Source organism: the organism of the source record quoted next, unplaced genomic scaffold (assembly GCF_019419815.1).
Source record: "Pyrus x bretschneideri cultivar Hongxiangsu unplaced genomic scaffold, Pyrus_bretschneideri_v1 Contig1, whole genome shotgun sequence".
Taxonomy (NCBI): Eukaryota; Viridiplantae; Streptophyta; class Magnoliopsida; order Rosales; family Rosaceae; genus Pyrus; species Pyrus x bretschneideri.
In genome coordinates, this window is record NW_025999390.1 from 13,614,359 (window position 1) to 13,682,072 (window position 67,714).

The 67,714-nt window shown below is 36.9% G+C and overlaps 11 protein-coding genes and 1 non-coding gene across 19 annotated transcripts; 4 read left to right on the forward strand and 8 right to left on the reverse strand.

Annotated features, from left to right (window-relative positions):
* Positions 1-3,125: 3,125 nt before the first annotated feature.
* Positions 3,126-6,962, forward strand: LOC103950300 (transient receptor potential cation channel subfamily A member 1). 2 transcript variants are annotated; one of them, XM_048587459.1, is made up of 7 exons: positions 3,126-3,574; positions 4,140-4,622; positions 4,718-4,867; positions 4,981-5,091; positions 5,482-5,529; positions 5,619-6,060; positions 6,142-6,962. In XM_048587459.1, exons 1-7 carry the CDS (start codon positions 3,436-3,438, stop codon positions 6,155-6,157), a joined length of 1,389 nt encoding a protein of 462 aa, XP_048443416.1. In that variant the 5' UTR covers positions 3,126-3,435; the 3' UTR covers positions 6,158-6,962. The 2 variants fall into 2 exon arrangements, with proteins under 2 accessions (XP_048443416.1, XP_048443421.1); XM_048587464.1 differs by having other exon boundaries at positions 3,435-3,574; positions 4,183-4,622.
* Positions 6,963-7,088: 126 nt separating this feature from the next.
* On the reverse strand, positions 7,089-11,245 carry LOC103950278. 5 transcript variants are annotated; one of them, XM_048587473.1, is made up of 11 exons: positions 10,997-11,245; positions 10,054-10,305; positions 9,509-9,744; positions 9,012-9,222; positions 8,850-8,902; positions 8,366-8,402; positions 8,207-8,272; positions 7,948-8,052; positions 7,686-7,839; positions 7,478-7,557; positions 7,089-7,388 (listed from the first exon to the last, which is right to left on the reverse strand). In XM_048587473.1, exons 2-11 carry the CDS (start codon positions 10,096-10,098, stop codon positions 7,323-7,325), a joined length of 1,053 nt encoding a protein of 350 aa, XP_048443430.1. In that variant the 5' UTR covers positions 10,099-10,305; positions 10,997-11,245; the 3' UTR covers positions 7,089-7,322. The 5 variants fall into 5 exon arrangements, with proteins under 5 accessions (XP_048443430.1, XP_048443438.1, XP_018503720.2 ...); XM_048587481.1 differs by having other exon boundaries at positions 9,515-9,744; positions 10,997-11,243; XM_018648204.2 differs by lacking the exon at positions 10,054-10,305 and having other exon boundaries at positions 9,509-9,727; positions 10,997-11,243.
* Positions 11,246-11,787: 542 nt separating this feature from the next.
* Positions 11,788-12,659, reverse strand: LOC103950277. Its single transcript, XM_009361471.3, has one exon. The coding sequence runs from the start codon at positions 12,580-12,582 to the stop codon at positions 11,947-11,949; it is 636 nt and encodes a 211-aa protein (XP_009359746.1). The 5' UTR covers positions 12,583-12,659; the 3' UTR covers positions 11,788-11,946.
* Positions 12,660-13,160: 501 nt separating this feature from the next.
* On the reverse strand, positions 13,161-15,400 carry LOC103950274. 2 transcript variants are annotated; one of them, XM_009361469.3, is made up of 5 exons: positions 15,140-15,400; positions 14,375-14,527; positions 13,975-14,150; positions 13,726-13,849; positions 13,161-13,501 (listed from the first exon to the last, which is right to left on the reverse strand). In XM_009361469.3, the coding sequence occupies exons 1-5, from the start codon at positions 15,269-15,271 to the stop codon at positions 13,361-13,363; spliced, it is 726 nt and encodes a 241-aa protein (XP_009359744.2). In that variant the 5' UTR covers positions 15,272-15,400; the 3' UTR covers positions 13,161-13,360. The 2 variants fall into 2 exon arrangements, with proteins under 2 accessions (XP_009359744.2, XP_009359743.2); XM_009361468.3 differs by having other exon boundaries at positions 13,161-13,504; positions 15,140-15,399.
* Positions 15,401-17,468: 2,068 nt separating this feature from the next.
* LOC103950299 lies at positions 17,469-18,353 on the reverse strand. Its single transcript, XM_009361489.2, has one exon. It carries the CDS (start codon positions 18,351-18,353, stop codon positions 17,469-17,471), a length of 885 nt encoding a protein of 294 aa, XP_009359764.2.
* A 2,669-nt stretch (positions 18,354-21,022) lies between these two features.
* On the reverse strand, positions 21,023-23,490 carry LOC103950273. Its single transcript, XM_009361467.3, has 2 exons — positions 23,192-23,490; positions 21,023-21,800 (listed from the first exon to the last, which is right to left on the reverse strand). The coding sequence occupies exons 1-2, from the start codon at positions 23,488-23,490 to the stop codon at positions 21,329-21,331; spliced, it is 771 nt and encodes a 256-aa protein (XP_009359742.1). The 3' UTR covers positions 21,023-21,328.
* A 7,450-nt stretch (positions 23,491-30,940) lies between these two features.
* Positions 30,941-35,813, forward strand: LOC103950272 (tubulin--tyrosine ligase-like protein 12). Its single transcript, XM_009361466.3, has 15 exons — positions 30,941-31,252; positions 31,367-31,597; positions 31,687-31,811; positions 31,901-32,123; positions 32,303-32,428; positions 32,520-32,776; positions 33,056-33,163; positions 33,492-33,633; positions 33,737-33,902; positions 34,036-34,193; positions 34,409-34,732; positions 34,887-34,961; positions 35,072-35,141; positions 35,265-35,422; positions 35,577-35,813. Exons 1-15 carry the CDS (start codon positions 30,986-30,988, stop codon positions 35,724-35,726), a joined length of 2,580 nt encoding a protein of 859 aa, XP_009359741.2. The 5' UTR covers positions 30,941-30,985; the 3' UTR covers positions 35,727-35,813.
* A 134-nt stretch (positions 35,814-35,947) lies between these two features.
* Positions 35,948-39,306, reverse strand: LOC103950270 (protein FIP1). Its single transcript, XM_009361463.3, has 13 exons — positions 39,132-39,306; positions 38,822-39,018; positions 38,684-38,733; positions 38,293-38,359; positions 38,025-38,097; positions 37,728-37,783; positions 37,503-37,599; positions 37,231-37,315; positions 36,987-37,049; positions 36,761-36,820; positions 36,495-36,587; positions 36,326-36,388; positions 35,948-36,229 (listed from the first exon to the last, which is right to left on the reverse strand). The coding sequence occupies exons 1-13, from the start codon at positions 39,191-39,193 to the stop codon at positions 36,125-36,127; spliced, it is 1,071 nt and encodes a 356-aa protein (XP_009359738.1). The 5' UTR covers positions 39,194-39,306; the 3' UTR covers positions 35,948-36,124.
* Positions 39,307-41,684: 2,378 nt separating this feature from the next.
* Positions 41,685-44,279, forward strand: LOC103950269 (pentatricopeptide repeat-containing protein At2g06000). Its single transcript, XM_009361459.3, has 2 exons — positions 41,685-43,837; positions 43,934-44,279. Exon 1 carries the CDS (start codon positions 42,063-42,065, stop codon positions 43,704-43,706), a length of 1,644 nt encoding a protein of 547 aa, XP_009359734.2. The 5' UTR covers positions 41,685-42,062; the 3' UTR covers positions 43,707-43,837; positions 43,934-44,279.
* Positions 44,280-45,518: 1,239 nt separating this feature from the next.
* Positions 45,519-48,278, reverse strand: LOC103950268 (thiol protease aleurain). 2 transcript variants are annotated; one of them, XR_007259629.1, is made up of 9 exons: positions 47,997-48,278; positions 47,774-47,895; positions 47,153-47,268; positions 46,818-46,891; positions 46,441-46,705; positions 46,202-46,333; positions 45,978-46,113; positions 45,717-45,868; positions 45,519-45,683 (listed from the first exon to the last, which is right to left on the reverse strand). XR_007259629.1 is itself a non-coding variant. In XM_009361458.3 (8 exons), the coding sequence occupies exons 1-8, from the start codon at positions 48,188-48,190 to the stop codon at positions 45,831-45,833; spliced, it is 1,077 nt and encodes a 358-aa protein (XP_009359733.2). In that variant the 5' UTR covers positions 48,191-48,278; the 3' UTR covers positions 45,519-45,830. The 2 variants fall into 2 exon arrangements, 1 of the variants encoding a protein (XP_009359733.2); XM_009361458.3 differs by having other exon boundaries at positions 45,519-45,868.
* A 9,847-nt stretch (positions 48,279-58,125) lies between these two features.
* On the forward strand, positions 58,126-60,520 carry LOC103950267 (serine/threonine-protein kinase RIPK-like). Its single transcript, XM_009361457.3, has 5 exons — positions 58,126-58,873; positions 58,981-59,116; positions 59,327-59,463; positions 59,568-59,691; positions 59,782-60,520. Exons 1-5 carry the CDS (start codon positions 58,487-58,489, stop codon positions 60,435-60,437), a joined length of 1,440 nt encoding a protein of 479 aa, XP_009359732.2. The 5' UTR covers positions 58,126-58,486; the 3' UTR covers positions 60,438-60,520.
* Positions 60,521-66,589: 6,069 nt separating this feature from the next.
* Positions 66,590-66,671, reverse strand: TRNAS-AGA. The gene has a single exon. It is a non-coding gene; the product is annotated as a tRNA-Ser (tRNA).
* Positions 66,672-67,714: the final 1,043 nt, after the last annotated feature.

The following is a 67,714-nucleotide window of genomic DNA, read 5'->3' on the forward strand; positions in this document are numbered from 1 at the left end:
ATTATCTCTATTTTAAACACGTTCAAAACATCTTAAGAGACCTGTAATGCCGGTTATAAAAAAGGTTTTTCGAGTTGAGAGTTGTCCCAGATTGGTGAGGGACAAGGTTTGCTATGTGCTTATATGATTTTGGGTTACTCCCCATATTGCCAATTGGTTTTATGGTAGAACCTCAATTTTATCATGGTATCAAAGCCAGGTCGTTCACGTGTGAAGCCCAACGGCCACACACGCTCCACGTCACCTAGTTGTTGTCCACGTGTAAGCTTGAAAATCCGCCACACGTGAGGGGCATGTTGAGAGTTGTCCCACATTGGTGAGGGACAAGGTTTGCTATGTGCTTCTATGATATTGGGCTACTCCTCATATTGCCAATTGGCTTTATAGTGAAACCTCAATTTCATCATTTCGCACGTGGATAATAATGTGATTAAATTAGTTGTTAAATGATTTTTTTTTAACGAACGATATTATCTATACTAAGAAGAAGGGGATAGGCTTTGCCTCACAACGGGCTAACAATAATGTAATTCAATCAATTGTTTATTAAATATTATTTTCTCTATTCTTAATGTAAATTCTATATAGACTGATTTTATTATGTGAATTCAGTTGCTTTAATTAGTTTATGAGAGGTTTCTTCTAGCATGATCTACGATTATTCATTTACTTTAAATATTTGACTTTTCTTCTAACATGATTTAAAACGTTTAAGTCATGCGTAGCCTGCTGTGATTCAAAAAATATATTCTACACGCGTGTGAGCACATGCATGAAGGCTAGTTATATATAAAGCCAAATGCCAAATAAATAGTGTTTGGTGTCACAAGCTTCACCAAAAAGTAATTGTACAGAAATGCCCCTCAAACAAAAACTTCAAAAGCAACCTAAAATAATGCATCAAATGTGGCAGGGGTATTTTCATTCATTTTAACAGTGTTTTTTTTAATAATTATTTTTTTTGTGTACAATTTAAAAAAAAAAATTAATACCTCACAATAGACTAGCAATAATGTGATTCAATCAATTGTTCATTAATTATTATTTTCTCTATTTTTAGACGCATTTAAAACATCTTAAGAGGAGTGTAATGCCAATTATAAAAAGGTTTTTCGCACGCGGATAATAATGTGATTAAATTAGTTGTCAATTGATTTTTTTTTTTTGAACAAACAATATTATATATATTAAGAGGGAGGGGGTGGGCTTAGCCTTACAATGGGCTAACCATAATGTAATTCAATTAGTTGTTTATTAAATATTATTTTCTCTATTCTTAACGTAAATTCAATAGAGACCAATTTTATTATGTGGATTCAGCTGCTTTAATTGGTTTATGAGGGTTTCTTCTATATTGATATTAGATTATTCATTTACTTCAAATATTTGACTTTCCTTTTGTCAGTTTACGCATATAAATACATTTAAAAAGTGTAAATAACACGTAGCACGCCGTGATTCAAAAAATGCTTTCTGCACACGCGTGAGCGTGTGCATAAAGGCTACTAAAATGTTAAAAAGAATGTGGAAAAAAGTGATACACTTCTTAAAAAGCAAAAATGATTTTTGAGTTTTTTTTATTTTCACACATTTCTCTCTTAGACCTACTCCAATCCTTGGAGTAAAACTCAAATTTTAGGTTTTAAACCTACCTCAACTTGCTCTAACATTTGGGCTAAATATGAGTTTTAACCAAAAACTCATTTTTTGGGCAAATTTATCCCAAAATTCCCCCAGGTTAGTGAGTTGGTCCACCATATATGTGTAACTTTATTTTTAGTTTTATATTTACAAATTCACTGAATCTAACGATTAAGATTTAATATGATCAAATCTAATGGTAAAGAAAAGATTTAAAGGTCCAAATTTATATACAACGGTTAAAATCATTAAAAAAAAATCTTTCATGTGTTTCATATTCTTTCATAGTGTTCAACGAGTTTCATGGTGTCAGTTTAGTGATTTTTCAATATTTATCGGAACCTAAATATTTTTTTGGTTAAAATGTTCATAAGATTAAATTAAGATAGTTTACATAATTTTTTTTTGAAAGTTAGTTTAAGAATCCTAAATTCATTCTTTAACAAGTAAAAAACATGTCTTTGGTTAAAATGCAAATTTTCTTTTAACCCAAGAATTGAAAATAACCATAGGTTTTGCAACAAAATAAAAAGTGAGTGCAGAAATTTCGCGGCAGTAATAAGGAAACAAGTAGGAAGCCGCCTTGCATGCTGTTGGATTTTGCAGTCTAATCTCATAATCTAACGACTGTCAGAGTCTCAGATACGCTGACTCACCTGGTTTCCATTTTCAACAATTCTAATGGGAATCAAGGCTTGCTTAATCGCCTGGTCATTATGTTTTTTTCTGGAATAATTAAAACCCCAAAAGAGACGAGTCCGGAAAAGAAAAAAAAGCAGTAAAAATAGAAAAGAAAGAAAAAGGTGAAAGAACATACATTTCCATTTTCCATGTTCTTTACGGGAAGACCAAGTCAAGCAAAGCATCCTTCCTTTAGTATTTAGAGCTACTCGAGAAGTAAAACTCAAATTTTAAGTTTTAAATTTACCTTAACTTGCTCCAATTCTTGAACTAAATATGAGTTTTAACCAAAAAACTTATTTTTGTGGCAAATTTAACCCAAAATTTCCCCAAGTTAGTGAGTTGGTCTACCATATATGTGAAACTTTATTTTAGTTTTATATTTATAAATTCACTGAATCCAACGGTTGAGATTTAATATGATCAAATTTAATAATGAAGAAAGAGAACGGTCAAAATTTATATACAATGGTTAAAATAATTAAAAAAAAATATTTTATGTGTTTCATATTCTTTCATAGTGTTCCACGAGTTTCATGATGTCAATTTAGTGACTTTTCAATATTTATTAGAACCTAAATATTTTTTAGTTAAAATGTTAATAAAATTAAATTAAGATAATTTACATAATTTTTTTTTAAAGTTATTTTAAGAATCTTAAATTTATTTTTTAATAAGCAGAAAACATGTTGCTGAGTTGAAATCTAAATTTTCTTTTTAACCCAAGGGTATCCTAGGTTTTGCAACAGAATAAAAAAGTGCGGAATTTTGCGGCAGTAATAAGGAAACAAGTAGGAAGCAACCTTGCATGCATATTGGATTTTGCAGTCTCATCTCATAATCTAATGACTATCAGAGTCTCCGATACTCTAGGAATCAAGGCTTGCTTAATCGCTTGGTCATCCTGTTTTTTCTGGAATAATTAAAACCCCAAAAGAGACGAGTCCGGAAAGAAAAAGAAGAAAGCAGTAAAACAGAAAAGAAGGAAATAGGGGAATGTCTTTACGGGAAGACCAAGTCAAGCAAAGCATCCTTCCTCTAATATTTAGGGTCCTCGCAGAACCAGACGAGAATTTGCAGCAGAAAAAATAACACACAAACAACACCGAATCAATGGCAGTCCCAAACAGTAGAATTCCAGAATTGGCACTCGATGTCGAGGGGAATCACACTACCACTAGTCATTATCTCACAACTGGTGGAAACCAAACTGGGTCTGTTCCTACCGAGTATGTCAATGATAGTGAAGAAGGTAAGCTGCTAATTACCTATGTTTTGGTTTTGGATTATACTTTTACTGCATGTATAACACTCATTAATACTAAAAGATGTCATTTTTTTGGGGGTTGACGATTTTTAACTGAACCCAGAAATGCTTATGGTGGGAAAATGTGAACTTGGATTACTAGTACTACCTACCACTGTACCGTGCTACTGCTAATTTGCTAATTACCCATGTTTTTATTTTACTTTACTGCATGTATAATAAGCAAATCACACAAAAATCTCTTTTGTTTTTTTACTGAACCCAGTTAATTACCCATGTTTTTATTTGACTTTACTACATGTATAATAAGCAAATCACACAAAAATCTCTTTTGTTTTTTTACTGAACCCAGTAAGTGGTTTATGTAAATATGGTGGAAAAAAAGTGAACTTGGATTGCTACCTATCACTGTATTGTGCAGCTGTTAATCACCCATGTTGTGATTTTACTTCTATTGCATTAATCGCACTTAAAGATATCATCTTTTATGTGGGGTGAGGGTTTTTAACTGAACCCAGTAAATGATTCATGTAAATATGGTGGAAAAAAGTGAACTTGGATTACTACCTGCCACTCTACCGTGCTGCGTCCAGTGGCAATTGGGAAGAGGCTAGCAAGTTTCTGGACAATGATCCTCATGCTGCGAAAGCTAGTATCTCGAATTTATCAATGACTGCACTACATGTTGCTGCAAGCGAAGGGCACTCCGAATTCGTAGAGAAATTAGTGAAACGCGTTCCTAGGGATGTCCTCGAAATGCAGGATGAAATGGGATTCACACCACTTCACTATGCTGCAATAGGTGGAAGTCTGAGGTCTGCCAAGGCTTTGTTGATGGAAAATCTAAAGTTGGCACAATGCGTAGATGCCGACGGAAGAACTCCGCTGCTCCTAGCTGCCACTTTCGCTTCTGAGAATAAGGAGTTGGTGTGGTACTTTTTGTTGGTAACTACAAATGAGGAGCCTGGTCATCCTTTTACTGGCCACTGTGCTGCTAATCTAGTCAATATGCTTATTGCCTCAGGTTTCCATGGTAAAAACCACTCTTGTGCACAATGTGGAACAACATCGTTCCTTTTCGCTATCCCTATCATTATAATTTGATTGATTTATAATTTTCTGCAACAGAAATTTCACTGTATGTGCTTAATAAATATCCTGAGTTGGCCATTGCTAAAGATAAAGAAGATTGTACTGCTTTGTATGTTTTGGCAAGGAATCAATCAAACTTCCTTAGTGGCAGCAGGTTTGGATTTTGGGAAAGCTGCATTTACTCATGTTAAGAGCCTCGTCTCATTTTTCGACTTTAACAACTTCCCATTCACTTGTTCAATTTGTTTTTTTGTACTGATTTTTAAGTGGCTGCTTATTATTTTCACTTTTGGTTTCAGTTCTCCCCATTGAAGTGGACACTATACCACCACAGTCAGTGAGAACCTATGCGGCTCGCCATGGAAGCGTCCAAAACCTTCAAACAATGGCAACACCAGAACAGTATGGAGGTCAGGATTTGCAAATTCTGTATTAATTATTCTCAGCTTTTTATCATATGCGAGAAAAGAAAATGTCGATTATGAGATTTATCTCTGTAGTTGCGCAACCTTTGATGATATCAAACAAGTTTCTATCTTGAGTATCATCTTTTAGAAGGATAAAAGAAAGGAAAAATAGGGGTTGCAGTGAAATAGATATAATTAGTTGTACTGTCGATTGAAGTAAAAGTATCAAACTTAGTGTATTTCTTAAGAAAAGGGTTTTGCCAATCAACTTCATGGTTTTAAACTTTTAATGATCAATTAGAGGTGAAACCGGCTACGTAACTCCGAAAGGAATTGTCTGGTATCAATCTGCAATATTTGACACTTCTTGTGTAATTTTGTTCTCTGTTTCAGTTCTTCATGGGTTAAGAAGAGTACTTTTTGGAGCTATTAAACGAATAGGTATGATCTCTTGTGTAATTTGCTTCTCTGATGCAGTTCTTCATGCTGTATGCTTTTCACTCGGCATCTTTCACATTTTTAACTTGCAGCACCAGCAAGTTTCACGCAACTCCAAGATGCAAAACTTAGACATCACTGTGCAGTTGAACTAGTAAAACGTATTTGCTCACAACTTTCACGGAGGCATACTTCTTGGCGGTCCAATTATCTTTTGAATTCAGATATCATACACAAAGCCACTGTAAATGGCATAGTTGAAATTATAAGTATGCTCGTAGAATCTTTTCCAGATCTAATATGGGTTCGCCACCGCAAGCAATATTTGTTACTCAACTTGGCTATTGAACTTCGACATGAACATCTTTTTCGTACTGTGTATGATAAGACTGCACGATGTAAATTAATGGCTGCTAAACTACTTGAATCGGGGGTTCCATCTTGCATCTGGCAGCAAAGTTGGCTCCTCTTCCGCAACTCTCATCAATTTCCGGTGCAGCTCTACAAATGCAGAGAGAACTGCAGTGGTTCAAGGTGTTTACTCAGAAAATTTCTGAATTGTTAGTATACACACATTTTCACATTCTTAATAATTCTTTTATTCTGTATATTTAGGAGGTGGAGAAACTAGTTCACCCCTATTATAAGGAGGGCCCGAACCTAAACGGAGAATCTGCTCGAGAGTTATTCACCAAGGAACACAAATTATTGGCCGAGAGCAGAGAGAAATGGCTAAAGGATACGTCAAATTCTTGCATGCTCGTATCAACTCTCGTTGCCACAGTTGTGTTTGCGGCTGCTTTTACAGTACCTGGAGGTAACGACAACGAAGGAGCTCCAATGTTGTTACAGAAGAAGTCAGTCATATTCTTGGTATTTGTTGTTTCGGATACATTAGCTCTATTTTCTTCGGTAACTTCACTTTTGATGTTTCTATCAATCCTAACCGAGCGTTATGCTGAAAAAGATTTCCTAGAGTCACTACCAAAGAGGTTGATAATAGGTTTGGCCACTCTCTTCTTTGCTATAGCCGCGATGATGGTGGCATTTGGTGCAACACTTTCGATTGCGCTCAGCAAGAGATTCAACTGGGTTTCCGTCCCAATCACCTTGCTGGCAAGTATTCCGGCGACTCTTTTTGCCCTGCTGCAGCTTCCCTTGATTATCCAAATGGTCCGATCCACGTTTGGACCGAGTATCTTTCGCCCTAAAAAACTTAGGTAATCCGAAGGACAGATGGAAGAAAAGATGTGTGAACTTGTTTTGGCTGTGTTTTTATGCGTGCTGATCAGTGATGAAAGGCAGATTCTGCATTAGATAAACCTATAGCATGCTGCAGATGTTCTATATAAAACTTTAGGACTTTGTGTAATTATGTGCGGGACATATTATTTGTTTTATAACGACTTGTTAAGCTTATGGAAGCGATTTCTGCACATCTTTTTTCACCTTTTGTTCAGGAGGTAAGAAACGGTGTGCGAAAATAATGAGAGAGAGAGAGAGAGAGAGAGAGAGAGAGAGAGAGATCATCTCTCATTCACAACATTTGTTGGACAAAGAAGTAAACTCTACTGAATATCATTTTTCATTGACAACGTTTGTTGAGCAAGGAAGTACATTATATACCAAGAACCTTTGCAGGGACTCTGACACCATGACTTTGTACGGGAAGTAAAATTTTCGGATTTTGACCCAACTTCATGTTACATGTACACATGAGTATTCTTCTACTATAATTTTCTTCTGAATCTCCTAAAGAATGAAATACAATTCATGAATTTCTGTTGAATCAGCTTTTAGGCCTTGAAACAAAGCAAATAGGTTTGCTCCTCAGATAATTGAGAGCTCGCCCTTTCGATGATCTGGGAATAATGAAAAAGTGGCATTAGCGCTCGTCTAAATCAAAGATATGCTATAACTGCAAACTACAAATGCACAACTACGATAATACCTCAAAGCCCAGCTTATGGTACAGTTCCTGCGCGGGTTTGTTCTTTTTATGCACATGCACATATATCTGTTCGACATCAGCTACATTTAAACAGAAAAAGAAAGGGAATGAGAAGACTCAGAAGAGGAATTCAAGTGCGCCCTAGTCAGACATTTCTATAATCCCAGAGAATGGTTCATGCAGTATTTCATGCAGTATTTCATCCTACCATTTAACATTGCGGATCTAATAGCAAACTGTAACATATTGCTGGCAATACCCTGGCGTCGTGCTGCTTTGGCCACACATAAGTTTGAAATATAACCATATTTACTTGACAGTGTCCTGTTGATACTGCAAAAGAGAGGAGCGTTTGCCCGTTCCTGCAACAGAAATTAATTTAATTGTCAGTTCAGCAAAGCCAATAAACTGGACCAACTGGTAGACACACATGCAGTGTAGGTTTTAAGTTTTAAACAAGAAGCTTGTACCCCTGGAAAGGTCTCTCCATCCAACAAGTACCGAATGCTCAAATCAAGTGTTCCAACTACACTTTTTACAACAGTACGTTTCACATTCTTTGTGTCCTTCTTCACCTGACAATTCGAAAGCAAACAGTCACCGTCAATGGTATATTTTTATTGATTGGGTACTTTAGCTAAATATAACATGCCTTAATGCAAAGAAGGGTTTTCTGAGTTCAAACTAATAAACCAGAAACACGCTCATTCAAATATGTCATAGTCATACCGTGATAATGCATGTGCATGTCTGCCTCTGCTGCCCCTTTGTTCGTCTTTTTATAGCATTAAATTCCTAAAAAAATTATATGTATAATTCAGAATTTTATTTGAGACATACATTCCATGTGTACATGTAGAGAATGCAAAGCGAATGAATCTTTCCTACCTGGTCTGCAAATTTCCTTTTGTTACTCTCAGCAAATCTGTGTCAATCAAGCATAGCTAGAATCAGCAGTGCCCAACCGTCCATTTGATTGATAAAAACAATTACTAGAGGCTTGGAGCCCACTAAAGACTGCACATGCAGAGGGAAACCCACCATTGGCAGGATCCAGTCATGGGGGTAGTTCTCTAGAAATTTTGATTGATTCAGAACTAGAAGTTCTGAACCTTTCCTTATTCCCTTGTTTTATCTTTCACCTTGATTGCCAGCTTTTGTTTAAAATGGCAGGACCATTCCTCTGCATGTAAAGCTTTATATGATGACTTCAGATGGTATAGACCATCTAGTCAGCCTACCTATGATAGGAACTTTATGTTCCTCAGTTAGTTAGAGTAGTTCGATTAACAAAGACCAAAGGCAAAGAGACAGAGACAGACAGAAAGACAGAGAGGGAAATCTGAAAGTAATAAAGAACTACAGTACACACCGGTCATTTTTTCGCTCCTCCCAGTGACTTTCTGCACGTAACCATGCTGCTGTCTGCCATAAACCCAAAAGCACCAAAAAACCAAATATTATTTGTGGGCACAAATAACCTACACTTGGAAAATTTTGCCAAGATGTGATCATCTAGAAAGTGATTACTTACCCAGTATTCTTCATCCAGTGCGGCCTCTCGTGCAACAAATTGTCCAAATTCCAACTTTTTCTCTTGATCTAAATCTTCATCTGATGGTTGCAGCCGGTCAAATTGCAGATCAGGATGTTTTGATGGTTCACAGTGAGGAATAGTTTGTGTTGGAATCTCTACTGACAGCTCTTCCATCTTCCTCGGATGGGAGGACTTTGAATCCCTTTTCCTGTCCATTTGGTAATGAAATAAGATAATGAAAGATACGTAGCGCTGCTAATATACTAAACAACTAACTATAAGGAGAGGCCTTTACTTTAATAAGAGTAGTGCATAAGGAACAAAAATAAGTGGCTAGATCAAATAACACTAAAAAAATTCCATATAGGACATCAGGATACAACCGCATACAAGGAAGAAAAACCTTGCAGCGTACAGTACAATAAGAATTTAAGAATGCAACTGAAAGTAAATGAACTAATCCAACACGAATGAAATATGCAACTGTAACTCACACGTACCAAGTGGCATTGATCCTGTGAAACTTTTGATGACTTCTATAATCGACATGGGAAAATCTCAACAGCACAGCCTTGTCAATTGAAATCGTCAACATCAGAACAGTTCTTCCTCTGGAATTGACTTTCACCGAGGGGGAGATGCTTCTTAAGAAATGTCTTATGTCACAAAGATGGTGACAATAATTCCCAGCATGTGAAACGCTTGTTTGATCCCTGCTGGATGTAGCTGTCTATTAAAACAAAAGCAAAATAATTTCAAGAAACATGGCTGCGGATAAAATGCCAGTTATAACTACCTAGATGTCAAGTGTGGGGCTGCAAATAGTGTGGATAAGATAAAGATGACAACACGTAGGCTTGAGTCTATTTATTTATTCATGGAAAAAAATGTGACTTCCTGGTATGTAGTGATTACCACATCATACGGGACCCGAAATTTGGATTCCCATGATGATGATGGGGCAAGATAAAGTTTGGATTCTAGACCTCCAGCACTCGAAACTAAACTCGAAAGTGGTCCTAACAGAGACGGTCATAACCTGTTTATCTCGGTAACTTTGCTTGGAAGCAGTGTGACTAACCATCTGGTGAAAGAAGCAACAAGTGGGTATGCAGCAAACACACAGGTTTGTGGACAAAACCAGGGGCAACTCTCTAAATGTTTTCAAGAAGTTGATATCATTGCCAGGAGAGAGAACATGTGAAATCCCTGGCAGCCAGCTCTCCTCCCTTGCAACCTCATTCTTTTATTCTTTTTGATGTCTATTTTTTCTATCAATACCAATTATTTCCTAAAATACACAAAAACAAAAATGGTAATCAAAATCTTGGCCAAAGATTTTTTTAGGATTAATTAGTGGATAATTAGCATAACATGCACTTCATGGTGGGACTTGAAAAATAATTATTGAGGACCATTCAGAAAATATTATCCAAAAAAATAATTTACCAGCATTTCTTCTTTCCCTTCTTTGTACCAAATGATCAAATCCTGACCTCTTTTATAACATAAAAATTCAAGATTTACCCAATAATTAATGGATAAATCTTTACCCTAATCATATTTTCGCAATTTGCGGTGCACTAATAAGAAAATTTAGAAACTTTTAGCGTAAACATGGGCACTGTAAGCCGGACATGGATAATGATATAAATATTGGGAATATTATAAAAATATTAATTAAGTCAATAATTATCCCCACGTCACTAATCAATCGATTATCCACAATGTCAGAGAAATTACAAATATTTCTTTTTCTTGTGGCTTAATTTTATATTTTTGTTGGGGAGAGAGAAGAGAAAAAGGCAACAGTCGCCATTGTCGACTGAGTCGACTCGGTCGAGATATTCCCACCTACTTCCTTACAGTTAAACGCCATAGTTTCGGCGACCGATCAAGAAAGCTAAGGAATTTCCGCCATTAAAACTCAAAAATTCGCATGCAATTTCAGATTAAAGAAGAAAAAGAAAAAGTGAGCTTACTCAATTTCTTAGTGGCAAAGAATCGGAGCGTCTCGTTGCAAAAAGCGCAGTCTTTTGGCTCGTCGGCGGTTGATGGATTGATACTTCGGGGCGGAAGGCACGGTGGTTTGCGGTGGCGCTGCTGGGTAACAGTTACGGCGCGTTTGGAATTTTGGGGGATGAAGAAGTGGAAGGCATTGTTTTTTAAGGCGCGCTCAGCGATGCCTGAATTTACAACAAGGCGCTTTACGACGTTTATCTTAGGAAGATAAAAAAATATTTACAAGAGAAGGCATCGGATGTCGTATTATTGTGGGCCCTTTGATGATTAAGATCAACGTGAGCCGTTGGATCATTTTGCAGGTGGTTGGCGGCGTTTTCGTTTCTTTTTTTGCTCACATTTCCTCTTTCTTTGTATTTAATTATTACTCAAACGTTAATTAACGTGTCTGTCTTTTATTAATGATATATAATTTAATTTGTAAATTTAATTTAAAAATTTAATCTCTCTATCATCACCCTTTTTCTAAATTCATTTCTTTTTAAATAAAATGAGCATTTTATTTTAACCCAGTTGAGAAAATATTTTTACGGCTCAAAAATCACTTTTAACTCTTTCAAAAACAATTCAAAACATGTCAAAATCTTTTATGATCCATTATCCCATTGTAGAAAAACAACTTAGGTGAGATTATATTTAGGTTTCTGAGCACCCTTGTTTTTCCTTCTCTTTTAAAACATTTTAAGATCTCAAGTTCGATTATCTCTTTCCTTCTATTTTTTTCGTATTAAAGGAAAAAAAGCAGAGTACGTAAACAAACGGCCACAAATCATAAATTAATAACACTCACAAGTCATAAGCTTTACATTACATAAACCCTAGTGACCCCAAAACTAAATGACCGAAAAGCAACAAAGACTCCACCATTCAAATGCTTGCTTTGCTATACCCCAACTGTGAAATTACCTCCTTAGCCTTCGAACTCAGACGTCTTCACCCATTGCCCATACTTGTTCTTCATCTTCTCATCCAGCTCCTTGGCCTTCACCTCAGCTATTTTTGCAGCATTTTCCATGGACTCCTCCTGAACTTTCGCGATCCGCCGGCTCCTCTTCTTCGTCATCGCCTCCCTCTCGGCTTCCAACCCTTCATACTCCCTCACCCAGCAGCTCTGCACCACGCAGCTCATCACCAACACCAACACCTGCATCATCAGCATCGCCATCAGAACCCCGCATTCCAACCTCACCAACAGCTTGGCCTCTCTCGGGTCCCGTGGTGACTTGATCAACGACATGGTGCTGCGCTCTTTGGTGAACAATGCCAATGTGCCGAGCAGCTGCGCGACCAGCGAGGCGAGTAGGAGAGAAACGTGGGTTATGAAGCAGAGGTGGGTGAGCTGAGAGTAGAACCCTACAAAGGAGGAGAGAATCGAGATGCCGGAAATCATTAGGAATGCCATGCCCATTGAGGTTGGGGGCGTTCGGAGGAGGACGGTGGGAACCAGAGAGGTGACGGAGAGGATGAAGAGAGTGAAGTTCAGACATGAGAGGAGAAGATTTGGGAAGGAACAAGAGCTTCGGAGGTTCGATTTCGAGGCTGCCATTTTCGGGGTTTGAAGATTTGAATTGCTTCAGAGAATGCAATGGGTTTTTTGCTTCACAAGTGTAGGAGTGGGGGAAGAAGCTTTTTGAATTTATAGAGGAGGTGGGGGTGGGAGAGGATTTTTGCCGTTGAGTTTGCAACGGCTAGGTTTTGGATGGGATGGGGTGGGGGTGACTCATGTGCGTCCTCGAGTGGCGTTACATATTTTCCCTCCTCAGAGATTTAAATTCCAAAAGGAAAGTAATGATCAACAAAACAAATTAGAACCCACCAAAATACAAATCCCACCCACCAGCTTTTCTCAACCCAAACAAATCAAAATTCAAAGAGACCACTGTTCCTCTTGTTACCTCCAAATCACACCAAATCACAGTCGATGCTCTTGTCGAAGTGACTGGTAGAGAAATGATAAAAGTAAAAAATTTATGCTCACATGTCAAGCTGTAATTTGTCTGTACGAAAAAGAGAATCCTTATTTTATGGAGCAAAGTATTAACCATATTGAAAGTTCTCTCTTTCTTGACACATGGGCATCGCAGAGGACACACAATTTCATTTCGCATTGAGGACATATATAAATTATGGCTGAAAACTTTGCTTTAACACTCGAATTCAAAGGGATCGGTGGTAGCACCCAATAAGAAGATGGAGAACCAGGTGAAAGTTGTACTAGGTAGAAATTTAAATATCATTTACACGATGCTAGACAGCAAAAGTAGATAAAACCGTGATCTGATTTGCAAGCATGCTCGGCTCTTGGAAATAACAGCATGTACAATTTACTTGTGTAAATCTGCAGCATCCTCTGGTCCATTGATCCATGTAGAACGGTCCTTGTGTGACGAAAAGTCGCTTGACTTCAAGGGATCTGAAGGACTTGAATAAGAAATTACATCCGTTTCAGTTCTCTGCTGCTGATCCTGCTGAAAAAATGAAAAAGAAAAATGCACTTTACTATTTTGTAGCAGATTAATCCCAAATCCAAATTCTACATCCCAATATGGTGTACATTTCAAACCCTGCGCACGGTGTTCATGGGTTCAATGACGAAAATAAGAACAAACAGAATAACAATAAGAGCTAGGAAAACGAGTACATTTTCAGCTACCATCTAATAAGTGCTTAACCTCAATAACTGTCGTACCTGGCCTTTAGGCTTGTATAATCTGTAGTTATCAGTATAGGTTACAATGGTCTCAACTCTATCTAGCGATGCTTGCAGCTTTCCCGAGTTCATGTTGAACCATGGTTCACCAGTACCCAGAGCCCTAATCAATCCAAAGTTTTAACCATGAGCCACAATTAATCACAGTGAAAGAAAAAGTTGACACAACATGCACGTAATATTTCTTCAGTACGAAGTTAATCAACCATACAAGACTAGGAAACTTGCCCTGTGATTTCTGGAAGTACATAATCAGCCCTCCACCCAAAGCGCAAATCCACACCAGGAACCACGCGAACCGATGTCTTATTCCGAGTACGAGATATACCATCTCCACCAAAACAAGTAGTAAGTTTCCATTTCCATCCAATTGCATTCATTTGAAAATTATGGCCGACGCCAACCTGCTTTTTCCAACAGTTTGTAGTGTGAATGACAACAACTACTGGCTCAGTCCAGGCAAGGGGGCACACAAGCAGACTATATGATGTTGAAGCTACAATATTATCAATTCCTAATTTCCTAATAAGATTGGCATGTGTTAATCGAAGTGTGCTTGAGATGGTGCAAAGGATCCGAAATTATATACGTTGGTAGTCTAGGAAAGTAGGGTCGGGCGGAATCAAACCTGGAGATTTAGAAATCCAGTTAGAGGAATCTTTTTCGAAAGAACACGAACATCCTGATGGATAGGCTCATAGATGAACTTCCACATCCGTTCAGGAGCTAACGGCTTCAAAACAATCTTTCCTTGAAACTCATTGATTGGTGCATTATAGAACTGAACCAAGTCGATGATCCCAACAAATCAGAATTCATTAACAATCAATGCGAGTTAATAATCGAAGCTAAGACCCTATGCATATCGGCTAATATTCCACAATGTATACTGTATACACAAACAACTGCAAGCAATTTTTATGAAAATTTGAAGATTTATCAAGTACTTTCAGTTGTTCAATATAAACACACAGAAATCCAGTATTCTCATGGATTGTTTAGGAACCGTTTGATAACCATTTCTCCATCCTCCCTACCACCGCCCCCTTTCCACCCTTTTCGTCCCTCTCTCCATCCTCCATACTTTCGCTCTAACTCTACCCAATAAATCAAAACCAAAAACTAAAACCGAAATACTTATCAAACGGCACTCAGTGTTTGCAAACACGAAGATAACGATCCTTCCCAATGCAAACAAAACTTTAATAAATAAATAAATATTTACAAACAGGACACTTTGACTTGTGACTAGCATGGAGGAACCCATCAAGTAATTCTTCATATTAACACCGAAAACAGAGAATTAAGCATTGAATTATAAAAAAAAATTCAAACCCTTGAACTGGACAGGTAAAAAAACAGTAAAAATCTTGAGGAGATTGAAATTTCATACCTCCAGATTGAGGCCGACCCTTAAACCCTGCACTTCTTTCCGGAACTTGAAAAATAACTCCGATGGAATCAAATTTACACTGTAATTTTCTTCCCACGAAGTGGGTTCTTCTCCATTCGAACCCCAATCCATTTTTTTCTTTTATAAATTCAGAACCGTGAACTGTACGACCAGGCTTTGGAGCACCCGCCCTCTGCTTCTGCACTGTGAGGGGAAACGAGAGGGAGAGAGCCTATCCATCAGGATGAAGGTCCATTGGGTCATTGTCTACAAATTGTCAAATGAAAGATGGGGTTCATTTTGGTTGACAGTGGCCCACCAAAGGCTTCTACAATGTGTGGCCCACCAAGCCTTCAATTTTTTATTTTTTTTTAACAAACGATGTTGTAAATAAAAAATTTATCTAAACTATAGAGATAGTTATCCAAACTTGGATATTGACGAGAAAGAACACCACTTTAGCCCATTTAGCTAAGTGCAATCTGCTGTAATATTCTAGTTCATATTAGTCAAAATTATAAGAAAAGTCGAACTCAAATACATTAAATTTATGACATCTTAAATTCTCAATTTACAAAAAAATTGAGGACTTCAAGTTTATTTAATGGCATGATGAAGAAGGCACGTGTTCCAAGTAGTGGCTTGGGTGTGCTACCTCTTCATTAAGATCCTACTCAAAATGTCAAAGGTATTATGAAGCCATTTACTAGTGAGTAGTGATGAAGGATTGTCATTGTTTCATTCCAAATTTAAAGTTCCAATCTTTGGTTAGACTATGACCTTCCAAGTTACAAAAGTTAAATCACCCATTTAGAGAAGCTTTGTTTTCTTAATTAGAAACTAAATTTGGTTACATCAACCATGACCGTGTTTTAGTTTCCTAAATCTTACTCTTAATTTCTCTTCATCTTACTTAATAGTAAACAACTCCTTTTTTTCGGTTAATAACGAGGCGTAAGCCTAAAAGAAAAAGAAAGCTTACATAAGAATATCACGAGAGTATGTAACTTTAACCATATATGCAACTAACAACTGACTACAAGAATGATGAGCTTGCTAAAAAATACTTGACCCAAATGAGCTAAATCATCAACAACAAAATTCTTTTCACGGTAAATATATTGAATCTGTACCTTTTGAACCAAGAAACAAGTATTTTTATAGCTCTTTTTCCCTCAAAGAAAACAAGTGTTTTATTGGTAGTTTTGCTAATTACACAAACGAGTTGTCTAAATCTGTTCTCTTTATTTGGTTTATACATTGATCACTTATCACATTCTCGTGATTAAGTAAATTTAAAGACATTTATTTCTTAATCCTTGACAACTAACAAGAGTTGGGTCTCAACTTATGACTCAAATATAGCATTTCTATGTAATTATGATATCTATTGGAATTGCGCAACAAAGTAATAAATTTGACATATCTTCCGCAATGTATTCATAAATGCAATGTTGGATTATCAATGAGATATCATAAGCTCATTGATAATCCAATAATGAATCGAATTAGACCCGAACCGGAAAATTCTCATAATGCCGGGTGTGGAGTGGTGTGTTGGTGTTTAAGGGCAATTTGGTAGCAATAGTGGTGTTCTTAGAAAAGGCCAAAATTCAAATTTTTTAGTGGAGTGTAGATGGATAGTGATGTTTAAATAGAAAAATTATTTTCTTATTCACTTTATATTTTAGTTATAAAATAAAAAATGCTACTCTTAAATCTTATCATATATTTGCATCATTTCTTTAATGGAGATGAGATTCACATATGTTATTGAGCTCTATATCACTATCTATATTAAAGAGAGAATAATGTTATTCTTACCACTTATTTGTACCATCTATTTATTAAGATATGACCCACCAATGCATGTTGGTCTCGTCTCTATTGGAGAGATGATATAACTATGTGGTAAGACTAGTATTTTTGTTAAAAAGATTATACAAATATTTATGTCATCATCTGTACTATATTTTTAATATAGGTAAGATTTATCAATTTACGTGGGTCTCATCCATATTAAAATGGTCATATAAATGTATATAAAAAACAATAAAGATTGCAAAATTTGAAAGGATATAATTGTAACATCCCACATTGTCCAGGATAGTGATCCTTAAATGTATATTTCCATCCCTACCTAGCACGAGCGAGTGAGCTCCCAAAAGACCTCGTGCTAGGTAGGGATAGAAATATACATTTAAGTATCACTACCCTGGACGATGTGGGATGTTACATAAAGGTCGATACAAATTAAGTTCCAAACTTTCATTTATTTCATCAAACATTCACCATATAATTACAAAAGTCCACCACCTTCTAAACCAATTCATCCCCAAAAAGGAGCAATTGCTGGTTGCCAAAGCATTGGTGGAAGCAAAGATCGTGTCCTTCTCGGCACATATTTCCTCACCCAAACGTGTTTTCCATTGATTGTGAACTTGGCTTTGCTCATCCCGTTGAGTATGGCCTCGATCGTCGCCGGAGAGTGGAAGACAATTCTCGCAAACAGTGATTGCTCGTATGGCTGCACCTCCTGCATCTGCACAGACTCGATTCGAGCCCCGAAAGTTATTTTGAAAAATTGCCTCACCTCGGACTCCTGCACCGGGTACCCTTTTGAGAACGTCACAAACATCGTCCTGTCGTGTGGTGGCGTCGCCTCGTTCCTCTGCAGAGGTTGCTGATTAATTGAAAGAGAAAATGGGAATAAAGACGAAGACGATGGTTGTGAAGGTAACACTACGTGACTGTGATCCGCAGAGTTCTGAGCACAATCGCGCTGCATTGCCTTCTGCATGATGTCGTCGAAAGCCGGGAGGCAGACCTCGTTGACCGCCTTAGTGACGTCTCGAGCCGCTGCGTCCCGGTTCTGGTGAAAAAACTGGACTGAGATTTCCTTCTCTATAAAACTCTGTATGAGTGGGATGTCAGTCTGCTCAGACCGAAGAGAGAAATGGGTCCCGCTGATGAGTTCGAGACAAGTGACGGACTCGTCAGCGAGCTCGTTGATCAAAATGTAGGGCAAAGAGAGCATCTTTTTCACCACGTTCTTGAACCCAACTCTCTCCAGCCAGAGCCACAGGGCCAGTACCTGCATGGACTCCAGTGGGTCCCGGAAGAGCTTCAGCACCAGAATTGTGTACAGATTTCGGTCGATGCTGTGAAACCGTTTGAACTTCTCCTCTGTGAAAAGCGCAAACCTCGAAGCCATGTCTTTCCGCAGCTCCAAAACGTAGAAAGCTGCTACCTTTTTTTGTCGGGAAAACACAGAGGTTACAAAATACCCAGAAAATAGAAAATTAAAAAAAATGAACATTTTGTCGTAAAAGTTAAAGAATCAGATGAAAAAAAAGAAACCCATAAAACAAAAATTAAAAAATATGAGGTTTTGGAGATAAAAATCGAACCTTTTGAAGCTGTTCTTCTGCTGGGAGCCTGGGATGGGTTCTCTGTGTTTGTCTTCTCTCACAACTGAAGGCACCCAGAAGATTTAAAGGCAGGAGTGAGACTGGCAGTCCAGAAATTCGAAACCGATGCTGAGGTCCTATCACAATGTGGGTGTTCTTATCAATTTTTGAGAGGATTTTGTTTGTTCTAGATATTACTTTGAAGCAAGAAATCATTTATGGAAAAACAAAAAAAAATTGTTTGCTTCCAACTTTTATTATGGCATTGTCGCTTGGTGTCATTAAACCTCTCGGCTTTTCCCCTTCTCCTGAGAAAAACTTGTATTCTCTTTTTTACATTTTTTTTTTTTTGCATGTGTGTGTATATACATATATACATGTCCTTTAAAAGAAGGGATTTCCATTTAAAAAAAAAAAAAGGAAATTCTCTTGACTATTAGATTTGATTTTAATATACATATATATTTGTTCATCTGAAAGTTTTACAGATGTTTGGCCAGTCAATGGGTGGCTTTATCAGTTAATATGGTTTTTATCGTGGGTGCCTGAGTTGGCTGATTGGCTTGATTACTGCAGATTTTTCTCAGTTTTCCGTAAAACGGCTGTGCATGAATCTCAACACTTAGCGACCAGTCTGTTTCATGCATTTTCTGCGTTTTCCTCTGCTGCAGAAGAAGCTGCACAAAAATTAATTAAAGGATGTTAGTTGAAATTGCAGGAATTTGTAGTGTTTGAAATGAGTAATTTGTTGGAAAATTAGGGTCAAATTGTTAAAATTTTCAATTCAAGGGTAGTATTTGATACTATGTTCTTAAGACAAAATTTTCCGTCGAAGAGCCTCAAGGTTTGTATTCACAAATGTCCTCCACGATGCAACGTTCTTTCTCTCTGTGGAAGTTGAAACAAAACCCACTATTCCATAAACAACAACGAACCAAGAAGTGCTTGATCACTATTAGGCATATGATACCAAATCTAGACTCGTCTAATTATAAGACGGTGCATTTATCATCTTTAGTTAAAAGTTTGTTCAATGTTTTCATTTAAATTCATGATTTGTATTAAATAAGTTCATGCATATTTTTAAGTCATGGTTATGTATCACCATTAATAAGGGTAAACTATTCATGGAAGGTTGTTCCATGCCTAGACAATTTCAAAATCTTACTCATGTATAGAAATTGATCATTCATAATTTAATAATTACTTTTAAACTTGGTTTAGTGAAGAGTGTTTTCTTCTTATCCTTAAACTCTTATCTCTTTGGTGAATTCCTTAGAGTGGCGAGTTGTTTATCTTTAAGCGTTTATTTGTAATTTCTTTTTTATCTCCATTATCCGGTGTCAGAACTAGAAATTTTGGAAAAGTTAGCGAGTTACCAGTTTGATTTGTTTTTATACTGGGGCATTGTGTCCTGTTAGGACAAAGGGGGTTTAGGGTTTTGTTTTAGGATTACGCTTTTGTAACTCAGTTGGAGAAATTGTCTTGGCGAGATATAGTCTTTTCGTAATGTAGCCGTCTACAAGTGTTGTTTACTAATAGGACAGAGATTAGGATTCTTTTCTATTTTTAACTTGGTTCAAGTTTGCTTTCCTTTTTTAACTTTACATTTTGATGTCTTGTAACTCAATTAGAGAAATTAGAGTGTAATGTTTTCAATATGTTATATTGTTATCTAGCCGTCTTGACAAATTTTTTTGAATAATACTTCCATCCCTATATAAGGCTCGAGATAAATTTAGGAGTTTTTGTACGAGCCGTATGCAGTGAGAGTCGCACGTAAGGTAATGAGGGGGGTTCGTGTCTATACGGGGAACGCACATATCCTTGAGAAATGCATATATTCCTTGCAAATATCATATTCTCACCGTATAAATTTTATGATCAGAATCGTTCAGTTTATGATTGCATATATATGTTTGAAAATAAACGGTACGCGATCATGAAATATATACAATGAAGTTATTCACAAGAGATGAGATCAATTTTATTACTCTTGTTTATTTTATATCAACAGAACTCGGAAGCTGCTATCATTTTTTCCCCTTCATTTTCCTATCCCTTGATCTATTAACAGTTTAAAAGGACAGTATGTGACTATATCACTATATCAGTTTAGAGAGAGAAATACCCATTCAAAGCGTCATTACCCTTCCAAATTATCACTGTATTATGAATAGAACCGCTCAGTGCATCTACACAAGCGACCTTTCCTTTTAAGAACATTGTGAATTGTTCCTCCACGATATTTCTGAATGTCAATAACATATCTTAGAATCTATGTCGTTCCTCGAGCATTTCATCACTAGGATGATTATTTCCAAGTACCACTAACATCTCTGAAAATTGTTTCGTTCTTCAAGCATTTCGAGCATTCATCACTTTCGGCAACCTTTCTCCGTCTACGGGTGCCTAAGTATCAACCGTAAGCCTTTCCCAGGACGAGCATTGAATTGAACAACTAAATTGGATATAAGGAAAAGCAAAACCAACTTTGTCAATAAATTTGTTCGTCTATAAAAGATGGAAAACATTCCCAAATTCGGAAACAGAAACATAAAATTGATGCTTGCATGATACAAAATGACACATTATCGTCATCACTTAACAACTAAATCCTATACGTAGCGAATACTTTAACTCTGATTCGATCTTCAAGATGCCCAACTACAGTGGAAAACCCCATGAGACCAAACTTAAACACAACCAACATTCTTCCAGAATCGTGCAAAAGGGATGGAAAGCTAAAATGTCAATGTAGATTGTTGTCCTCCCCGCTTCAAACTCGCATGCCAGTTATGTCAGGTGTTGCTGCAGCAATGCACTGCAGATCAGAAAGAGAGAATGATCGCCAAGGAGAACTCCGTTGAGGAAGAGGTGGCGATGGTTCATTATCAGGTGATTGTCTACCGTGTGGAGGCAGAGGTGGAAGACAGGAAGAAGGTGATGGTGAAATGGAGTTGGATCCCTCCCCGTTGCTATAGCTAGGAGAGCTGCTCAAAGTCTCCCCAATAATAAACGATCCTCGACTAGGGTTAGCAGCTGGCCTCTTTGATATCACAACACCATTATTCGTCATAGAGTCATTGCAGTTTTTATCCTGAAAATAATTCTGGGCTAATAAATTCTTGCGCTTCTTTGTATAACGATTTTTTGGCTTTGCAAGTTCCTTGACAGAAGAAACAGACGAGACATCTGCTAGGCTTGTAAAGGACTTTGATTTACCACTATAAAACTTGGATATACCTCTCCTGAAATAAGAAAGAAGACATTATAAATATATCACAAATCAAAATGCATGAAACAAATAAGATAATATATGTAATTAAAGTTCTTGAGCTCGTCGATTGTACTTAATGATCTTCAAGATTCATCTAATCCTACCATAATGGCTAAATATTGCCACACAAACAAAATTTTATTCTCGTGTGAAGCAAAACAACGAAGCCACAAAAGCTTGCACAAGGCATGGAAGCTTTGGAAGGAGTGTGAAGTGCCTCCCTTTCAAGGCGTTTTGACTTTTGAGCAATACTTTTAACCAAAGACATTTTTATGTCAATCGATCCCACCCTCCTGTTTGTTTCAGCCTAATTCGTTCAACCATTAAGACATTTTAAACCATTAGAGAAGTTTGAAACTTGAACTTATCAAGTTCCTAATAAGACAGAGTCAAGAACTCAATTTTCCTCTTTTATTAAAGACTGAACATCAATTCAGGCTTGTGTGTCAATAAACTTCAACAAAAGTAAAAAAAGATAACTACAAGCTTATCAGCTTACATGACAAAAAGGGTATAAGAACTATATTGTGATTGCATCGCCGCCATACCACGACACCCTCAAAAGTTTTTCTAAATGCTTTGTGGGTTGCTGAGAAGACCAGATAAGGTAGAAAAATAAATTTCAAACATATTTCATCACCAGAGGATCGTAAAGACCAAAAGGAAGAAAACAATGAAGTGACAACAAACAAAAATCCAAATGAAAATTAGACATTGCCAACAACGTATCTTGACTGACTTCCCTTTTCAATGCTCAAACAAGAAGAGCATCCACAACGCTCAAACATTTAATATTCTTCTCGTTTCCTCTAGTTTCACGAAACCAAACAAACATACAAACAAATCCAAATTTTTGAGAAATGAGTGAGCCTTTAATCTTAATTTCTTACAACAATATTTGGGAATCCACCCAGTTGTGATTAACAAATCCTAATCATGTCATAATCAGAACCGTTCATTTTATCGCCGTTCAGTCATAATTGCTTCTTTCCGTTCCTTCTTTTTTAGTTTGCATCTTTCGAAGATTCTGAAAATTACTGAATCATTAACAAACCCACATGCTAATAACTTTCAAGCTCTAATTTTTTTTTTTCAACAAAAAGCAATAATATGCTCAAATAACAATCAAAGCATCAGACTTTATCTAAAATTACCAAACCCAATTCAATTAAATATAACACCAACCAATCTTAATCCAGATTATATCAAAGACCCAACTTGCTAATTCAGTAAAACCACAAAACCAACCAATCAAAATCCAACTTTCTAATTAACTAAAACTTCAACTCCAACCAATCAAAATCCAGATCATTCAAATCAGAAGTTCAAAACCTATAAAGAAAAAGGTACCAAGTAACATACTTGACCGGCAAAACCTCCTCGAGCTGGTCCATGGTGTCCAACGGTCCTTTAAACGAGCTCTGCACCTCAGTCTCACCGGATTCCTCCCCCTCCGACGACCCATCAGACGAGTCGCTGTTCCTTCCAACTGAAGACGACGAGCTGCTGCAAGAGTCCTCCTGGTCAAGACGACGATCTTGAGCAAACCCTTTATTCTCGGACGAGTTGTAGATGGGGATGCAAGGCGCCCCATGGATGAACCTCGGCCGTCGGTTCATATTATGGCCGCCACCGCCGTTTCTCTGTAGAGCGATTGACATGATGTGGGCTGGGTCCTGGTTCAAAAGTTGAGAGATTTTGGATTAGAAGAAAAGAGTGCGAATTTTGGATAGAAGGAAAACAGAGAGAGGGAAAATGTGACTGAGATGGGATATTAACACTAAAATGAGTCGTATTAAATATACCAAGGGGGGGTGGTGGAGATAAAATTCAGATTGGTACTTCACATTACACGTTTTAAATTGATTTTACTGTTGATCAATTATATGATAACGATTAGATAAAGATTAAAATGGATCTGTGAGTCTTCTACCGACGTGACAAAACCAGCTGATTCCATGAATGTTTATATTGAAAAAGTATTTATGCCAATATGCTATTGTTTGAGTAAATAGATAACCAAGAAGTAAAAAAGAGAATAACTGAGTGAGGGCGAACCTTATCCTGACATGAAAACAAAATATGGGAATATGAGGCGTGTGGGGAACAGAAAACTAAGTTATCTGGTTTCATACTTAATTATCCACTTTTTTAATCATTTTTTTTTTAAAATATGAATTTGGGTTGTTGGGGTGATTTTGGGTGTGGTGGATAAAGGTAGATTGTCTGCTTTCCTATTTGAATGTTATTCCTATTCTCTTTTATTTTATGCAGTCATGATTAAACCACGTTAATATTTTATATTGATTTTTTTTTTTATAGAAATAATAAGACAAAAAGTAATAAAAATATAAAATATTTACCTGATTTAACTGTGACCGCATAAATAAAAAGAGATAAAAAAGATACCCAAACAGGAGGACATACAATCTGCCTATGTGGTGGTGGACTCATGGTATGCTTTGTAGGGTTCCGAGGATGTACGAGGAAATTTGGTTCAATTTTTTTGTGTGAATAGGATGCGTGGAATGGTGGCTTCCACTGTGATTTTTGATAATCACGATTGGCACATGGGTTGATTTACATGCTTGTTTGCGGGTTTCACTAGAACATGGTTTCCCTTAATATCTACATTTCTTTTCTAATTTTCTCTTATAGGTGGACCCACCACAATATCATTTTTACTTGACAACAAATATCTCTGGCATAAAAAACTTACATACATTGTCATTGTGAAGTTCTATGTTAATAACATAATCATATGTAAACATCACAATAGCTGTGGACACATGCTACATAAGTTGCTTTATTTATCGAAGGAAACTTGACAATCTTGTGTGAATAGAGCATTTATATATACATGCAAAAATCCATTGGTTATCACGTATAAAATCGTAAATAAATTGTAATTCATGAATACTAATTGTCATACATAAGAGGACAATATTTAAAACGAAACAGACACGTATAAGTCAATTCAAACGCACTTAAATTACCATTGCAAGAATTAAACATCTAAAATTACTGAATAAATATATTTTACGAGTAATTCGTATATATTTAGATTTTGCATGGATGGGAAAAGTAGGTCATTGGACTAAAATGGAAGTTAATGATCCAAATTCTGTGCAACTATTTTTTCTTTTGACAAAGCAACATGCACTAAAAATGAAGTTAAAATAAAAACATTAAAGTAATCTTCAATACCTTTGGAACAAGAATGTTTGCATAGGAGAAGAGAGGGGGGGGTTGAATGTGGAGAATTTAGAGGACGTAAGAGATGATGGCACACTGTTAGAGTATACATAATCAAGCCATCAGGATTGTGACATGTGTAAAAAGCTGAAAGGATAGATTACAAGAATTAGTTAGTTAGTTAGTCCAAGTTGTATAGATCAGGACAAATGTAACTAACTCTTGTAAAAGGATATAAAGAGTATGCAGCAATCACAAACACAATAAGAAAAATATACAGAAAGATTTTATCTCTCTATCTCTCTCTCTCTATTTCTTTTCTCTCTTAAGATCTTCTTCTTCCTTCTGAGTATTGTAATCTTTTGATACATTAGTATGGATAACTGTGCTATGGTTAACATGGTATCAATCGCCCGAATTGCTTAGACAGCTTCTTCGTTTCTGGTTATTGTGCTTCCGCGTCGTCTCTTATCTCTGTGTGGCTTCTTTGTGTTTTCTGGGCATTTCTCTTCGCTCTTACGGTCTCTGACTTGGTTGGGTTTTTCTTGCCTACCAAGTGTTTGTTTTTATTCTTCAGAGACAATTCTTCATAATGGTTACAGCTTCTCAACTACAAATCTTACAGTCTCTGATTACTGGGTTGATTTCCTCTGTATCATCCTCTGTGTCGGTTAAGTTGGATGATTCTAACTATCTTCAATGGCATTTTCAAATGCAGTTGATGCTTGAAGGATATGGGATAATGGGTTTTATTGATGGATCGACTTGCTGTCCACCTCAATATTCGAGTGATTCTGCAGCTTTATCTGGTGGTGTTGGTTCAAGGATTGAGACGGATGATTACAAAGTATGGAAGATGCATGATAGGGCTCTTATGCAGCTTATCACTGCAACGCTATCGTCTGTTGCTATTTCTTGTGCGATTGGGAGTATCAGTGCTAGAGATTTGTGGGTTCGTCTTCAAGAACGGTTTTCCACGGTTAGCAAGACTTCGATTTTTCAACTCAAGTCTGATCTTCAGAACATCAAGAAAGGGGCAGATTCTGTGACTCAGTATCTTCAGAGAATTAAAGAGGCAAGGGACTATCTTGCAGCTGCAGGGGTTAACTTTGAAGATGAAGATATTGTTATTTTGGCTTTGAATGGTTTATCAGCGGAGTATAACACATTTCGGTGTGTAATTCGTGGTAGAGAGAATGTGATTTCTCTTAAAGAATTCCGGGCTCAATTGCTTGCAGAAGAAGCAATTATTGAGAACAGTCAAAGTTTACAATTTTCTACTGCATTGTTTGCCAAGAATCAAGGTTCTAGTGCTGGGGTCCCATTTTCTGAATCTCAGGGAGTCTTTAATTTTGGATCACAGGGTTCAAATGGTTATCATGGGAATTCCTCTCAGTTCTTTAATAATGGTCACAAGTCTAAGTACAAGGGTAAAGGCAAAGCTGGGAACTTTCAGGGTCAGAAATATTTTAATAATCAGGGACAAAGGTATTTCAATTCGAAACCTGTGGTTCATGATTTTACTCCTGGAATTCTTGGTAATCCTTCTCAGCTTCATGATGTTGTATGTCAACTCTGTTCTCAACATGGACACAGTGCTGCTACATGTGTGTATAGAAACATTGACACATCTGAGACTTCTGAGAAATGTCAAATCTGTGATCGTAGTAATCATACTGCCAAAACCTGTTTTTATAGGAATAAGAATCGATCTCAACCTTCACAAATGACTGCTATGCAAGCTATGTTTCCTGGTTATATGCAGCCTCCATATATGTCTCCTATGATGCCTGTGGTCTCTCCAAACATGTCTACTATGATGAATATGGTGTCTTCTAATTGTGCACCAACTCTTCAACCTTCTGCACATATGGCCACTTCTAGTGCATATGCTCCTGCCTATATGCATGCCTCTACTTCTAATGTTCCTGTCCTATCCAATTCTGCAACTCCACAAGTTTGGCTGACAGATTCCGGTGCTACTAATCACATGACAAACGATCTCAGTAATTTGTCTCTAGCATCTCCATATCCAACTAATGAGACTGTTCAAACAGCAAATGGGGAAGGTTTGCAAGTCTCTCATATTGGGAACTCTATTATTCAGCCATCATCGCAGTCTCTCCGATTAAATTCTGTTCTTTACATTCCAAAATTGTCGCATAATTTGTTGTCAGTTCATAAAACATGTTTTGACAACAATTGTTGGCTAATATTCGATGTTTATTGTTTTTGGATTCAGGACAAAACCACAGGGAGAGTCTTGTATAAAGGACACTGCAACAATGGACTGTATCCGATACCTTCTTTTCCTCATTTACCATCAGGTTCATCATCTCATCTACAAGTTCATCCACCTGTTGCTCTTCTTGGACATGCTGTGAATTCAACCTTATGGCATTGCAGACTAGGTCACCCTTCTAATCCCATAGTTTCTCTTATCCTTCGAAAGTCAAAAGTTGCTGTTAAAACAGATGTGTCACCTACTGTTTGTCAAAGTTGTTTAGAAGGGAAATTTAGTAAACTTCCTTTCTCTCATACGTCTACAAAATCTGTAATACCATTCGAAATTGTTCATAGTGATTTGTGGGGACCTGCACCTAGTGTATCTGTGGATGGATTCAAGTATTATGTCCTCTTTGTTGATGAGTGTACCAGATTCTGCTGGCTATTTCCCTTAATAAATAAATCTGATCTGTGTTCAGTGTTTGTTAAATTCTACCATTTTATCTTTACTCAATTCTCAGCAAGAGTTAAGATATTACAAAGTGATGGGGGGGTGAATATATTTGTAAACCTATGCAGTCTTTTCTTGCTCAACATGGCATTTCTCATCATAAATCATGTCCCTATACACCTGAACAGAATGGCTTGGCTGAAAGAAAACACAAACATGTAGTTCAAACAGCTCTCACTTTGTTACAAAATGCACATTTACCTTCTAAGTTTTGGTCTTTTGCATGCCAAACTGCCATCTACTTGATCAATCGAATGCCATCTTCCATTCTTCAAAATCAGTCACCTTTTGAACTTTTATATTCTGCTATTCCTGAAATCCAGCACTTAAGGGTTTTTGGTTGTGCTTGTTTTCCACTTTTACAACCTTACAACAGCAACAAATTACAACCTAAGTCTGCAAAATGTCTCTTTTTGGGATATGCATCCACCTATAAGGGATATATATGCTTTGAACTTACTCTTGGAAAGATATATATTTCAAGACATGTCATTTTTAATGAACTTGACTTTCCATACAGTGCTTTAAGTTCTAAGTCACAGTGTTCACAGTCTCCAAGAGTAAAACCTGATATTAATACACCAAGCCTACCTATTGTGCTGCCAACCTTGCAAAATATTCTTGTTTCTTCATCCTCTCCTCCTTCTCTAGCCCATGAACCGTCTACCTCTTCTCAGTCATCATCCTCACCCCAGTCCATTGCTGCACAAGACTCTCCTGCTCCTGTGGTTCCTGATCATAATCCAGAAAGTTTACAAGTAGTCCTTGATATCCCACCAGTAAATCTCCATCCAATGCAAACTCGTTCCAAGAGTGGAATTGTGAAGAAAAAGGTGTTTTTCGCTGCTGCACACACCTCCACAGTGGTTGATTTGACTACCACTGAACCTGCAACATATAAGTCTGCACTAAAGGTTCCAGTATGGCTCAATGCAATGAAGGAGGAACTTAATGCTCTTTATTCTCAGAAAACATGGAGTTTGGTTGCTCTCCCTCCTAATAAGAATCTGGTTGGGTGTAAATGGATTTTTAAAGTGAAGAGACATGCTGATGGGAGTATTGCCAGACATAAGGCTCGGTTGGTCGCCAAAGGGTTTAGTCAAGAAGCAGGTTTGGATTATGGTGAGACATTTAGCCCGGTTGTTAAACCAACAACTGTAAGACTCATTCTTGCTCTTGCTGCTCATTATAATTGGCCATTACGCCAACTAGATGTGAAGAATGCCTTTCTTCATGGCATTTTAAATGAGGAGGTCTATATGTCTCAACCTCCAGGTTTTGAGGATCCTCAGTTTCCTTCTCTGGTTTGCAAGTTACAAAAATCCCTATATGGTCTTAAACAAGCACCAAGGGCTTGGAATGATAGGTTTACTCAATTCTTACCACAGTTGGGGTTTCAAACCACTCCTTCAGATCTGTCTTTGTTTGTTAAACCTGTTGATGGTGCTATTGTGGTTCTTCTTTTATATGTGGACGATATCATAATTACTGGAAATGCATCCTCTGCTATTCAACAGGTTGTTGCAGCTTTAACCAATGAGTTTGAGCTTAAGGATCTTGGTCCCTTACATTTCTTCTTGGGCATTCAAATTTCAAAAACTGATCACGGCTTGTTTCTGTCCCAAGAGAAGTATATTGTTGACTTGTTGAAGAAGACTGACATGACAGATGCCAAACCTGCAGTCACACCGTGTTTGCCTTATAATAGACTCCTCAAAGATGATGGTCAGCCGTTTAATAATCCAGGTCTTTATCGGAGTGTGGTTGGAGCCTTACAATACCTTGTGTTCACCAGACCTGATATTGCTTTCTCTGTGCATCAGGTTAGTCAATTTATGCAAGCCCCAATGCTCTCCCACTTCACTGCAGTTAAAAGGATATTAAGGTATCTCAAAGGGTCATTGTCTAAAGGCATTACTTATAGTAAAGGAGAGTTACTTCTTAAAGCCTTTAGTGATGCTGACTGGGCCGAGGATCCCAATGATAGACGTTCAACTACGGGTTTGGTTGTTTTTCTTGGCAATAACCCAATCTCTTGGTCCTCTAAGAAGCAGCAAACTGTCTCTCGTTCATCCACTGAGGCTGAATATAGAGCCCTGTCTACTACAACGGCTGAATTAGATTGGATTCAACAATTACTTGTCTTCTTGCAGATACAACCTTCTGCTCCTCCAGTGTTATTCTGTGATAACATGTCTGCTATAGCACTTTCTTTTAATCCAATCAATCATCAGCGCACGAAGCACATTGAAGTTGATGTTCATTTTGTGCGTGAAAGGGTTGCAAGCAAGAAGCTCCTGGTTCAATTTGTTTCTTCCTCGGAACAGTTTGCAGACATCTTCACTAAGGGCCTCAGTACACCTCTGTTTCACACCCATTGCAGCAACCTCACGCTTGGTTTCTCCACCCATGAGCTTGAGGGGGGATGTTAGAGTATACATAATCAAGCCATCAGGATTGTGACATGTGTAAAAAGCTGAAAGGATAGATTACAAGAATTAGTTAGTTAGTTAGTCCAAGTTGTATAGATCAGGACAAATGTAACTAACTCTTGTAAAAGGATATAAAGAGTATGCAGCAATCACAAACACAATAAGAAAAATATACAGAAAGATTTTATCTCTCTATCTCTCTCTCTCTATTTCTTTTCTCTCTTAAGATCTTCTTCTTCCTTCTGAGTATTGTAATCTTTTGATACATTAGTATGGATAACTGTGCTATGGTTAACACACACCGATTTGACTTCCAAGTTTTGAACAAACTGCATAGATTTGGAAATATTTTTGCTCACCGTCTTCAACTGATGGTGATACTCATCATCTTATTTATCATCATTAGATGACTTTGAATTTCAAAATTTGTCGAGTTGCGACAAAAATCTCAAAAATTAAACCTATCCGATGGTAATAAATGAAATAATGAGTATTACCACTGCTTAAGGATAATAAGAAAAAATACACCCAGTAAAATTTTCAAGAATAAGCCTTCTTGTAGTAAAGTGGGCCCAATATTGGACTCAACCAAAATAGCACAATACATGGCCCAATAAAAAACTCCAACGGTGGCCCAGTCAGAAAGCCCAGACCAATCTAAAATCTTCTGAAACTAGAATCTTCCTCTTCTTCTTTCACGCTCTCAGCCGCCATAAACAGCGAGAAACAGTCACAGACTTCACAGCAGTGACACTGAAACCTCTTCCCTCTCAATCCAATCCCACAGTCGCAATGTCGAAAATCGAAACCTACGAAGACTTCGTCAAAGTTCACGGCCTGCTTCTGGCGGCCTCGGGACTACCGCAGTCCCTCCACCGCCAGCTCTTCCAGAAGCTTCTATCGGAGAGCTTCGACGGCGGGTCCCACTTCCAAATCGAGCCGACGGAAGACGGCCGCCAGCGGCGCCTTGTTTTGACCTCCGACTCCATGCCCGCACACTCCAACGTCTTCCTCGTCGACCACGCCTGGACTTTCCGCCTCTCCGACGCTTACAAACAGGTTCTGTAACTGTAACTGTAACTGCCCTTATTTTCTTACACTCTGTTTGGCTGCCGAGAAATTTTTGACAAATAATGAAGATTTAATATTCTCGGGGTTTGTTTGGCTTCGCAGTTGAGGGAAGTTCCGGGATTGGCTGAGAGGATGGCGGCGATAATGTGCTTGGATACCGATTTGAATTCCGATTCGGACGAGAATCGGGAGAGCAATGGAAAACGCAGCGTTTTGGAGGTGCTGGAAAGTGAAATCGCTGAAGCCAGAGGGAATGTGAGGTGGCTGGAGCTTGAAGACCTTGACATGGACGATGAAACGCTGTCGTCTTTGGACTTAGCTGCCAAGTTCCCAGTATGTCATTTCTAAAACCCTACAAAACCCAATTAGTATTATTTTGAAATATATTTTTTATATATTAAAGTTTTATTTTTTACGTTTAGGATTTGCTTGCATTTTCTTTGTGTGGAAATAAGCTTGAGAGTGTGGAAGTAGTTGTTCAGGAAGTTACCAAATTCAAAAATCTGAAAGCTTTGTGGCTGGACAATAATCCAGTTGTACAAAATCGGTATGTACGTTTTTCGATGTATAGAATGTTGTTACTTTCTTGATTTAACTCAACAATTCGTTGCTGAGAGATATTGTTTTTTAATGTAGTGGCCATGAATTGGCGGATAAAGTTCTGCGGGAAATGCCGAGTCTTGAAATATATAACTCGAGATTTACCTCCAATTTTGGTGAGTGGGCAGTGGGGTTTTGTGGAGGAGTATACGACAAGGAAAATCCAGGCAGCATTGATCAGCCTGACAACTCGGTCCATCAAATCACTGATCTTGATCTTTCGAATAGATGTATTCACAACATATTCAACAAGTTTCAGGTATTTTCTATATCTCCCATTTTTTTCATTACCCATTACTGTTTTTGGTGAATAAGTCGATACTTTATTTTGCCATGTAAATAGTAATGGACAATGCAGAATTTTTAGATTCAAAGAACATGCTTAAAGGATCAGTCAATCTAGCTGCATTCACCGATGTGGGTACTTTTTTTTTTCAGGCATTTTCACCTGCTCAACTTCCGTGTCTTTCATACTTGAATCTTCGTGGAAATCCATTAGATGAGACCTCAGCGGGTGACTTGTTACACTTACTCAGGAATTTTCCTTCCTTACAGTCTCTGCAGGTAATACTTTTAGGGATCATTTTTTCTAGCATAGGGGTTCCTTCATTGACTATAAAATTTAGGATAATTAGAATTTAAACTTATTTTATAGGTGGATATTCCTGGTCCTCTTGGAGAAAGCGCTGTACAAATTCTTGAATCTCTTCCTAATGTGTCAGTGCTGAATGGTGTTAATGCATCAAAAGTACTGGAAACTGAAAGGGATGTAGTTGACTCAGCACTTCAACCTCGTCTTCCTGAGTGGTCTGCGGATGAGCCTCTTACTGATCGTGTTATAAGTGCAATGTGGCTGTACTTAATGACATATCGACTTGCAAATGAGGAGAAGATAGATGAGACCTCTGTATGGTATGCTTCTCAATCCCAACGAAAACTGTGATTCATACATTTGAATATATCCATGAACAAAGCGGTAGATTATTAAAGTAGAAAAGCATAGTTATAGTGGACCACTGCATATTGCTGCACTTTGGTTCTGTTCGTCAGTATTTTGCTTTGGACAAAATAAATAAATTGCATATAAAATAAATATTGGGATCGCTATCTTCACACAAAATAAATAAATTGCATATAATAACTAATTGCCTCATTTAACTGATGATGCTTTGCTTTGGAGTTTTTTTGTAGGTATGTGATGGATGAGCTTGGTTCAGCTTTGCGGCATAGTGATGAGCCAAATTTCAGAGTGGCTCCTTTTCTGTTCATGCCAGAGGGGACACTAGCATCCGCTGTGAGGTAGTAGTTTTATCCTTTTCATTTGCTTTTCTGCTTTTGTTACCAATTCTCCTCATCTTCTGTATATGAACTCGGAATGCACTTTATAATGTACTGTGGAAATTTTATTCTTGTTGATTATGTGGTGAAATTGGAAATTTGAAAGGTAGATGCAGAAGCCTGGGTTCTTTGAAGTATGAATTAGTCGACTGTAATCCTTTTTGTCCTTTACAAAGGCCCATGGAAATGTTATACGCATAGTTTGTACTGATACATTTTTGCCTTTGATGTAATTTGTTTGAGAAACTACCACAGTAACTAACATTAATGTTGCTTATATTGATTTCAGCTTCACCATATTATGGCCAATCCAAAATGTTCAAAAAGGTTATGAGTGCACACGTGATTATCTTTTTGGTATTGGAGAAGATAAACAACGTTCTGCTAGACTGACAGCTTGGTTTCATACACCAGAGAATTATTTCATTCGAGTATGGTTACCTGTTAAAACATTAAGATTTGGTTGTAGCTATACTCCATTTTTCTCAAATTGTTTGTTGATATCATTATATGAATTCCCACTAATATTTGCAGGAGTATGAAAAGCACCAGATGAGCTTGAAATCAAAAAATTTACCCTCTCAGTCATCAGAGCCCTGTCCGGCAAGAAGCCTGCTTCGTAGTGAAACATCAGCTTTACGTGTGTACACTGATATACCTCAAGTAGAAGAACTTTTGACTCGTCCTGAGTTTGTAATCAGTACGCACTGCCATTCAGATTTGCATAACTTTGAGATTAAGTTTCCTTTTTGAACATTTTGAATATTTTATTTATGTTGCCATGATCTGATCTCTCCATCTCCCTCTGTGTGTGTTCTGGTTGGTGCTTACAGCCACTGATCTGAAGGATGCCGATATCATATGGACGGGTACACAGGTAGATGAGGATATGAAGAAGGCTACTGGAATAACACAAAATCAGTTCGTAAATCAATTCCCTTTTGAGGCTTGTATTGTGATGAAACATCATTTGGCAGAGACAATTCAAAAGGTAAAAACAAATTCACATTGCGATCAAATTCTTGTGTTAGTTCTATTTTCAGTAATCCGCCTCTGTCTGTCATCAGCAGTTAACATATCTTAGTCATCTCCCTTCAGCATCATCCGCTTGCTTATGAAATTGTTTACCAAAAGTCAAGCACCATGATTTTTTCTTTACCCCGCTATATGAGGTTAATTACCTCCATCTTTTTCTCCTATGAACAGGCACATGGATCTCCTGAATGGCTGCAGCCTACCTATAATCTTGAAGCACATCTATCTCAGCTTATTGGTGATTATTGTGTACGAAAGCGAGATGGACTTAACAATCTATGGATCTTAAAACCTTGGAATATGGCACGAACTATAGATACAACTGTCACTAGTAATATATCTGCTATTATCCGGCTCATGGAAACTGGACCAAAGATATGTCAGAAGTATATTGAGCACCCTGCTTTGTTCCAAGGGAGAAAGTTTGATATCCGCTACCTAGTTTTAGTTCGGAGTATGAACCCTCTGGAAATCTTTCTTGCGGACACTTTCTGGGTATGCACACTGTCTGTGTTGAGTAGATTCTATCTCATTGCCAATTATGTGAATGTGATATTTATTCCTTCTCTGGTGTTGATGTGAAGAACATCTCTTCAGGTCTTTGTCGTTCAGAATTCTTTTTGAACTAATATTTTAATCTCCATTTCAGGTTAGATTGGCGAACAACCAATATTCTTTAGACAAGCACAGTTTATTTGAATATGAGACTCACTTTACTGTGATGGTATGTTCCGAACACCATGCAATAGCAGCAGGATTATACTTTGGTTCTTTTAATTATTCGATAGACATTTATGTTTCTACACTCCGTAATCACATTTATATGGCTTCCAGAACTACCGCGGCACATTGAATCACAAGAACACATCGGAATTTGTGAGGGAATTTGAACAGGAGCACAAAGGTGTGAAGCGTCCAGTTTGTTTTCATTTTCTTGATTTCACCCTCAAGAGAAAGGGTTTTCAGCTTTTTAGCACGCCAAGCATACTTGACTAAATTTTTACGTTTTTAATTGTGTTTGATGTAGTTAACTGGTTGGATATTCATTCGCGGGTGACAAAGATGATACGATCAGTTTTTGAGGCAGCTGCACAAGTACATCCAGAGATGCATAGTCCAACATCGAGGGCCATGTATGGGGTGGATGTCATGCTTGATGGTTCTTTCCAGCCAAAGTTACTGGAGGTTCGTATTGGAAGCAAACACACATTCTTTTCTGATTCTTGGATTTTAGTATCAAGTGTACAAAAGTTTTCGTAAGCTAGGGCTGCAAAGCTCACTTTCCTGCTAACAAAAATATCACGTTTGCGAACATAATGTAATTTGAACTGTTTTGTAGGTGACCTATTGTCCGGACTGCGGAAGGGCATGCAAATATGATATGAACGCTATAGTCGGAAACCAGGAATTAGTTAGAGCTTGCGACTTTTACAACTATGTTTTCGGTTGCCTCTTTTTGAACGAAACCACTCATGTTAGACCCCTTTAATTGAGCCATAGAGGACTAAATGCTCTTGTAATGAATCTAAAGGTTGTGCCGGCAGTTTTCGGTCATCAAGCCATGAGTTATTCCTTACCGTGTTGTATTACGGATGAGCAAAATTTTCCTCATTTCCCTCTGGGTTGCTATGGATAATGGATTGTGTGGTGGTGACACTCGAAAGTAGTTTTGCGAGCCCGTCTCTCAGATGCAAACTTTTATCCGTTCAATTTTGCGTAAAATCGGCGATGATAGATTTCATTCTTCGCAAGTGTTCTGTACATGTGTGATGCTTCATGTCTATTTCTCCGCCTAGATTTCCTCTTCCAAACTAAGGTTAATGAAATCAAAGAGAACTACAACTACGGACATTGTCTATAAAATGTGAAGAAGCAGAAGCTCAAAAGCTACTTGCTTGGTTCAGCTGACGATTGTGATTGACTTCTGAGCGTCGGAATCTTCTTTTGTAGTTCAAGATTGGAGATCCGCTCCGCCTCCAGCGCTCGTTCAAGCTTTAATTTCACAAATTACAATATCTGTAAGCAGAAATTCTCACAGGGAAGAATACGGATGCCCCAACTACATTGACTAAGGTAGGACGATAATACCTTTGCTGCTCGGGTACTCCATTCTCCTAAAATGGCTCTCAATCTTTCGTTTTCCTCTACGTACTGTTCGAGTATTACAATTACGGTGGTTAGGAAACGAGAAAAAGTAAAGAAACAAAAAAAAATTCTATAAAATACATGTCATTGTGACAACAATACAGTAGGAAACCTGATTGTTGGTGGTCCGGACTTGCTGGATTTCGGAATCCCTCTCAGCTATCAAAGACCGAGCCAGCCTGAGCTCAGACTGCAATTGATTCATCTGCAATGTACATACATCTCTCAGTCACCTCCCAATGTCAATTATGCGATGTAGAAGAGGGCAGCAAATGAGACATTGAAAGGGTCCGTTCAGAAGATATCAGCTACATTAACGAGGTAATTGCATAACACTAACATTTTTTCATAAAGAATCAAGAGCAAACCAGCCATTACCTCAGCGGAAAGCGTCCGTAATTCCTGATCACGAGCTGCCAACAGATGGGCAAGGTCAACCTGCAAAGACAGACATCGGTAAGCATTGTTCTGACCATTTTCACATCCCACAAAGAATGAAACGAGATCAGTGCTTAAATTACATTGGCAGTTTTATGCCCACGTTTGAATCACTTCAAGAGTTTTGTATATCCTATAGAATACGAAACTAATAGTAACTAATTACCTGAGGTGTGCTCCCATCATTAGTCCTTTCGTATTGACTTAAGCATTCTTGTAACCGAAGGATCTGTGATAAACACATGTTTAGAATAAAATAAGATTGTTGATTTGAAGAAATTTAATATGCATCATGGAACACCTAACTGTCCATGCTGCACTTCAGTACCAAAATCATTAGTCGAAAACCCCAAGGAGCGGCATGTAATATATTAAGTACAATAGTACACACAAATGTCAAGGTGAGATACCTCTTCACTCAAAAAATGAAGGTTTTCACGCTGATATTGCAACAGAGCCATTTGCTGATCAGAAAGTCGACCAGCATCATGATACCTGTCACAACACATAATGAGTGTTCTTCCATTAGGATGGATGAAATATAGCCGTTTAAGAGACATATCTTAGGTTATAAACTGTTAAAGTTCTTGACACACATTCTGGCGATTGATCTCTCTTCCATTTCTGTATATAAAATTACGAAGCAAGATCACCATAAAAAAAAAAAAATTTGTATGATTACCTCAAACCTTCTAAAGAACTCGAGGGTTGAAGAGGAGAATATAATGACTTTAAGACATCAGGCTGGGAGTTTAATGAGTTATACTGGTGAACATAACCTGAAAACACCAAGATTAGCAATAAAGATGCGAGACTACTACAAGTTTAAGATTTCATGTTTACGCAGGTGTGCCTGTTAGAGCTCTACTTTGTGCTAGATATGAAAAAGATTCAGGATTAAGCTCACCAATATAGACACTCATAAAGGATGCGGCACATATCGCTTCAATTACCATAATAGTCCTGCAGATTATGAGTAAAAAAGGTCTGTCACAGGCTAATTCATAAACTAGTTTTCGTATTAATTTTATCCAACCAAAATTATACACAACATCTTGAGCTAGCCCATATTATGGTCACCTTAATAATGTTGTCCAGATTATGTATGCGGAAAAGGGAAAAGAAACTATAAAAGAGATAACAGCTACAGATCCTGAATGAGGAATTGATTATGCTCGGCATCATAAAGTGGTAATTCTTATACCTCAATATTGCTGGGAGAGTAAGGAAACTGATGTGGGGTTTCCAGACCATGACAAGTAACAATGCAGCAGTTCCTAACATTTAATCAAGATACCAGAAACTGAATTATAATAATAATAATAATGATGATGATAACAGTACTTTTCAGGGAAATTGTAACTGCAGACTCATAGGAAAGAAGCGTGGTCTTTGTAATGATAAAAAATGGAAGCCACCACATTTCAAACGAAAAGAAGAAAAACAGACAACTCAAATACAAATCCACATACCATATGAAGTAGCTGCAAAAGGTAGGCGAACAATATGCTTCAACTTCTGGCTGAAACTATAATAACCCTACAAAACAATTTGCATCTCATTGTTCAAAAATCACGTAAGTTGCCACTTATGAAACAACATGATTTCACCGGATCAAGTACGAAAAACCGAGTATACAAGATCTGGATTTCATTGCCGTATCGTTTTATTAAGTTCATCATTCGATCACTCCCTCTCTACCTATGCAATTCTGAAATGTTGTGGTGTTGGTGGCAATTTTGCACCAACATAACAAAAATTATAGTTCAAAGGATTTATTAGCTACTGGAAAATTTGCATCTGTGCATAATGTGCGTCCCACCCATCTTGGATAAACGAGATCCAAATAAACTAAAAGGTTACCTGCAATCGAATTTTCTGAACCTGGTACACCAGATACTGCTGAAAAATGCCTGAAAAAAGTTATAGATTAAATTTTGATCCGAAAACAGGAAAATTTTCTGAATTTGAAGAATGCCCAGATCAAAGAATCACAAATACCTGTGACTATCAGAAGAAGCACGTTGCAGCTGCAGAGCACTTGGGGAATCAAATATTCTATGGCCTGGAATATCCACGGAGCCGCGACGGCCACGGAGGCGTAGCCGGCGAGTATGATCAAGTAGAAAACGCTTCCGAAGAGGCTTCTCGACTTCCGGTGGCCGAACAGCGGAGCCTCGTGCATGATATCCAAAAACCTGAAAGGTGGAGACGCAATCAAAGGCGGGGTTTTTGGAATCGGGCGGCGGAAAACGATGGCATTGGCAAATTATGTGTGGGAATTGGAGGGAGATTGAGGAGGAAGACTTACAGTGCGTTGTCCTCCGGCGATGTTGACGGCAGTGAAGCGTGCCTTTCTCTCTCTGTCGACATTTTTAGACACGGATTTTGGGTTCTGTGTATTTGCGAATTGGGATCTCTGCTTCCAAGTTTCAGAGGAGTTCAGTCTCAGACTCCCTCAGAGCTTGCTCGTTAATATTTGATATTTTTTCTGGAAGTTTCCCCTTTTATGCATTTATCCTTTGACAAACAAAATTTACACTTGTTTTCCCCAAAAAAAAAACAAAAAATAATAATAATAAAAAAATTTACACTTAACCACCCAAAATTCGATTTCTTTTTTTCGATATGGAATTCCGTCTAGTTTTTCATCCATAATTTTGTTAAATGTGAGCATGTGAAATGCACAATTATTCTTTTCTAAATTTATACATTTTAATGTATATTGAATTTGAGACGTCCTAGGTGTATGAGATATCATAGCAACATGGAACACCCGGACAATGTTTTACTCCAAGGCTGCAGTGAGTAGATCGAGAGGTGGTTCCGCCCCTTTCTATAGAAAGTTGAGAAAAATGATTCACAAAAAAAAAATAATAATAAATAAAATAAAACATCTTAAACATTTTAGCGATAGGTACTTACAAATAGATGTGAATATCCTCGAAAATGGATTCTCGTGCAAATCAAAATAATAACTCTAATTTTCAAGGCAGTCATGTGTTTAGATTTGATTGAACTGTGGATCGAAATTGGGCGAATGTGTCATATACACCTAATCGATTTTAAACTAGGTGGATATTTGTTTGGCCAACTACCTTGGTTGTGAAGGAACAATAATAAAAGAGTTTAGGGTAAATTACATTTTACCACTTTAGGTTTATGGTCGATTTCAATTCCTTACATCTTTAAAATATTTTAATTTCATACATCAAGTACTATTTTATTTCAATATAATACATCTGTTACATTTTTCATTCATTGATCCGTTAAGAGCTGACGTGGCTACCACATTTTAATGTAATTTTTAGTTAAAAAAAAACTTGCATCTTCTCAAAATAAAATTTAAAAAAAAAAAAAAAAAAACCCCATAAACCTATCCCTTCCACGCAACCCCACCCCCCACCCCCCCCCCCCCCCACCACCACCACCACGACGCATCTCCTCCACTCTCTTCACCTCCCTTGACCCCAAAACCCAGCCCATTTGAGCTACTCCACATTGTCTCTTCCCTTCTCTCTCTGGCTTTTCAATTTCAGAAAATCCATTCCAGAAATCAGAGGGCAATGGAATCAAAAACAAAAACCGACAAAAGTGCAAGAAACCTAGGAGAAAGAATGCTCCTTATGGGACTTCAAGATTGGAAAACCCATCTCCTCCACTATCTTTTTCTTCCGTGGGCGCGAAGAGGTGATACAATCCAAATCTCTAGGCCCTTAATCAACCTGCAAGTAACACAGAGGATAGAGAGGAAGAGAGAAAGAAGACGAAGGAGTGGAGCTCCAATATTTTTTGTATTGATTTCTTTTGTAAAATTATGATCTCCTCTTTTACATTCAAAGCATGAGCTTATATATAAGTTTCCACTAAAACAAATTGCCAGCTGGCAATAACTAATCACTCCCTAATACTCATATTTAGTCTGCTATTACATCACTAATTGTGATCGAGATACGGGATCATAACAAGAGGCCCGTCTAGAATTTGACTTTCCACGACAAAGTCGACAGCGAGGAAGAAGGTTTTGTCGATGGGGATCCAGGTCGAAGATTCGAGACCAACATGTGGCGGCAGCGGCGAAGCGGTAGGTTTGCTTCAATTTAAAAGATTTTTGGTGCCCATTTTCGTTGGAAACCATGGCTGATTTGGCGAGCCACATCCAAAACTACAAGGTCCGATTCTTCCCCGAGTCCCTTTCTCCCTATTTAATTCCAAAACCCCTCTACCTTTTTTTCCCTCTTTTTGTTCTAGAACACCCCTACCCTTTTTCCTTTGCAATTCCACCCCCCTCGTAGCCCAACCACAAAACCTACTGCCAAAGTCTCAAACCATCTCCACCTCCCTCCCATTGAGGCATGACCATCTCCTTTGACAGTTGACGATGACTCCTGGTCCTCGGGGATGGAGACGTCAGTGGGCGAGGATGGAAGAGTAAGGGGTTGGGTTTTGCGTTTTCAGTTTTATTTTATTTTATATATATTTTTATTTTTAGAAGATTCAGGTTTTTTTTAAATTAATTTTCTTTTTTGCCACGTAGAACAAATTAATGTGTCAGCCACGTCAACTCTTAACGTATCAATAAATGGAAAATGTAACAGATGTATTATATTGAAATAAAATAATACTTGATGTATGAAATTGAAATGTTTTAAATATATTGTAAGGAATTAAAATCAACCCTAAATTTGAGAAGGTAAAATGTAATTTACCCAAGAGTTTATGAGTCATTTGTGCAATTTTTCTGCTAATTAATATTATTTCTTTACACATCAAAATATTGGGCTTTGTATTGGGCCCAAAAAAAGCCCAAGTATTCAGATGGGGCAATCTTTTGTTGACGGGCCGGTGACATAATCTCCAACTCAAAGCCAACACTGCGTCTCTTATAAACCCTAAGGCAGTGACCTCACAACTTCAGAAAGAAATGAACCAATTTCCAGGCTTTCATCTTCTTCCTCCATTTCTGGTTGCTGGGTTTTCCTCCATTTCTTCGTTTTCGTATCTCTCCGATTAATCCCACCGCGAAACGCCCTAAAACCCCGATGAAGCTCCGGTTTGGTGAGCTGACATTTCTGGGTTTTTCTCCATATCCATTAGGACCCACGATCCGAATCCCAAACCCCATACGACTTCCGGGCGACCCGCGAGAAAATCCGGTCAATCAACCCGAACCCAGAACAGGATTTTCATTGAAAACATCTATGAGAGCAGTGCTGAGCCTAGGGATGGGCCGGCGGTGCAGATGACCGTCCTGTTCTTCAAAGCCCGTCCGACCTTCTGGGTTCGAGCCTCCAAGATCGCCTTTTCCCATTTTCACAACCTCGCCCACTGTGGAGCTCGGCCGCGCCCGCTTCACGACTTTGAGGTAACGTCAAACCCAGAGGCTTGGTTTGTGAAAGTTGTTTGCACTCTGTTTCTTCGCTCGCATTCACTGGATTTGGTTTATCTTAGTAAGAACCTTTCACCTTCGACTGCTTTCGAGGTTATTAAAAGGTTGAACAATCCGATATTGGGGTTGAAATTCTTTGAGCTCAGTAGGGTTAGTTTGAGTGTTAATCATAGTGTATGGACTTACAATTTTCTTTTGAGGTCTCTGTGTCAAATGGGGCTTCAAGATTCTGCTAAATTGGTGTTTGATTACATGAGGAGTGACGGGCATACACCCGATGATTCGGCTGTGGAACTCTTGGTGTCGTCGTATGCTCAGATGGGCAAGTTGGATAATGCTGAGAAGTTTCTTGATGAGGTTCATTGTGATGAGATTAGATTGACGCCTTTCGTATACAATAACTTGTTCAATGTGTTGGTTAAACAGAATAAAGCGGATGAGGCTGTTTACTTGTTTAGAAAGCATATGTGGTCACATTGTCGCCCGGATAGCTGGACTTTCAATATTCTAATTCGAGGTCTATGCAGAGTTGGGGAAGTTGATAAGGCATTTGAGTTGTTCAGTGATATGGGGAGTTTTGGTTGCTACCCCGATATGGTTACGTATAATACACTAATTACTGGACTTTGTAGGACTAACGAGGTAGATAGGGGATGTCAATTACTCAAAGAGGTTCAATCAAGAATCGAACTTTCACCCGATGTTATAACTTTCACGTCAGTCATATCAGGATATTGCAAGTTGGGTAAGATGGAGGAGGCCTCAGTTCTTTTTGATGAGATGATTAATGCCGGAGTTAGACCAACTTCTGTTACTTTCAATGCAATGATTGATGGATTTGGTAAGACTGGCAACATGGGTTCTGCACTTGCTATGCATCAGAAAATGCTCTTTCATGGTTATCGATCAGATGTTTTTACCTTCACTTCCCTAATTGATGGCCATTGTCGAGCTGGGCAACTGAGTCAGGGATTAAAGCTTTGGCAGGAGATGAATGGGAAAAATGTGTCTCCAAGTGCGTATACTTTCTCTGTCCTTATTAATGCTTTGTGCAAGGAGAGTAGACTACATGAAGCACGTGATTTTCTGAGGCAATTAAAGTGGAGTAATGTGGTTCCGAAACCTTTTATATACAACCCTGTGATAGATGGATTCTGTAAGGCTGGCAATGTTGATGAGGCAAACGCCATTGTGGCCGAGATGGAAGAGAAGAGATGCAGCCCTGATAAAGTGACGTTTACCATTCTCATACTCGGGAATTGTATGAAAGGGAGAATGTCTGAGGCAATTAGCAATTTTAAAAAGATGTTGGCAATTGGTTGTGCCCCGGACAACATCACGGTAAATGCTTTGACATCTTGCCTCATGAAGGCTGGGATGCCTAATGAAGCCCATCACATTAAGCAAATTGCATACAAGGACCTCAATTCGGGCATGTCACCTTCAGGAAGAACTGATCATATGAAAGCAAATGCACAAATTCCAGTGGCTGTTTGATTGAAGCTCTATCACAAAACTGGAGTTGGAGTACAGCTTCCAGTGGTTGGAGGAGGTCCTTCCGCACGCAACAGTGCATCAGGCACCAAATGGAGCATGCTCAGTTTGTGACACAAATGGGTCGAAAACCAGTAAGTACTTTGCGCGTTTTCATTTTGAGTTTAGAGCCAAGACTGTATATTTACCTTGCCATACAAAGTTTGCTCAATGATATAATTCCTCAATAGGCTGGCCTTGCACTCTCGACATGGTTATACTTGTTCGTGTTCCGGCGTTTCAGCCACTAAGCATCTAGTAACATGGCAAGGGAAAGGGAGTTGGGAGCGAGCAATTGCAGAACTTCATAAACTCAGCAAATCGCTTCGAATCAAATAGATTTTGTGCATACTTGTTCATGTTAGATTTGCTCGTAATCTTTATACGTTGCTGGCTTACCATGATTTGTCAAAGTTATAAAAATCATTGCCACAATGTTTGCTTTACTGCGTTACAGAGAAATTGCTGTGTATGAATTCCATTCCATTTCATTGATGATAATATTTTTACAGAAACATATACGGTTAGTTGGCCAAATTACACTTTTGGTAACCGTGGTTGGAACAATTTTCCACTTTAGTCATTTAGTTTGTTTACTTCAATTTTAGTCCCAATCGCTAACCTCGTTCAAATTGAAGATAGAAAGTTTGACGTTTGGGCACGTGCATGTCTTGTGTGCAACCACCTTCGAAATTGCGGTGATGGTTTCAAAGAAACCCAACTCAATGCAACTCTCCAATTCTTGAAAACTCAATTAGTTTCCGACGAAATCTAAAAGTTAAAACCGAAGAACCTTTGCAGAAATCTCTGACCCTACTTAGCTTCGAAACGGCGTCGTCGGGTCGGCTGCAGCGAGCCAACAATGATGCTCGTACCAAACACACATCAGAAGAGATCGAATTGGAAGTGGTTGAGAGCTTGAAAGTTGCCGCAAAAGTGAGGAAGGCTTACAGTACGAGAATGCCGACGTCATGCCGAGAGATTGCTTTGGGAAGAGGGAAGGTTTTTTTTTTTTGGGTGTTTTAACAACATTCCCGGTATTGTTCACTTCTAACGAAAAATCATATTTATACATTTCCTCTGGTACTATTTACTATACTTTTAAAAAAAGTTTTTCATTAAAAGTGAAGTTTTTTTGAACTTTTCGTTAGTTTTTTTTTTTTTTTTTTTTTCCATTTAATATTTTTAGCTTTTTCAACGTTTCAATACTCAATTAAATAAAAGTTCAAAAGTCCTTTTATGAAAGGATAAACGTGTCATTAACATTTCAGAAAAAGCGAGTATAAGGACAATTAGGTGGGTTTAGCAACCTCTGTGAGTGTTATCGGCCCTAAAAAAGAATGGATAGCCGTGACTTGTCATCAATTATCATCTTTTAAAAAAAAAAAATACTAAAAAAAAAAAAAAAGCTTTTCGTCCCTTCAAAATTCGACCTTGTTGCCATGTTTATTCTCATGAAATGAGTATTGGAATTATCCATTTCTTGACTTCCATACGTTTGATGGAACATTGTTGTTGGAATTATCCCAATATCTAACTTCCCTTGTAATCTAAAGCAACTCAGTATTACGATCTGATGGTATTCCTGTTCATTTAGAGTGTGAAAGGTCTTTAAGTTCGAATATCGTAGATTGCAAATTCGATACCAAATTAGGTTGCCTATTGTGTGGTTTAGCCAAACTCCCCATCTTCTTTATGTAAAAATATCGATATACTAAAAAAAAAAAAAAAAAAATGTAACCTAATACCTGAAAATTCAAAGACAAGATCAACGAGTGAGGGCTCATCAATCTCATATCTATATTTTTTTTTCTTTTCGCATCTCGATTTATGACTTCCTCCACGTAAACGTGCAACTTTAATTTAAACAAAAGGACCTTTCGTTGCTTATATTACATAGGCAATAAATAATAGTCTTTGTATCTTATTTGTACATCAAGGCAGAAACATTAGTCACCACTAAACAACGACCCGTTCCTTCACCTTCAAGCTGGAAACCCTAGTACAACAGAACATATCCCAGTCCGAAACAACGATGAATTTCGTATTACATATCCACAACCACGGCCACCGTTTCTTTCGACAGACTTACGCGACAACCGGGTACGATGCACACGTTGCAACACCTGCAATACAGATCATTGAAATCAATAAGAAGCTACACCTCAGTTTCCAGCCAAAACATATCCCACATTTATTAGTTTAGCAACCCGAAAAGTAAACCGAAAAACTTACCACACATGTTCTTCCCATACTCCATCTTGAAGTAGCCATTGTCGCCCCAGCTTTCTCCCCAAGAGTTCTTGATGAGCCAGTACGGGACGCCGCTTTCAACTCCGTACCCAACTGCAAGAACTGCATGGTTCACATCCTGCAAACATAACACGAGATTAGGATAACGTTTTGGTTAATTTGAAAAGACAAATAGATTAAGACTAAATCAAAAGTTTAAAACGCACCATGGGGCCGGTACCGCATGTGTCACTGGTGTAAACTCCCGACTTGTAAAATCGGAAACCATTGATGACCTGAAACGCCACACTGACTGGCCGCACAAATGCAACAGCATGCTTCAATTCTTCTTCAGCACCCTGCATAATTTTGCACATAACAATTACAAGCTGCCCCTTGAAATTTAAAGCATTTCAATTGTCAAAAAGTGCTTATAAGCTCTGCTTTTCTGTCCCGTTAAGGTTACCAGGGTGATATTGACAGAGTCGACGACTTGGACACCAATATTTTCTGCCGAGTATTTGCAAACACCGTCGACTCCAACATACGGATAAGCAGCCTCGGTGTCAAGACCGCCATTGTACTTGATGTACTCAAATGCTTGAGATGGCAACCCACCACTGCAGCCGTTATTGTTGAATGCGCCAGCGCAATCCACAAGCTGCTGCTCCGATAGGGAGATTTGCTTTCCGAATGCCTGCACATACGCAGCCTCGAGAGCTCCAGTGGTGCTGCATCATCCATATATTAGTGTTAAACATTCGAAATACACAATAATTAGTATGCCTTAATTTACAATTTGCATTCGGCAATCATCGAAAATACTCAAGCTAGGAAAAAAACCTGAATGTCCAGCAAGATCCACAGTGACCTTGATCTTTAACTGGAGTCACTATGCCTTCTTCTTTCCAGTTTTTCTGTACATACACACAAAGGAACAGTCGATATTAACTTCAAAGCGGTAGATCTAGCTAGCTACGCGTTTATTAGTAACCGATCATAATAATTGATTATAATTGATGTAATTAATGTGCCGATTTACTGCATAATAGGGGTTTCTCTTACATTTTCCATTGTCTTAATATAAAGTTGCGAAAAATATTGATTTAGCGTCACTCAGTCTCTAGTTGATTAGAAATATCATGCATTTAAATCTAATGAACGAAAAACCTATTTACCGATTCAGGAAGAACGGCATCAGTGAGCTTGTGGTTGCCCTTTGTGGTGGCAGAGCAGTTCTGAGCAGCTCCCAACCTGTGCCTTGTGAACTCTTCCCAGCTCCAATCAGCAAACCCTTTAATATATCAATCAATTTAACCCTAGTTAGTAAATTCACCTATTAATGTGCACACTACTTGAGTTTTTTTTGCAGTGCTTTTAAAATGATTGAAAGCGTTTTTGGTGAAAATGTTTTCGAAGCTAAACTTTTAGAAAAAACGCAAGTGAATACTGAAAAAGCAAAGTATTTTTTTGGAAGGACATTGGAACCCAAAAACATTTTCTGCAAAAGTACTTATCTCAACTGCTAAACTAATCAAAATCAAATAAACACTAACGACATGTCAATTACATATCACATCTACAATTGAAATTAGTAAATTGATTATTTCGGCCAATTTCCCGTCTTTTTTCTCTAAATTTCAACCAGATACTGTTCAATTATTTATTTATTTTTTCAACCAGATACAACAATAACTCAGTTATAATCCAACGCAGAAACAAAATTAATATCTTTTTTATTTTAAAAAAAAATAAAAACAGAGAGCAGACAGAGAAGGAAATGAAAAAGGTTGACTTACGATTGAGAGCAAGAGTGTAAGGCAAGCCCTTCTTATTGGTAGATCGAATCAGCTTCTTATTCTCCGAGAAAATCGCATACCGCAGCTTCATCTCCTCCGCGCTCTCGTACTTCTTCCCGTACCTGATCATTCCCAAAAACCAAAGAAAAACAAAGTCAGTTAATCGGACGGTGGTGATCTCTGATCAGGAACGAACTACTCCGCGTGGAGCCGGCCAACCCACCTGTGAGCGAAGCGGGCGAAGGAGAGGACGTGGCGGCAGCTGCCGAGGACCTGGACGACTTGCTCCTCCATGTCACGGAGGGAGTCGGACACCAATCGGATTGGGTTGGACTCATCGAAGCTCGATGCTGCCGCGACGCAGCTGATCGCCGCCAGGACCAAGGCGGCGGACAAGAATAGCGTCAGCCGAGCCATGTTTTTGGTGATGTGTCGGAGGAGAAGATGGACGGAGATTCTGCTGATTGAATCTTTGGTGAGGGGGAGGCCACTCTGGTGCTCTGGAATCCACTGGTTGGGCTTCTTATTAAACAACCATAACCAACCAGCAGTTGCCACGTTGCTGTAACGCTTACGTACCTCTTCCAATTTTATACGTATTTTTTTGCGGTAATTTACTTTGGGTTTTACTTTTCAGGGTTAGGGTTTCGTTATCGATGACGTACGGCGTGACCTCAAAAGCTTTTTGAGCCGTTTAACATTTTGTAAGTTTGTATTGTATAGCATTTTCCGTCCATAAACAATCGTTTTGCAACTATTTTCCCAAAAAAAATAAAAAACAATCGTTTTGCAACTTATTTTTTGATATATGAATTGCTGATGTCTTCTAACAAAGTAAATACTAAAAGTGTTCAATATCCAGTTAAGTCTATCTTTTTTTTGGTCTATGAGAATTTTTATAACAAAGTTCGAAAGAACAAATTACAAAAATTCCACATGTGAAAGCAAGAAATAAAAACAGCCCCAATTGCTTAAGTGATTAGCATATTGGATTGGGTTCCTAACTTTCAAAACCAACAAAATTGGATCAAATGAACTCTAGTTCGAAAATATGTCCCACATATTATACAACCAAAACACGTGTTAATTTTCATCTAATTAAAATGTGTGATTAATATTATATTTGATTTTAATAGTTTGATATTTCATTCTTTTTTGTTGTTAGAATCGACTATTTTATCCAACTCAATCATTAGGTGGATCGGTTCAAATTATAGGCTCATATAAGTTATAAGATTGAACCAGATACAATTCAATGTACGTAAGATTGAATTTGAATTGATTAAATTTTATTGGTTTCGAATCATGAACACCCCTATAGTAGAGATTCAATGATCATGAGAAAACTATGTCATACCTTGTTATCCCTAACACTATATGAACTGAATGTACTCATTTGAAGATGTTTCAGTTTGTGGTGATGGCTTTGCCAAGCTAGTCACTCTGGTGTCAATAATCGAACCAGTTATTTTCTTTTGTTTTATTTTTTGTCATTGCTGGACTCAACCACCATCACCATTTGTCACCTTCAAAGAAAAATCCCTCGAATAGTAGAATGCACTGTTTGTTTATTTATTCAACGACGGAAAATGTTGCATATAAATTGGAAAAAAAAAAAAAAAAAAAACAGAAGATAGAAAGAGACATGGAACAACACTATGAAAATGATGTTCAACAAAACAAACCAAGAAAAGATGGGTTACTAAAAAACGGCATAAATATCATGAAATAAACTTAAATGGATGACAACAATAGAATTGGTCCCATTAGGAAACCGATATCTAAGAAAAGATTCCAAGAAAAAAATATCTACTTGTATGGTTGGTGATGAATGATAAGGAAAATGTTAATTAGGCTTAAAAGATGCTCTTTGGTAAAATGGAGCAATTCGAACAAGGGAAAGTGGCTAGGCCCAAGCGATTTAATTTAAATATCTTTCTTATACAGATAATATCAAGGGAGAGGAGCAACTTAATACTACGATATAGTGGTATTCATTTTTACTTGTAAGTGAGAGGTCTTAGGTTTGATTATCGCCAAAAACGAATTTGAACCACATTATTATGGCAAACCCTTTGTGAGACTTAGTCCACTGTCCATTGTGAGGCTTGGTCTCAACATTTCTAAAAATTCCAAGCAATTACCCAACCTATTGAAAATGTAACATTCATTTTAGTTTCAAAAAAAAGGACCAGTTGATGGCTTTGCCACGGTAGTCCAACCTTCCGTGAGCCGGGAAGACTCACATAAGTATTTAAGCCTCCCCTGGACACCATTCGTTAAACCCCTATTCAAAATTTGTTAAGTTAACTCGATAGAAGGTCATGAAACCATAGCCTTCACCAACTAACAATTGCCACCACCCCTATCAGGCTATCACCTGCAACCCCAACGCAAAACTATCAACTCCACCCTACAACTCAACCCGCAAATATCGAAAAGAAGGTCATAGAGGTTGCTAAAATAGTATAGACTGCCAAGATGCGGCCACCACTATCTTCACCGTCCACAAGAAAAATTGGAAGCTTCGACGAATGAAGAAATCACATGAGCATAAATAAGCTTCATGAAACCCTATCTAAATTCCTTGTTTTGGTTAGGAGGTTGCCTTCTTGATGTAATTTCAATCTGGATCCATTTTTGATTCAATTCAATACCCATTTGATCATTGAGTTCCATATTATATAATCTATGTTTGAAATTTAGATTTTAAGGCAACTAATATTAATGTTGACTATGATATACCCAATTGGTGGGTTTTAAATCTATTTTTGAAAAATTAACTAGAGTTTAATGAATGTGGCATTTTTAATAGGTTGAGTACTTGTTTAAAATGTTTAAAAATATTAAGATCAATTTGAAATAACACTAAAAAAATTAAAAAGTTTTAGGTACTTAATCATTTATAAAATGAAATAACATCTTGGTCATGCATGATGCATCTCAATTAAACATCAATATCAATCTTATATGATATTTTAAGCAATTAACTGGACGAAAATTTCAATATTGGTTGGGAAGGGACCAGTGAACGGATTATGACTATAGACTACCTTTAACAAGACATATTCGATTCTCTCACTATTGCCAATACAACACTATTCTCAAGACAACACAAGTAGGGTAATGCTATAAAATTTATAAACTCAATGATGTATCACTAATAAGAAATAAACAAGTTAATTAACACTTAAGTAATAATTCAATTTATCAACTTTCATGTCATTTAATTTACAAAATTTAGTCTACACTTGTAGTCTCCCTAGCAATATTTTGCCCAAACAAGAAAAATTTAAAATATAATTTGGAAGAGAACTATTTGCACAAATTTACTTCTTCTGAACTCAAATGAATTGTGGGGAAGTGGGAGACAGAAGAGGGTAGAGTAATAAGTCAAGATTATTGTAGATTTGAGTTTGTCTAATATAATGAGACTGATAAAAAATTATTAGGATATTTATTTGTAGGAAAGAAAATGGACGAATAAATTTCTACAAAGAAACCCCAAGCCCTCAATTCAACCGTCATATAGTTTTAAATTTGGATGATTTTTGGTAGACATGATTTTTGAGGAAGACCCAAAAGATAAACAATTCGGATTATTGAAATATATTACGAATTAGACTCCACAAAAACTTGTCCATAAGTTGTCACATATTAGCTCTCATTATATATTTGTGTGTGTATATATATATGTACACACACATATCTTGTAAACAATTAATTTTCAAGTAGCCAAAAAATTGGGAATCACTTGAAATATTGATCCATTTCTATGTAGTTCTTCACTCTAAGATTCGTTTGGTCCGCCAAGATTTTGTCTAATGTTGGTTTGAAATTAACATATGGTATAGTGACAGGCGAATCTTCATTAATCAATTTATGGGTGCAGTACAAGTTGAAATTTTGGCACCACAAGAATATTCAAAATCCTCCTAATCCTTTTTAATATTGATTATCCTTGTAGAGTGGAGATTTTGTTTTTCTCTTTCTAATTGTCGATGATTTTTCTTTAAAAATATCATTCAAAAGTCACTCTGTTATCATAGGAGGAGGGATCAAATACAAAAATCTTTATCTTTACCAAGAGAAGAGATGCCATGCGTTCTTAAATTCAAAATTCTCTCTTCCTAAATTATATGTAGTTTCAAATTCTTCCCATTTCTCTTGTTAATGATAATATTTATTTTTAAAAAGGGAGAAGAGATGCCATTGGATGATAAAGGTGTAATTTTTTTTTAAACGATAAATTTTGTTGAATTAGAAAGCAAAGTTAAATTTGAATATAAAATCACATAATTAATTATAGGCACTTAGGTTTTTTTTAGGAAAATTTTATTTAAACCAATCTAACCTATTTATACACCCAACTTACTCTTTGCACCTATTTGATTTTTAACTAAACTATTAATATTTCTTTAAACCCAAATTTAATACCTAATATAACCTCATAAACTCAATTCAATATGTGGATTTATTTTTACATCCGTTACATTTTTAACTCAGAAGCTGCCGCTGTGCCACTTGACTTCTGATGGTAAAGGGGTTGGCTCCTCCTTAAACTTCACCTCCTTCTCTTGGTGACTGGACAAAACAACTACTTCTACCTTCATATTAAAAAATGAAGTATTAGAGACAATAGGCTTTGACTAATAAGAACATTATACAAAGAAAACATGACAAGAGAGTAGACAAGAAAGAATATAAGATATCTCACAGTAAAAAATTCGCTCAAGGGGGTACTTTTATGGGCATGGGGCTTCGGTACTCCATCCCATATCTATAGAATTTACAATCCTTAGAGATGTATGGGAAAAAGGAATAAAGTATAAAAGCAACATAGAGTTGAAGAAAAAATTAGCTTTTGTATATCTTCCCTTAGCACAGGTTCTAGATATTAAAAAAGGGTCGAAACGCAGCCACAAACAAGAAAGTATTAGGCAGCAACTGCTCCATAATTTTTTTTGTGTCATGGCGATTAAGCCAAAGGCTATCAACAAAATCTGAGGAGTAAACATATGCTTTCGTTGTTGTTTGTTTTAGCCAGAAGGTAGGATGCTTTCGTTGTATTTGTTGAAAAAATAAAATTACAGTAAAGTAACTTTTACACTCTAAAAATTGAAATCAAACGCACAAAAAATTCATAAATTGAGTCATACATAGGTTGGAGGATTCAAAACTTTAAAATCACCATCCATCAATAAAAAAAACTTATTTTTCTCTATGAAAGCTATTACGGTTTTAGCCAGAATGAATGTAGGATAAACAAAGAGTGATCCTAGGGTGATTGTAGGGTTTTATTAATAAATTTGGGTTTTATTATTAATTTCATTTTGTACTTAATAGTAACTATATAATAGGATAAAATAGACAATTAACATCTAAAATTTAAATTGAATGTAAAAAAAGGTTAAATGAGTTTAAATATATATATATATATTTTTTTATCTGAACCACCAGGAGTGAGAGAATATCTACAGACCGTATCTTTAGTGTTTGATACGGTCGTTACGTGGGATTATAATATTAGGCCTTAGCCTATGTGACGATTCAGAGTCCTTATAAATTTTTATCCAACGAAAACGAAGCCCATCCTTTACTTTCATTACGAACTTTCTAAGAAGCCCAACCATGATTCGGGTCCTCATATTTCTACCTTCCAAGAATCCAAGCACTTGTCCATGTCAATTATGAATATGAGGAGAATCTTACATACAACCGATACTATATAGTTTTATATGTTCATAATATATGTGTGACTTTTTCAGTAGGGTTTATATCTCGCGCCCCGAGGTAGTTCTTGCCCCATCGGCTCGCCTTGCATGGGGATATTTCCGTGCTAATCAGTGAATTGCTTAGGCTCAACCGTGCACTAGATTTTTCAATGTGATTGGTATACGAAATGATACATTACGTATCACTATATAAATGATAGGATTTGTGTGTTAAAAAGTTAATAACTTAAAAAATAAAATTTACTACCACTTACATGAAAACACGTGGTGTACCACCTGTATTCCCGTTACAATGAAAAATTTCTCCAACCTTGCATACATACATTAGTAATTGTGAGGTGTTAATAAATGTTAATTCCACAATCAATTATAGATTTACTCAAAATCACCCGCGCTTGTGTGGACAACTGACCCTTGCATCCATTTTACAACCCTCAAACTTATTAATTCATTGTTGTAGGAGGACAGTCACATAAAACACATCCCCTCCCCTCCCTTCCCCTCTCCTATCCTCCCCTCCCTCTTCTTCTCCTAACCTAACAAATTCATAGAAATTAAACAAGGGAACTTTAATGAAAAGCTTCCGGTACTGTTCACTTTATCAAAACACTACATTTTTACACTAAAAAGTCAATTCTGATAATGTTATCTTTACCTTTTATTTTGTCATTATCGTTAAAACTCAAAATTTACAAATTCTTTTCCTTAGTTTTCTTATTAAACAATTGATGATGTTGTGCATAAACAAGCCATAATTTCTGGATCATTCCCATGTGTCGTAATACTGTGGAAACTATATAATCTCTCAAGGGTCAAAGTCACATCACTCTCGCAGCACTCTAATTTAACATAATATCTCTTCCTTTTCATACAGTAATATATGCTTGTACAAAAAGGCATCCAGTGGACCGTTCTTGCCACAAAGTTATATACCAAAACCTACGTACGCATTACATTGCTCTATCGCAATATTTATTTGCTGACTCCTCAGCTCAGCCCTCACACGATTCAGAAGAACAGATCATACATTTACACAGGCCAAATCAAAGCTTTGTATATTTCTTCGAAAAAAACTAGGCCACTTGATAGTTGACTTTTACCTAATTACAAACCATTCAAAACAAGAAAGAGGAACCGCGCGTTTCACACCGTGTTTAATAATATAGTTCCTGGTATGTTTGCAGTCATACTATATCTGTTATTGTTACGTGCTTAAATACGTACTCCAAGATCGTGTGGCCTAACAAAATCAAGGTTTGCACCACACGTATGCATGTAAGCTAGCCCTATATAGTATTCTCGGTTTGGTTGAAACAGTCTTAGTTTTAAATATTAGCCAAAGTCTCTGGTGGTTGAACTGATCGAGCACAACTTAAACTGCATCATGCTTACGATTATCATTAACTCCGCAGAGCCGTTGTGATGATTCAAGTATATATGTATGTATGTATAAATAGAGTATTTCCGGTTAATCAATTTTGTGCATTGCCGATCATCTATTGCGTGTTGGGCGACCGGCTGTGCAAAAATTTGTTGCGGTTAACTATATTATAGAAAGATCATATTTGTAACTTTGGACCGTAAACTTTGACGACTATAGTGCGATCTTATATTTTTTTGACGTTGAATGACAATATCATATGTTATAACACTAAAACATAAATAAAATGAGCTTAAAAGTGAATAACAATGATGAGTGCTTTCATGACGTTGACTAAAGATTTATTATATACGTACCAACACCGAGCCCATATTATTCCATGAAATGGATTCATTGACATATATGCAACTCATATATATTATTTATAAACCAAATTGAGTATTTTCTTTTCTAATTTTTCTATGATCATACACGGCCCGTTTATTTATCTAGATGATGGAGTATGTTAGAAGAAAGTTGATCTAAAGTCAAGATGTAATACATAACTGCGTAGGATTTCAAGAAGTTTGATTTGTGTTTGGTTGTTTGGTAAAATTCCATTTCCACAGAGGAAGGTAGGGGCAGTTGTAGTTTGATTGAATATTGATCCCTTCTAATTCTTGACCTATTTGAAAGATCACTATAGAACATCAGTTTTTCATTTACTCACGTGATCTTAGTACGTTGTTTTATGTCATGCGTATGTGGATTACTAAAACAATATACTCTTACCAAAATAATATGAATGAACACTTCTTACTATCGTTTTCGTTGGTTTGATTAATTTATCAAAGCAATTTTTAACAAATTTCGTCTGAGTATGAGATTACAAAGGAAAATTATTAATGCACATCGTTTTCACCTGTTGCACGTCTTCTTGTATAACTATTGAATTGAACAAACAAAAATGAAAACCAAGTACTCCTAGAATTAAGAGGAAGCGTGTAGAATATGAAAACAGACGCATCGAAATCACCCCCCTTCAAAACAAAATAAAAACAGAGAGAGATAGAGACCAGATGCAAGATGAAGGCTTAGTAAAATTTCAAGGTATTAATCAAGCCAAGTATAACTAAGGTTCAAAGTAGGACAAGACGGCATGATAAAGCGGTGTTCACGTGGATATTAATATTTTACTATGAGCTTACTAAGTGGGACGGGGTTTGATCATTGCCTAGCTAGGACTAGGAGGGTTAAGGAAAATAATTAAATTAGGTTAATCTCCTCATTAGCTAGCAGCCCCTGACGTGTTATATAGAGCTTCTCTGAAGATTCCACGCCTAACCATCGTGTTTATCATGCAATATTAAACAAAGTAAAAAAAAAATAAAAACATACATTTATCATGCAATATTAAACAAAGTAAAAAAAATAAAAACATGCTTTTATGTAGGTTTTTAATCAAACTGGTCTAAGATTGACATAGCGTTTTACTTTGGTATTTAAAATGAAAATTGATAGAAGTGGTCATTGAGTTTGCCTACTGTAAATCATTTTGATAATTTTATGAAAAATATGTCAATATACTTGTTAAGTGGAGAGGTTGGTTTGAAAAAAATATCCTTAAAAAGGTGATCGCGTGGTCGTTTACTTCACAATTTAACAAGAATATTTCACAAATTTTACGAAAAGACTAACATGATTCACAATGACAAACTGAGGGACTAATTTTATCGATTTTCATTGTCAAAGACTAAACTGAAGAGTTATGTCAATCTTAAAAATGATTTTAGTTGAATAGCCTTTTATATGTTGACATCAATTCAAAACTTTTTTAAAAGAGGAAAAATATATGAAATTAATGACTTATTGGAAATTAAAATTTGTATGAAAATTGTGTTCTTCGTGTTTTCATGCGGTAACTTTTTGTTTTATATTTTTACATATATTGAGTTCAATTTAAAACATCTGTCTACGCGCTTCTTTTTCCACTCTACTGATATAAAGTCTAAGAAATTGATCTTTTTATTTACTAACTCCCTTAAAGTAATCAAGTCGTCATTTGAACATCTAACATTCTTGCTTTGCAAGTTTCTTGCTGGTCCCAAATGACAAGAATGCCCACTGACATTCATGAAGTGACGAATGAAACGAAGTCACCACACCCATTTCTGACATCTCTCTGATGGATACATTCTAATTCCACATTCATCTGCCGAAGCTAATCTGTATGAAATACTCATTTTAAAACAAAGATTAAACATTATCATTAGCAATTTAGCATCAGGTTACCATGACACCTCAACTACCCTACATGGGGACCTACTTTGATTTCGATAAGGTCAACTTAAGAATACAAACAATCTTAACCATCTGATATACTGAAAAAAAACTCCGATCTATCTAATGTGATCACAAAGCTATTACGTATTAATTAACTTGTTATAACATGAGCGGATAAAGCATTCATGTTCACCAATATTATTTGTAAACAAAACACTTGTTATAATATGGGTTGATTATAACATCACTTGACTTGATGAGGTTATAATTACATTGAAAAATTTCACACTTCAAAGATATTCGAACTTGAGTGCATGAAGGCCGGACACACTGTCCGCTAACTAACCCAATTCGAGCATGCACTCCATGATAACGCGTTGGTGAGAGTTGGTAAATCTGGTATTTTGGGGATAAGGCATTCTCTCAGGGTCATTGTTCTAGAAGCTAAAACCTAATGCAAGTAGACCAACCATTTTTTTCCCTAAACATCTGAACCAGTTGGAAATTCCACGTCATTTTTCCATACCTTAGTGTGAATTAGCTGGATTTTCTTTGGTTCTCTTGGGGATTTTTTTCAATATCTTAGCTGGATTGCTGTTGTTCTGTTTGGACCTTTCTTCTTCAGCCGCTTTATTATATATTTGTAAAGAAATAAAAGGTAATTTGGTGCTGATGCTTCACACTTGATGATCCAGCCAAGTGGCAGAAAACATACTTGACATACTTGTTAAGTAAAAGCATTAAGAAAAATTCTTAATTGTGCTTTTCGATCCAAATTTCCAAAGCACATAGAACCAGTTTCACATTTTTTTTCTGTTCTTTTCACCCTCATGCTAAAAAGTCAAGGTCAAGAGGGTAACCCTTGTCAATTTTGCATCTAAGAACCAACCATGTTGACTAAGGACTCATCACCCCATTTGATAAAAAAAATTCTGAAGTAATACCCTAAATCTTCAAATCTATAAATATATATATAGTGAGGTGGGGAATTTCCATAGAGTGATGCAAAGAATGTAACAGAAAATATAGAAAAATTCAAAAGGGGTCGATAGAAAGAAGTTGCAGACCTCTTTCTCTTAATCTTTTGTTTGGTTTGGAGGGCAGTTGGTGATTTTTTTTTCAATATTAGGCCTTGTCTTCTCCTTTAAAGTCTCCCATATCATTTGCTCATTTCGTAACATCTCTCCCCTCTCATATTTTCCAACTCAATTCTTTCATTGTTCCCAAAATCCTATAAAAACTTCCCCAAAACAACAAGAAATCTGGGATTGATCGGGAATCATTTGGAAGCGAAGGTGTTTCGAACTCTAGTTTTTGGAAACATTTTCGTAAAAAATGGCCGTCAAGAAGGTCTTCACATGGAGGTCTATTCTCCCAGACTGCTACAAATCTGGGGTTCCACCAAAAAAGAGCAGCAAGAAAGTGGCGGCGAAACAAACCTCATTCCAAAGACTTTCACTAACTGATCTGAGCAATCCAAGCACAACATTTTCGGAAGATCTCTCGATATCTCTTGCAGGCTCTAATCTTCACATCTTCACACTTGGGGAGCTGAAGATGATCACGCAGAGCTTCTCATCCAGCAACTTTCTCGGGGAAGGCGGGTTTGGGCCCGTGCACAAAGGGTTCATTGATGACAAGCTGAGGCCTGGTTTGGCGGCTCAGCCAGTGGCGGTGAAGCTCTTGGACTTGGATGGCACACAGGGCCATAGGGAGTGGCTGGTGAGCAACTTTTTTTGTTTTTTTGAAATTTTCTACAATTTTCTCATTTTAATCACTTTTGTTTTTCATGGACTTTGTTTTTAATGATTTTTATTGGTTTTCTGCAGACTGAGGTGGTTTTTCTTGGGCAACTGAGACATCCACACCTTGTGAAGCTCATAGGCTATTGCTGTGAAGATGAACACAGGCTTCTGGTTTACGAGTACATGCCAAGAGGCAGCTTAGAGAACCAGCTATTCAGAAGTATGTTTAATTTTCCCAACAAAATTTGCATTTTTTAAAGCTTTAAATTTTGTTCTTCACCATATGTGCATTAGGCTGGTTGACCATGACAGTCTGTATGCCGCTTGCATACCAATCCCTCCCCCCCCAGATTAAAACAGTTTAAAATATCGCCTCGGCCATAAACAAATTCATCCTTCAATTTCTAATGTCTTTTTTCTTGTCGTGCAGGGTATTCGGTGTCGCTTCCATGGTCCACAAGAATGAAAATTGCGCTTGGAGCTGCAAAAGGCCTTGCCTTCCTCCATGAAGCAGAGAAACCAGTCATCTATCGTGACTTTAAAGCTTCAAACATCTTGTTGGACTCTGTAAGTATTGCTCTGTATTTTTCTTCTAGGACTAAATAATCCTGTCCATTTTTGTTAAAACTAATTCAATAAATGCTAATATTCTTATTCGTTTTTGTTTACAGGACTATACTCCCAAGCTCTCAGATTTTGGATTGGCAAAAGATGGTCCAGAAGGAGATGAGACACATGTTTCCACTAGAGTTATGGGCACACAAGGCTATGCTGCTCCTGAATACATCATGACAGGTACTAATTAATCCAATCCAACCCAATTCAACTTAAAGGGTTAGTGAAGTTAATTGTGGATTAGTTTCTAATACTTGTGTTAAATTTCAGGTCACTTGACAGCAATGAGTGATGTGTATAGCTTTGGAGTTGTGCTATTGGAGCTTCTAACAGGGAGGAGATCCGTGGACAAAAACAGACCTCAAAGAGAGCAAAACTTAGTTGAGTGGGCAAGGCCTATGTTAAATGAACCCCGGAAACTCAGCCGGATCATGGACCCAAGACTCGAAGGCCAGTACTCCGAACTTGGGGCTAGAAAGGCCGCGGCATTGGCTTTCCAATGCCTCAGCCACCGGCCAAAACAAAGACCAAAAATAAGTGAAGTGGTCAAGACCTTGGAGCCACTCAAGGATTTTGATGACATCCCCTTTGCATTCGTGTACACAGTTCCATCTGAATCAGATAATTCGATTAAAGACGTAAAAGACGGTGATGCACAGAAGGAATTGAAGAAAAAGAACAACCACCATAACTACAAGCATCATCAGCTAAGATCACCAACTGAATCCGATAATTCGATTAAAGACGTAAAAGAAGGTGATGCACAGAAAGAATTGAGGAGGAAGAAGAAGAACCACAATCACCACAAGCATCATCAAATAAGAACACCAAGGTCTCCACGTTACTTCTCAGAGAATCTGTTGCAACAAAACCATAGAAATAATGGCTTCAAATCTCCTTTCCACCAAAGATTCAAGGGAGCATAGAGTCGTACTAAAATACATGTACAATCACACTTTAAAATGTAAATACAGATTTGACAAAGTTGCCTTTGACAACTCTTTCTTAATTTTTTGGTCCAATCATTTTAGTTTTTCTTGAGTTAATTTTTTCAAATTCAGAAAGTAGAGAATCTTTTCTTAATGAACCAAAAAACCCAGTCAAAAAGAGGGCAATGGACTATCATATACATGTTGAGGGAAGGAAAATGGTATAGTTAGATTCTGATCCTAGCTGTTCATATGCTTTCGATTAATTAGCAAAACTCATATAAATAAGTGGGAAATCACCATCATATATATGCAGAGGGAAGGGAAATGATACAATTAAGGACCAATTCTGATCATTCATGATTGTGGAACCCATAAACTAGGAACGGCCACAATCAACTTACTCGCACGTGCGCGATATTGATTTAGCACACCTACAAGTACAATATACTAATTTCAAAACGATTAAATACAAATGAGCAGTTTGAGTCAGATTTGTTGGCGACATTGATTTGCATTTGTCACATTCATTTTCTAAAAATATGTGATCATTCCAAGCACTACAGGTTGTTTAGCTAAAAACAACAAAAGAAGGTGGCTCTGTGTGAATCAAGATCGGAATCCAATTATTTGATGTAGAAACACGGCAACTGGTTTTCCTTGTCCACTGGCATATCAACTTATATGGCATCATTTGCTTGCCAACGGGATCCTCTCCAGATTTTTTTGATGAGGATCCTGAGAATCTGTGAATCGTGTTCGTTTATCGTATATTGTGCGATCAGTTTTTGCCGAGTATTGTTTATGTTTATTTTTAAATAAAAATATTTAAAATAATTTCTGACTGCACGATATACGATGAACGGATACGATTCACAAATCTCCGAATCCTCAGAAAAGGATCAGGACTCATTTGCTTGCATCATGTATGCAACACCAAACCCCCGTGTGCAATTATATAAATAATAAAATAAAAGATGATGATTAAATAGGTGGTTGGGACTGGAATTTTATTTGGTCAAAATATAGAAATCAAATGGGCAGGCGTGCCCTCATTCACAACCACCGGCCTGCCCTCAGCTAGACTAATAATAGTGTATGCCAAGCTAAACTCAATCTCCATTATTCGTGACCGGGTTGAATTACTGTCTGTGGAATGACGCCGAGAAGTTCCCTTCTTCCACCATTTTTCGCCAATCTCCGGCAATGGCAAGGATGGCTTCAACTCGGATTCTCCTTTGATAAAATATAGATTCAATGCTAATTGATAAAAGGATTTGCTATTCATACACATCTTTTTACTTTCCACATATTTTTCTTAATTTTCAGCAATTACATCAAATAAATTGAAGAAGATCAAATGACATAAATGAAGGGAGAGTTTGTGAAAGATAAAAAGAGGTGTATAAATAGCAACCCCTGTGATCAAATGGTTATCAACCACGATCTTTCTCCAAAGTGAATAGTTGTGAAAAATTATACCTATATATTAACTCTAAAGTTGTCATGTCTTTTAATGTCAGTTAATTAATTAAGAAACAAGACATGTCTTGAATCTTGATGCATGCTTGAGTTGTAAAATAAATCCCAATCACGGTTAAATTCCCAATCTTGATGCATGCTTAGGATTTTACCGTAATTAGGAAAATAAATTACGATTATACTGTTAATGGTTTATATCTCTCCAACATAACCCAAATAATTAGGTGTTATCACAAATGGTCAATGAAATTAAAAATTGATTTATGTAGTCTCTGAAAATAAGTGTCGCAAATTAATGTAGGGGTGTTGAAAAAACCAAAAATCGAAAAAAACCTGACCGAAAACCGAACTGCAACTGAAAAAACCGAACCGAAAGTACAAAACCGAATCAAACCGAAATGGTTTGGTTCGGTTTCGATTTTTGGGGTTCAAAAACCAAACCAAACAGTACCAAGTTAAATAAATATATATTACTTTTATATAAAATTTTAATTATTATATATAATGGGTATTTATTTCCATACTAATTCCAAGCCCAAACTTTAAACCCTTCAAGCCCAAATAGAATATTAGGCTTCCTATTAGAAAGTTAGAAACCCTAGCATACTAATTATTCCTTCTTTTCTTCTCCTCATCCGTGTTCCTTCTCTCCATTTTTTCTTTTTTTATTCCTCTCATGCTGCCACCTTCCTCTCTCCCATTTCTCTCTTGCTTTTTTCTTCTTTTGTTCTCTCATCTCCCTCTCACCATTTCTTTCCCTTTCTTATTTTATCCCTTGCTGCATCTCTCTTTATCCCACTGTCCAACTCATACCTCCGCCGAAGTCAGCCATGGCTTCCGCCATCGTCGACAACAAGGTGGTTCTCGCTCGCCATTGTTGACATGCACCAGATCTAGCCACCTTTCATCGCAACTGTTCTGATGGACTTGTTCTACTCGGTCACTGAGTTTTGATCTGGAAGATTCGACTAAGTGTGGTGTAAATTGTATATAATTCTTGTCAATTTTATTATTTGATATGGCTTAATTTTGATAGATATGAGTGACTTGGGTCTGCAATTTTATTGATCTGGAATTTGGTCCCTTTGATTTTAAAAATTTTGTTAGATTTGAATGGATTTGAAGTGTTTTATTTTTCGCTAAAGATTTGTTTTTCTTCCAGTTTCTTTAACTTTCATTGTATTTGGCATTATTTGTATTATTTAAAAATAAAAAAAACCGAACCAAACTGAACAAAAACCAAATTGAAAAAAATCGACAAAAAATTGAACCGAACCGAACTAAATAGTAACTTTGGTTTGGTTTTCGGTCTCAGGCCAAAAACCGAATTGAATGGAACCGAACCCAGCCTTACATCAATGTGGTCCTTCCGACACAATTGTGTCAAAAATTTTGTTATGTGCTGATGTGGCACATAAATGGATCCCACAAGTCTAATTAAATTAAAAATAAATAAGAAATAGGTTTAATAATTTAAGAATTAATTAAAAAGTTGTCAATCCAAAAAATCAGTCCCCGTAATCACCTCAGATCCCAATCCACACTCGTCTACCTCCATATATGGTAGCTTTTGCTGTCTCTTCTCTAAAAGAAAAAATCTCAAAACACCCATCTTTACACCCTTCAACACCTTTCACTGAATTGGACTAGGAGCGAGACCATCTTTGGTGACGGCTTGGATTGGCGACGACTTCTGTGGCATCACCGTTAATATTTGGATGATCGACATCCTCACAACCTTAATCTTGGAAAGCTTGTTGAGCGCTCCCCCGATGATCTTGGTGACACAGTGAGCTCTGCCTTGAGATAATCTCATTGTGTAAAAGGTATTTTGACAACTTTCTTAATTAATTGTTAAATTATTAAACCCATATAAGCACATAACAATTTTTTTTTTTTTTTTGCAGAATTGTGATGGACGTACTATATTGATTACCAACACTTATTTTCAAGGCCTACATTGATCGATTTTCAATTTCAGGTACCATCTTGATAATGTAGGTCAATTTTAAGGACTATTTGTGATAAAAACTCATAAATGTTGTGGGATCCATTTCTGCGCCACATTAGCATGTAACCTAATTTTTCATAGAATTGTGACGGAATGAGCACATTGATTTGTGACACTTATTTTCAAAGATTATATTGATCGATTTTCAATTTCAGAGACCATCTTAATGGTTCGGATCAATTTTAGGAACCATTTGTGAAAAAAATCCAAAATAAATAAATAAAAGTAGGAACTCGCACTGACCTTTTGTTGTTGTGTTAAAACCCCAAATAAATAAAATGAAACTAATGTAAAGGGCTTGAAAACTTTGAGTTTTAATGATAAGGACAAAATAAAGGGTAAAGTGAATAGTATCAGGATTGACTTTTTAGTGTAAAAATGTGGTTTTTCATTAAAGTAAACAGTACTGCGGACTTTTTGTTAAAACTCCCATAAATAAATTAAAGTAGGAAATCGCACTGTCCTGTTATCGTTGTTGTTCTTTGATCTTGCAGTTAACTACCACCAAGTCCATGACTCATTTTCAAAATTGATTATATATTATTCCTGTACCAAATGATCGACACGGATAACACTAATTAATAAGAAATTAAGCAATATGATAGATTCTCTTTTAAATAGGCCTGAACGGAAAAAGGAGACTGGAATGCCAACACGTGTTTAACGTTCTTTCCCATAACAGGTCTACTAATTGTTAGTTAATGTATATGAATATTGTTTTATTTGTGTGTTTAACAAGCAAAGCACAATGGCAAACACAAATACGTGGTTATGTGAAAGAAAACAACAATTAGGTTTAAATAACATGAGTCACCAAATAACAGCTCTGCAACTTCCTCGCCAACCCAACATATTCGAATCTTCATGATTTACTTCATGAATGTAGACAAAGGCGAAGCCTTTTGCTGGAAATTTAATATATCATGATGTAAAAAGCAGGGAATCTGGAATGTCAACTTTGAGTCCCTTGTTGTTGGAACCTGCAGACATTCAGGTGGGAGCAGAACCCATCATCTAATCTAAATGCATCACAAAATTGTAGTTGTTGATGTACAAAATTGGATTGATTTTGGAACAATGTAAAGTATCAAGTTGTGACCTTTGCCAAGTTGCTTCAGCCACCAAGGGAAGATAATATATAAAAAAATAAAAGATAGGGAAACAAACACAAGGTATACTTGATTCACTCTAAGTTGGGCTACATCTACGAAAATAGAGGAGTTCTCATTAATAATGTAGAGTTTACATGATACAAAGATTTAACCATAATCATTATTAGTGAGTTCTAATAATGGACTAGTGAATCCTAGATTCGAAGAAGTTTATTTGTGGGAGAATGATCTCCCTTTATAGTTGAAGAGTCTCATATTTTTGTTCGTGGTCCATGTGGACTCTAGGAGCTTTGTTCTATGTTAGACATGGGTTGTGTTATGTTTGTTATTCTAGCTGGAAAGAAACTCATGTGCTTCAGTAGAAGTGCCTCAACATGAATGTTTCAATAGGTTCCTGAAGTTATAAAGTTGACCACTACTTGATAGTTTCAGGGTTAATGAAGTATGGTACAAACAGTAGCCAATGAATTTGTTATAGAAGGATAAGATAATGGTTTTCAAATAGATGCAGAACTAGGTGATGAAATTTAAACCTAGTCATCGATGCCTAGCTAACACCTGTTTACCAGAAACTTTGTAATTTGTAAAAGCTGCCTAAACCCTAGCTTGCTAGTAATTTCTTCTGAACCTAGTTCGTTATTCATGCTTTTCTTCTGAACCCTAGCTTGCAAGTCTTTTTTCTTCCACACTTCTCCCCCAATATTTGTAGGGAGCTCTTAGTCTTTGACGAGCAGTGTTTGTTTCGCTTGTTCAGTGAATAGTCACTGTCAAGTCTCCGTGCCTCCGGCGATATGTGTGGCTTTAATCATGAACGATCCAAAAATGTGCATGTATAGTTGACATCATGGCCTAATTTGCAACATGAAACACAATTTTACCAGGGAAATAATTGAAGGGGGCAAACCTAACTCATATGAAATAACCTGCATGATTTACACAACTTGAATAATTATGTTAAATTAAGTGGACAAAAACCATTGCATTGGCCATCATTTAGATTATAAGGAAAATAATGTCGTACGACCTAACACTAACAAATGTCATACATGTCGACATTGCTATCCATGTTTTTAGTCAGAAAGGTAATTAACCCCATGAAAACTACAACATTGAGCCAAAAAGCAATGGGCAAGCAACACAAAATTAAGTATTTATGATTCATGCATGTCGACAATTCTCTCAATTTAATCACCCAAATTTTCAAACTAGTTGTTATCCGTACAAAATTATGCATTTAATGATTCATATATGTCAACAATTGATTGATGCATAAAGAAAAGCTTAAACTATTCATAATCTAATCTTCTTCTCCAAACGTTGGAATGAAATTAGACGAGATATTATATGTAAATAAGTAAAATTAAAAAAACGTGGTCGGCAGGAGTTGTTATCCGTACAAAATTATGCATTTAATGATTCATATATGTCAACAATTGATTGATGCATAAAGAAAAGCTTAAACTATTCATAATCTATTCTTCTTCTCCAAACGTTGGAATGAAATTAGACGAGATATTATATGTAAATAAGTAAAATTAAAAAAACGTGGTCGGCAGGATTCGAACCTGCGCGGGCAGAGCCCACATGATTTCTAGTCATGCCCGATAACCACTCCGGCACGACCACTTGATGATACGACATGAGACAATAGTAATTTTAACAACGTTTTAATTTCAGTACAACATTCTAACAGACCTTTTCTGGTTCAGGGAAAAGGGGGAAGAAATTGAATTGCAGCAGCAGCAGAAACGAAGAGAACTGGCAGCGACTGTGAGTCTGACTGCGAACCCAGATGTCAAAAAGGGCTATTTTTGGTTAGTGGCAAACATGAAATGAGAGAAACTAATCGGGGAATGAACTGGAAGTACAGTGTTTTGATGAACGGTAAATTAGTGTATTTTGAGTTTTTGAACATGTAATTGTTATTAGCACTTCAAAAATCTCATTTTACACTTCAAACTTTTTATATTAGGAAAGAAAAATACACTTGTGAGGAGTGTATAATGAGATTTTTGGAGTGCCAATAACACTTCTTTTTTAATATATTAAATTTTAATGTCAAAATAAGTATTTTGGATTTTATTTTTTTCTCTATAAAAATATTAACATGAATGAGGTATCGTAATTCTAATAAAATAAAATAAATTAGAGAATGTGTTGCAGTCCTATTATATTAGGAATGTGATTGTATAAATCCTAGTAAATCTAAAAATATATTTTATATTCCTATTAAGAATTGATTACCTATTAAAAATTGTAATTCTAAAAAGGTAAGGATTTTATCACTAGTTTGCCTAAGCTCCCATCTACCCATCTAGATGATAGGCCTCAACCCGTTGTCCGACAACGTTAGCGCTTTTTCCTTGCATGCACATAGAATATTTTGTTTTTTGGAATGACGACAAACTCTGCCATTTCATTTATTTTGGCCATCAACATGAATTATGAATCATGCACCCATGAGGCCACGTGAAAATTAAGACAATCTCACACATTTAAATATTTCACCAAATGCCAATCTCACAGACCTGGAAATTAGGCCACGTGAAGGCCTTTATCCTAAATTGGGTGGCCGTCAACATTAGTGAATCAAAGGATCGAAATGATTCTTATATATATATATATTTTTTCTGTCTGTGAGAGTTCTGCACTGTCTGTGGGGGGTTTTT

What these genes read in the sequence shown, in the direction of transcription:
- LOC103950300 (XM_048587459.1), top strand. Translation starts at nt 3,436, where the DNA reads ATGGCAGTCCCAAACAGTAGAATTCCAGAATTGGCACTCGATGTCGAG. An exon ending in TGTCAATGATAGTGAAGAAG is followed by an intron (nt 3,575 to 4,139) that starts GTAAGCTGCTAA and finishes GGTGGAAAAAAG; the next exon opens with TGAACTTGGATTACTACCTG. An exon ending in TATTGCCTCAGGTTTCCATG is followed by an intron (nt 4,623 to 4,717) that starts GTAAAAACCACT and finishes TTTCTGCAACAG; the next exon opens with AAATTTCACTGTATGTGCTT.
- LOC103950278 (XM_048587473.1), bottom strand. Translation starts at nt 10,098, where the DNA reads ATGGTTAGTCACACTGCTTCCAAGCAAAGTTACCGAGATAAACAG. An exon ending in ATCAATGCCACTTGGTACGT is followed by an intron (nt 9,223 to 9,508) that starts GTGAGTTACAGT and finishes CCAAATGGACAG; the next exon opens with GAAAAGGGATTCAAAGTCCT. An exon ending in TAGATCCGCAATGTTAAATG is followed by an intron (nt 7,558 to 7,685) that starts GTAGGATGAAAT and finishes GTTTAAATGTAG; the next exon opens with CTGATGTCGAACAGATATAT.
- LOC103950277 (XM_009361471.3), bottom strand. Translation starts at nt 12,582, where the DNA reads ATGGCAGCCTCGAAATCGAACCTCCGAAGCTCTTGTTCCTTCCCAAAT.
- LOC103950274 (XM_009361468.3), bottom strand. Translation starts at nt 15,271, where the DNA reads ATGGATTGGGGTTCGAATGGAGAAGAACCCACTTCGTGGGAAGAAAAT. An exon ending in CTGGATTTCTAAATCTCCAG is followed by an intron (nt 14,151 to 14,374) that starts GTTTGATTCCGC and finishes TGGAAAAAGCAG; the next exon opens with GTTGGCGTCGGCCATAATTT. An exon ending in GTACTTCCAGAAATCACAGG is followed by an intron (nt 13,850 to 13,974) that starts GCAAGTTTCCTA and finishes TGGATTGATTAG; the next exon opens with GGCTCTGGGTACTGGTGAAC.
- LOC103950299 (XM_009361489.2), bottom strand. Translation starts at nt 18,353, where the DNA reads ATGGCTTCGAGGTTTGCGCTTTTCACAGAGGAGAAGTTCAAACGGTTT.
- LOC103950273 (XM_009361467.3), bottom strand. Translation starts at nt 23,490, where the DNA reads ATGTCAATCGCTCTACAGAGAAACGGCGGTGGCGGCCATAATATGAAC. An exon ending in GAGGAGGTTTTGCCGGTCAA is followed by an intron (nt 21,801 to 23,191) that starts GTATGTTACTTG and finishes TTCTTATTTCAG; the next exon opens with GAGAGGTATATCCAAGTTTT.
- LOC103950272 (XM_009361466.3), top strand. Translation starts at nt 30,986, where the DNA reads ATGTCGAAAATCGAAACCTACGAAGACTTCGTCAAAGTTCACGGCCTG. An exon ending in ATAGATGAGACCTCTGTATG is followed by an intron (nt 32,777 to 33,055) that starts GTATGCTTCTCA and finishes GTTTTTTTGTAG; the next exon opens with GTATGTGATGGATGAGCTTG. An exon ending in ACACTAGCATCCGCTGTGAG is followed by an intron (nt 33,164 to 33,491) that starts GTAGTAGTTTTA and finishes TATTGATTTCAG; the next exon opens with CTTCACCATATTATGGCCAA.
- LOC103950270 (XM_009361463.3), bottom strand. Translation starts at nt 39,193, where the DNA reads ATGTCGACAGAGAGAGAAAGGCACGCTTCACTGCCGTCAACATCGCCG. An exon ending in TTCAGAAAATTCGATTGCAG is followed by an intron (nt 38,360 to 38,683) that starts GTAACCTTTTAG and finishes ATTGTTTTGTAG; the next exon opens with GGTTATTATAGTTTCAGCCA. An exon ending in TTCATTTTTTGAGTGAAGAG is followed by an intron (nt 37,050 to 37,230) that starts GTATCTCACCTT and finishes TGTTTATCACAG; the next exon opens with ATCCTTCGGTTACAAGAATG.
- LOC103950269 (XM_009361459.3), top strand. Translation starts at nt 42,063, where the DNA reads ATGACCGTCCTGTTCTTCAAAGCCCGTCCGACCTTCTGGGTTCGAGCC.
- LOC103950268 (XM_009361458.3), bottom strand. Translation starts at nt 48,190, where the DNA reads ATGGCTCGGCTGACGCTATTCTTGTCCGCCGCCTTGGTCCTGGCGGCG. An exon ending in TTACACTCTTGCTCTCAATC is followed by an intron (nt 47,269 to 47,773) that starts GTAAGTCAACCT and finishes GATATATTAAAG; the next exon opens with GGTTTGCTGATTGGAGCTGG. An exon ending in CATGCGGTACCGGCCCCATG is followed by an intron (nt 46,114 to 46,201) that starts GTGCGTTTTAAA and finishes TTATGTTTGCAG; the next exon opens with GATGTGAACCATGCAGTTCT.
- LOC103950267 (XM_009361457.3), top strand. Translation starts at nt 58,487, where the DNA reads ATGGCCGTCAAGAAGGTCTTCACATGGAGGTCTATTCTCCCAGACTGC. An exon ending in AGGGCCATAGGGAGTGGCTG is followed by an intron (nt 58,874 to 58,980) that starts GTGAGCAACTTT and finishes GGTTTTCTGCAG; the next exon opens with ACTGAGGTGGTTTTTCTTGG. An exon ending in AGAGAACCAGCTATTCAGAA is followed by an intron (nt 59,117 to 59,326) that starts GTATGTTTAATT and finishes CTTGTCGTGCAG; the next exon opens with GGTATTCGGTGTCGCTTCCA.